Source organism: Saccopteryx bilineata, chromosome 2 (genome assembly GCF_036850765.1).
Source record: "Saccopteryx bilineata isolate mSacBil1 chromosome 2, mSacBil1_pri_phased_curated, whole genome shotgun sequence".
In the NCBI taxonomy this organism is placed as follows: Eukaryota; Metazoa; Chordata; class Mammalia; order Chiroptera; family Emballonuridae; genus Saccopteryx; species Saccopteryx bilineata.
In genome coordinates this window covers 195,884,692-195,956,780 of record NC_089491.1, presented here as the reverse complement: position 1 = coordinate 195,956,780, position 72,089 = coordinate 195,884,692, and positions in this window count along the sequence as shown.

The following is a 72,089-nucleotide window of genomic DNA, read 5'->3' as shown; positions in this document are numbered from 1 at the left end:
GAGAGACAAAGAGGGGCAGACAGGTAGGAAAGGAGAGCGATGAGAAACATTAATTATTCATTGCAGTCCCTTAGTCTCCTTAGTTGTTCATTAATTGCTTTCCCATACGTGCCTTGACCAGGGGGCTACGGTACAGCGAGTGACTCCTTGCTGAAGCCAGTGACCTTGGGCTCAAGCCAGTGACCATGATGTCTATGATCCCATGCTCAAGCCAGTGACCCTGTGCTCAAGCCTGATGAGCCCACAAACAAGTTGGCAACCTTGGGGCTTCGAACCTGGATCCTCCATGTCCCAGTCTGATGCTCCATCCACTGCACCACCTCCTGGTCAGGCACAACTGAGTTATTAAACTTGGATTAAGTTGCTTACTAATTGAATTTTTGAAGTAACCTTTCTGTAGATATTTGTGGAGAGTCAGAAGCACCCTCCAGCATCATGTTAAGATGTTTTCTAGCCCCCATTTTCTTGGACACAGGTTCTTTTTTGCACATGTCACCTATTGGGTGGCCAACTGCTACCTGCTTTCTCTATGCGTAGTAGACAGTGTGTTGGGTCTTACGGAGGGCTTGTGAATGGGAAAGCCTTGCACAAGGTTCAGTGGCACAGAGGTCAACCAGCTTTTCCTTAATTGAAGAAAAAGCACACATGCATGTTTCTTGTATAAACACAGATATTTAACATTTAACTCAACCCTCATTATTCATTAAGAAAAGAAAATTCAATAAAGTAGGGCAGATGTGACTCTAGGAAAACCAAACCTTCAATGAATCAGGCTGTTTACAGGACTTTATAGTAAAAGAAATCAATTTTTGAAATAAAATTTGAAATGTAGATGATAGCCATCATTATAAATATTTTCTTTTTGTCTTTGTCTTTTATACCTTATACAACCTTGTTTTTTCAGTCTCTTGGACTACTTATTAAAGAATAACATTGTGTATGAACTTTAAGCTTGGGTCAGAAAGTGAATAGTGATGGCTAAGATCCTAACTATTTCTGATTTCCAAAACCAAAAACTGACATTTAGGAGGCACATTTTGTGGGTCAGAATTTGTGGGAAATGGAGTAGGCACAATAAATTGGCAGCGGAGAAGAGGCAAGAAATAATAGGAAACAGACATAAGAACCAGCAATGCATAGCTGTCTAGGACCATTGAGTGAAGGGATGGACAGTTCACCTCACCTCCATAGTCCCTTTGGCCTCCCTGGTCAAAGGGCATGATCTATTTTACAAAGCTTTCCATCTAAATAAGTTTTGAAATATGCCACTAAATCGTGTTTTTACCTAAAAGGTGACTTACAGGGAGTAAAGAAGGGTGCATGGGAGGAGAGAGGCCTGTTGGGATTAAAAATCTCAGAGATTTTAAGAGGGAGATAGAAACAAAAATTGATTGACAATAATGTTTGCATTCTGTAATGTCACACAGCTCTGGGCAGGTTGTTTTAAACCAGGGGTAGTCAGCGTTTTTATACCTACTGCCGACTTTTGTATCTCTGTTAGTAGTAAAATTTTCTAACTGCCCACTGGTTCCGCAGTAATGGTGATTTATAAAGTAGGGGAGTAACTTTACTTTATAAAATTTATAAAGCAGAGTTACAGCAAGTTAAAGCATATAATAATAATTACTTACCAAGTAATTTATGTCAGGTTTTTGCTAAGTTTGGCAGAATAAATCTTTATAAAACAACTTACTATAGTTATATCTGTCTTTTTATTTATACTTTGGTTGCTCTTCTACCACCCACCATGAAAGCTGGAACACCCATTAGTGGGCAGTAGGGACCAGGTTGACTACCACTGTTGAAATCAGTTGTGAGCAAATGATAAAGAAAATGAAAAGAAATACAATCACACTAAAAAGTGGTGAAGCTGAAATATAACTGTTTTCGCCTGACTTGGGAACTAATAAATGAGAAAGTAGCAGGTGTCAGACCGGCTTTTCCAAGCCTTCCCCTTGGAATTATGGGCCACGGCCCCAACATTTCCTCTCCCAACCTGGCCTCCATCTCACTGACCCAAATTAATACTGAGGTCATTTTCCTTTTCTCTCAATCTAATGCAGTTAAGGACAAGAGGGTGTGAGCTTGGAGATGAAGGCTGACAGCTCAAGTCTGAAGGAGTCTGTCAAGACAAGGACTATGATGCTAGCCAACCAAAAAGCAGGTCTCAGGGACTTACTACAGAAATAGACACAATGCTCTGCACTGACAGTTAGTAAAGTGACAGCGAATGGAGCCATGCCAATAGTCCCATCTACAATGTGAATCAAGGCCATTTAAAATGATGCTTACTGGTTCCTCCATTATCTGGATGGCTTTGTGCAGTTGTGTCTTTCTAGCTAAATCTGCAAATATTCTGAAGAATACAATTAAGATCATTATAATTCATTGTAGTTAATTATTTCATTGTTTCCACCAGCAGAGGAACATCAGACTTAGCAGAGTTTAAAAGTACGTATAGTACTTTTTGTTTCATCCTGCTCTGAAACTCCAAAACCATGGGGGCAAAACTGAAAAAAAATTGAGGACCATTTAAGGATACAAAAGTACAGGGGGTATAAGGTTTACGGTTAAATGGTCAAATTCTTAATGTACCAAGTACCCAATGTTCTTGTTTTCTCTCTGTTTAATTTCCAGAGGGTACTCTGTCATAAACCAAAGTGTGTCAGGATACTTTGTGATACACTTATTCCAGAATTAAAATATTATAATGTAATTGGGGATTCATTGCTAGGGTGAAAAGTAATAAAATCTTCTCTAGCTTTTTGTCTTCCCTCCTTTCCTTCCTCCCCTCTTCACTCTTTTCTCAAAAATGTTTTTTGCACTTTTGTTAATCAGTATTCAACCTAGAAACAAAAATCTAGATCTCTGACTCAAGACCCTGACATAACACAGTCAGTCCTGAGTTTCATGGATGGTGACTGCATAGAAGATTAAGCTAAAAGATAAATTGAGTTAAGATGGTCAGACCTTAATGCTATGCCAAGGAACATGAGCTCTCTCAACTAACATACAATAGGAAATCATTTAACATTTTATTTACAATGCAAGTTATTATATTAGACAGGTTTTATGACTTTGGAAACTTAATAGCATATAATCGATGTTACTTCAATTAATGCTTTGTTATATTTCCTACAAGAAGTGCTATATGCAATACAATAAATGTTCTTTTTGGCTTCCAGTTTTCTGTGGCATTCCACATCCTACATCCTGAAACTGTCCATGGAATTGTTAACTATGGTAATGTTAGAAAAATCTGCAGCATTTTTAGATTTTGTTATCAATGATTTGCTAAAAAAAAATAGTTAAAAACTGTTTCTAATGTTGAAAAAAATTATTTCTCAAGGCATCATTACTAAATTAGATACAGCTCTTTGGTTACAGAGAAGCAGCAAAGTTTAGTGGGAATGATATGGACTTTGGATTCAGCTGGACCAAGTTCTGAATTTTCTGTGACCCTAGGTCAGTTGCTTATGTTATCTCAGATTCATTTTTTAAAACTGTAAAGTTAGGGTCATTTTGAGGATGACATAAAATTATTTACATAAAACACTTAGCATAATGTTTGGCATGAAGTAGTAGTGACAAAGATGTTGAAAATAATGGTGGTAATGATGATGATCATATTAGTAAGGATTGTGGTGTACCTTCTGAAAGTTGGTATTGGTGGTTAAGAAAATAGATTCTGGAGCTGGACTTTTGGTTTCAATTCCTGACTCCACCACTTACTAGCTTTGTAGTATTGAGTAAATATATTAGTTATCTTTTGCTTCATAACAAATTACCTTAAAACAAAGTGGCTTGAAATAACATGTTATCTCAGAGTTTTTGTGGATTGTGAATCAAGAAATGACATAGTTGTATCCTCTGCTTCAGAGTCTCTCAAAAGACTGCAATCACATTGGCCCAGGGTCTGTGATTTCATCAGAAGCTCAATTGGGAAAGGACCCACTTCCAGGCTCACTCATGGGATTGTCGGCAAAATTACATTCCTTGAGGATTTTGGATTGAGAGCCTAAATTTCTTGCTGACTATTGGCTGGAGACTGCGCTCAGTTCCTTGCCCCAAGGGCATTTCTAACACAGTAGCAATCAAAGCCATGGAAAAGAGTAAGACAGATGTCACAGGCTTTTGGAACCTAGTCATGTAAATGACATCCCATTATTTTAAAAAAAAAAATTTTTTTGCTGTGTTCTACTTGTTTAAAGTAAACTGTACCTATCTGTACCTCAATTCTCCCATCTGTTAAATGGGATTAGCAACCATAACTACTTAACAGGTCTATTGCAAAGATTAAACAAGTTGCTATTTGTCATGTGTTTGTGCTTGTCACACACTAAGCGCTCAATGAATAACATTGTTTTTAAAAGTATCAATTTACAGATGTTTTTTCTGTTTACAAAGCACTGTCCCGATCTCCTTAACAGCCCTTGTCAATCTGTGTTAAAAGGCGGTTGTTGAATTACCAGTGTATACAGAGGAATAGCAACAAAGTTCAGGGCAAGAGGGTGGTGTGGGGACACCAGAGGAGCACTGTAGAATGAGGCTCGAGTTCAAGTTCTGTTTTTCTCATAACAACATGCGTAGTGTGGTCAGGCCACTTTATCTCTCTGGGTCGCTGTGCTTTCATTTGTGAAATGAGTGCTTCAGACCTTACCAGGATTGATATTCATGGGGTCAAGCACTGGCCAGGCAGAGCAGGGGCTGCGGTAAGCATGGTGAGGCCATGCAGGGTGGACTGGCTACATGATGGCCCCAAGGAGCTCTCTTCATGGTCCCTTCTTGTGACAAACATCTATAATCCATGGTCTATTTCCAAATCACTTATAATAATTTTGTGGTTCACTAACCCCTTTAGTTTTGTTTCTCTCATTTTAATAACTTTTTCTCAAACTGTATTATAAGCCAGTATACTAAAACTATTTAAATAAAAGGCCATTTAATAGGATATGATTATCCTGTTCTGTGGGTTTAAATAGTGGAAAGCAAATGTATCTAAATAGAATCAAAGTATTTGGTTCAGGAGCTAATCCTATTAAATATGTTTTTCAAACTCACCAATGTGGTTTTAGACTCACTGCAGAACAAAAATTGTCATCTATGTCCTTTTCTGGGCGATGTTAGATCCTCCTCAAGAAGTTCACATATGCCTTCAAACAAAAATGTCGCCCATGTAACAATGTCCTTGCTCAATGTCTGCTGTTTCCCAGGCTCCTGTGTGACCTGCCACTTTCCTAATGCTTGCTAAGTACCTGATACTTTCCTACACAGGAAGCGTTTGTGAACTAATTAACATTTAATGAGAATAAATCAACTGATTTAAAATGCTTTCCGTTTTTGTGGTACTTTAGCTAATAAATGTATATACTTTTGATTGCATCTAGTTAGCATGTGGCACAGGGTTGGTTTTTTTTTGTTTTTTGGTGTTGTTGTTTTTTTCCACAGCTTTGCCATGCTCTAGGTCTATCTGAAGTAAGCTGGCTGAACATTTTGCCTTAGTTAATTTGAGCAAAGTTTTGGACCAAATTATTGAGATAAATATTTTGATTAAATTTTGCTCAGAGTGGTATGTCAATGAAGCTTCTGAATCTAAATCAAGACCAAATCATTCCAACCATGCTTGATGGAGAACAGCAAGGGTTTGATGAAAAGAAAGATCGGCCCTGCAGAGTCCCAGGCAGCTGAAAATGATTTCGCCTGTGTTTATGAAGACAATTAGGGTTGTGCTAGTGCAGCTTGGGAGGCTCAAAGGGAGGTGTCATCAGATGTAACTTCAGAGTCCCAGGTATTTCCCTTGGAATATCTGGATCTAGTCATTCAATATCTATGAGTGGCTTCTGATTTATGGGAAGGGCTCTTGGATGGATTAAAGTCTTCTGTATCAATGGTCTCCATAGTTTTGGTCAGGTGTTACTATGAGTAAAAGATGATTGAGTGGCACCCCCAGTTTATTCATGAACTGTCTACATGTAATTCATTAATAAGTTAATATCTCAAAGAACAGCACACACTTGGGTTGCAGTGTATCATTATTGACAGTGGATAACTCCACATTTTGAAGACTCCTGATGATTTCCATTATATTTCAGTAAATCTTCATGGTTTTCTTATGATGTGGCTGGGATCAAAATAAAGTAAAAGGTACCAAAAGTAGGATACAAGTCATCTCCGTCATTTTTTGTTTACCTGTGCTTGCCTCATTAGTACTATCTTCACATTCAAACACTTTGGCAGAAATATTTAAAGCCATATAACCTTTTAACTTTTTTGGATGTTGATTTTGTTAAAGACAGGTAACAACTGGTTTAGTTAAAACCAGGGAGATGGTGCCTGGCGTGCGGAAGTCCCAGGTTTGATTCCCGGCCAGGGCACACAAGGAGAAGCGCCCATCTGCTTCTCCACCACTCCCCCTCTCCTTCCTCTCTGTCTTCCTCTTCCCCTCCCGCAGCCAAAGCTCCATTGGAGCAAAGATGGCCTGGGCATTGGGGATGGCTCCATGGCCTCTGCCTCAGGCGCTAGAGTGGCTCTGGTTGCAACAGAGCGACGCCCCATATGGGCAGAGCATCGCCCCCTGGAGGGCATGCTGGGTGGATCCCGGTTGGGTGCATGCAGGAGTCTGACTGCCTCCTCATTTCCAGCTTCAGAAAAAAAACCCAAACAACCAGGGAGATGGTTAATTTTGTGTATCAATTTGACTGGGTTAAGGGATGCCCTTAAGCTGATAAAACATTACTTTTCAGTGTGTCTGTGAGAATGTTTTTCAAAAAGCTAAACATTTGATTTAGTAGGCTAAGTAATGAGATTTATTGTCACCGATGTGAGTGGGCATCACCCAATCCATTGAAGGCCAGAAAAAAAACAAAAAGTAAGAGGAAGATCAAATTCCTTTTCTCTTTCTTCTTGAGCTAGAATGTCCATCTTCCCTGCCCTTGGACATTGGAGTTCCTGGTTCTCAGGCTTACAGATTCTGGAACTTACACCAGTATCCCCCTAGTTCTCAAGGCTTTGACTTCAAATGGAGTTACACCATTGGCTTCCCTGATTCTTGGGCTTTCAGACTTGGACTGAATTACACTACCAACTTTCCTGGATCTTCAACTTATGGATGGTTGATTGTGGGAATTCTCCACTTCTATAACCCCATGAACCAATTCCTATAATATATCTCATATATATCACCTCTATAGAGCCTATTGGTTCTGTTTCTTTGGAGAACCCTGACTAATACATCCAGATAACATAGCATATAAATCCACTCAAGCAGTACCATGTAAACAGAAATGGTTTGCAGAACAACCAAGTGAAAGAATGAGTAAGGGCTCTGTTGTCATGCTGCTGTGCCTTGGAACTCCCACCTTCCCCAAGACATGCCATGTTCTGTGTGACATAAGAAAAAAATGAGAGCACTGGTATTAGCCTGTTTATTTAATGCTAAAAAAACTTAATTTCTTATTCATAGTATTATTTTTAAAATGTAATTACCATGTTAAGAGAAGTTCTCGTGTTTTCTTTCCATTCCTCAGTGGATTGTCATAAATTCTCCCTCAAAGACCATTGATTTAGATTTTTGTCTGAAGACACAGTCTGGCCAGTTCTGTTTTCACTTGGCTAAGCCACTAATGGTCTTATTTATTCCTTTCAGTTTTTGACTCCTTGACCAAGCTTCAGAGAGCTGTGTCACGCATTCTACTTAGTTGGAAGTTTGGGATTCCCTTGCCACATGCACAGTAGATGGTGACTGCAGCCTCCACCAAGCTGTTTAGTTTAATTTTGATCTCCTGAGTTTCCCACAAACATGTGTGAACTAAAAGGTTAACATGGCTAAGTGTATAATGAGACTTCCATGAATAGCTAAACTTTTAGGATCTGTGGGCTCTCAAGAAGTTTCTTCAGTGTATAGAAATCTAAACTTTTCGCTATAGGACATTTGTCTTTTCTTTGTCATCAGAAAGGAACATGACATTGTAGAAAGACTGTGGATTTGGTCATTAACCAAATGTGAGTTCAAGTTTTGGCTTTGGGGCATATTTTAGTGGTGTGACCTTTGGCAAATCTCAACCTTTCTAAGCTTCTGTCTCTTCATCTCTTAATATAGACAGTAATACTGTCTATTGGATTGGTGTGAGAATTACAAATAATATATGCCTGATGGTAGGCATTAAGTACATGCTATTATTTGTAATTGTTAGTGTTGTTATAACTACTCGAATTCTTTTCTTGGAAAGGGAATGTTCTTGTATATGTTAAAATTCTTATCAGAAATAAATTTTATTTATTAAATATTACTTACATCCAAAAGGCTGAAATAGATTACAGATCATATACAAGGATCTATAAGAGACTGATAGAGATGGACTGGCTGTCAGATACCATATTTACCCATGTATAAGACACACCTTAATTTTGGGGCCAGAAATTAAAAAAAAATCTATTACATAAAGTTATTGAACTCAAGTTTTATTCATCATAAATTTCATACAACTCCTCATCACTGTCAAAACTCCCATCCATTAGCTTGTCCTCATCTGTGTCTGATGAGAATCACAGTCTTCATATATTGCCTCATCCTCAGTTCCATCTGTGGTGTTTGAAATACCACACTTCTACTGTTGGAGTCTGCAAGCTGACAGGATCCTTGCAGTTTAGATTTTTGGGGGACAGAGGTGTGGGGGACTGGCAGTAAGCTGACAGGGTTCTTGCTGCCCACCCCTTCACCTCACTTGCAAAGGCTAAGCTCTACCCCCCTACACCACCACACTTGCTTGATTAAGTTGGTAAAGGCAATTTGCAAGCCCTTCCCCACACCTCTGTGTTAGCTGTGATGCTGGATTATTTCTACTCATCCTGTCCCCCATGTCCCTTGAAGAGACTGGAGGCAGTTTTCCTTTTACCCTTTGTTTTGTAAAGTTAAGATGTTATATGTATGATGAGGGTTTTCTGCAATTGGGAGAATTCTTGGTTTGCCTCAGAAATGTAACTTTGTATCTGAGCCCACTTTGATTTGCAAATGACTTTGCTTTACACTATAAAAATAAAGCTTTTAGGCATGCAGGAGCTTTTGGTAGGCCATCAGTCACCATAAGACCTCCGGATCCCATACTTTTTCTTTCTGTGTTTATTTTCTAATTCTCCACTGTTCCCACCTGAGACCTACAAAATTATGAGTTGGGCTAGTTTGCAACACTTCTACAACCACTCTATAAGACGTACCCAGTTTTTAGACCCGAAATTGTTCAGAAAAGTGTGCATCTTATACATGAGGAAATATGGTAGGTCCTGGGGGCTTGGTGGGACTCAGTTACTAAAAGGCATTGAGGCAAGGGTCTGAACACAACTGAGCTGAAATCCAAGGTCTAACTGGGAGATTGAGTCATAGTTAAAACACAGAAGTACAGCTGGACTGAGAAGAAAGCTAAGCTCATCCTCAGAAATGCTCTGAGGATGTGGAGGATAGTGGTTGTTGGTGCTGTAATTCAAAGGAGTTGAATGAAATAGGACTGGAGGCAGGAGAACAGAGCAGCTCACATTACCACGTGCCATTTTATCAGACTATGTTAATTAGAGTAAGTAAAACTAGGTGTTATGACAAAACTACCAATCTCAGTTTAAGACAGATGGTTGATATTATACCACCACCACACTTCAGTGTGGGGGACAAGCAAGCAGCCTTCCACAAACATGTACGTCCAGGGGCCCAGCCTCCTTTTTTTTGGTGGCTCCCCCTTTCTCTGTGACTTCTTGATTAAGTTACAAATGAGGAAAGAGCAAGGATGATGTTTGGAAAGTTTTCATGGGCAAAGTTTGAAGGGAATGCATGGTACACTTCTGTTCATACTCTCTTGGCCAAAACCCAGTCACATGGATGCACCTAACTACCAAAGATGCTTTAAATGATCTAGATGTGTTACTGGAAAGGAGAAAATATGAATATTGGTAATATTTATAATTTGCCATGAATGGCTTTGAAACTTTTTGGACTATGACTGATAAGAAGCACTCACTTTCTTATCCATATACAACACACACCATACACACACACAACTTGTAAAACAATAGTTTTTCTATTACCTATGATACCCTTTGGTATTCTCTATTCTATTGTATTACACTTAAAAATCCTGGTTTTCCATATTAAATTAATTTTACAATCTGGAAGGGTAAAACACATTATTCTGGATTGTAAAACTGAATATAATATCCCACTAATTACCACTATAGATAGAGAATGAGGTTCTGCCTATCATGGTCAGGCTCTGGGATGCCTAAAAGCACTTTCTGAAGAGCCATGTGAAAATAAAATCTGTTTGATGGGTCTAGAGAAAACAGAATTCTGTGACACCACCTGTATAGTGTAGTGTTCAGCCTGGGATGAAACACTGTTCAAACATTTCCTTTTCCACACAACAATCTTGAGATGTAGATAAAAATAAATGCAGGACAAAATTAAACATAGAGCCCTGATTCTTGGTGAATGTTTCTCCTTATCTCTCCCAACATTTACCAGTTGTGGCGCAGGGTGCCTTTCTCATCAGTTGTGCTCCTCCTTTGTATCTCCCACCCATCCAGTGAAGGAACTGGTGTCTCCTACTGCAGATACCACTATTTTAAGAAAGTGACCCATGGACCAGTGGGACTGGAAAATGCTCCTGTAGGATACATCATAGATATACATTATTTATTCTCATATATGTACACTGCACTGTAGATATGCAGTCTTCTATAGTTCATTGTATAGAACTTGCCTGGTATTATAGTGGTACTGTTTCCACATGGAAATTAAGGTTGAGAGCCTTATTAATAAGGGAAGACCAAATACTGAAAGACTTCAAATATACATTTTTGCCCTAGGCAGAGAAACTCCAGGAGGTACTAAGTCTCATTCATACCTCCAAACCATATAATGCAGATAAAATGAGTTGTGCAGCTATTTAATCTAGAAATAACCTTTTTTAAAAACAAAACAAAACAACCACTCTTTGCTCTCCCAACTCGATCAACCAGTCTCAGAATAAAGTTTATTTTTAATATTGTGGCTATCGTTTACTATATTAACTATTAAAGTAGGCTGGCTTGGCCCTGGCCGGTTGACTCAGCAGTAGAGCGTCGGCCTGGCGTGCGGGGGACCCGGGTTTGATTCCCGGCCAGGGCACATAGGAGAAGCACCCATTTGCTTCTCCACCCCCCCTCCTTCCTCTCTGTCTCTCTCTTCCCCTCCCGCAGCCAAGGCTCCATTGGAGCAAGGATGGCCCGGGCGCTGGGGATGGCTCCTCGGCCTCTGCCCCAGGTGCTGGAGTGGCTCTGGTCACAGCGGAGCGTCGCCCCTGGTGGGTGTGCCAGGTGGATCCTGGTCAGGCACATGCGGGAGTCTGTCTGATTGTCTCTCCCCATTTCCAGCTTCAGAAAAATACAAAAAAAAAAGTAGGCTGGCTTTATATATGGATTTCTGATTTTCTAATCTTTAGAAGCCCATACATAACAAACTGATAGGTGAGAGGCAACATAAAACAAAACCAAAATTACATGTACGTTAATGGCAGCAGTATGTGTAATAAGTATAAATTAACTTTTGTTTAACAAAAGTTGACTTTCAGGGCTATGATTAATGAGTAGATAACTTATGTCAATAGAAAGAATAAGAGGGATGAAGTCAGAGTAATGGCGCGGTAGGAAGCGATACCGATAAATCTACCCCAAAACTCAACAAGATCTTCAACTAGAAACAGAAAAACCTATCCTTGGAGCCTCCAGATGTTTTGCAATACACCCGAAGGTATGGTCGAGCAAAAAATTGGCTAAATATATAATCAAACCCCAAAGGAAATAGGGAATAAGAAATGCTCCGCCTTCCTCACTAACCTAAACAGGGATGCTTTCACTGGGAACGGAGAATATAGAAACTAAGGCAGGCAAAGGGGATGAATAGATCTAGGCCACGGCACAAACAGCCGAACCAGGCTGTGGCACGGAGATCCAAGCCAAGGAAAAACTGTGCTTGTGGCAACCCGGGCAATACAAGCTAACACTCGCACCAAACCCAGACAAAGAAAGACAAGTGGGGCAGCCATTTTCCCCAATCTCCGGGTCGGCGTGTGCAAATAGTGGGCGAGAGATTCCTCCGAGTACCTCAATAGTGGGCACTCGTGTTACCCCACAGAGAGGCAGAGTCAGGGACCTTTGTGTGCGGAATCTCCGGGCTGCCCCAGTGCCCTGAAAAAGCCGTGCACGGGAGGGAGTGAGAGCCAATTCCAATGCTGGAACTTTTTTGTGCGGGTGGGGGTTTCACTCAGAGGGTGAGGTGGCTGGTCTGATATCCTGGTCTGCGCGCACAAAGAGTGGGCAAGAGATTCCTCCTAGCACCTCAGGAGTGGAAGCCTGTGTTATCCCACAGAGGGGCAGAGTCAGGGGCCTCTGTGTGGGCCAAAAGCAGAATCGCAGGCCGCCCCAGCACCCTGAAAAAGCAGCGCATGGGGAGTAAGCAAGAGATTCCTCTGAGTGCCTTGGCAGTGCGCGCCTGTGTTATCCCACAGAGGGGCAGAGTCAGGGGCCTTTGTGTGGGCCAAAAGCGGAATCTCTAGACCGCCCCAGCGCCCTAAAAAAGCTGCGCATGGGAAGGGAGTGAGAGCCAATTCCAATTCTGGAACTTTTCTGTGCAGGCGGAGGTTTCACTCAGAGTATGAGACTGCCGGCCTGATATACTGGTCTGCGCACACAGATAGTGAGCAAGAGTTTCCTCCAAGCGCCCCAAGAATGGGTGCCCGCCCGTATTACTGGACGGAGTGGCAGAGCCAGAGGTCTTTGAGTAGGCAGAAGCCCCGCCTGATTATGCTAGCAGCTCTGACTGACTGAGCCTTACCCAGAGCCCTGTGCTTAGTGGGAATAGAGTGTGGAGTTGCCAGCTCTTTGAGCCTCTTACTATCCAGGCAGAGGCAACAGCAACCCCATAGCTGGATTATCAGGCTACTAGTTGAGGAAGGAAAGACTAGGAGAGAGGCTCCAGGAACACGAACTCTCTCACTGTTGAGCCTATAAATGCTAATGAGCCTCGACTGCCAATGAGACTGAAGCACAATACATGACATTGCCATAGAGACTTATCAACTGCAAACCTCTACCTGAGCGTGCCAATGGGTCAGAACCCGGGGTACAGAGTCACTGATCAGGAAGAGGAAAAGAAAAGAAAAATCAAGAAGATAACCTCTCAAAATCAAGAATAATCTACAGACTTTATAAACTATCCCATTTTATTATATTTGTTCGTTTGTTTCTCTTATCTTCATTCTTGATTTTTTTCTTTTTTCCTCCTCCAATTTGGTCATTTAACTCTCTGCCGGTCTTACTCTCTCCTCTTCTTGAACTACACTAACCATAAGTGTTAGATCTCCCATTATCTTTTCTTTCCTCTTCCTTTCTCTCTATGAAGAGTTGCATTCCAAAACCCTTAACTCTCTCTCTCCTCTTTTTTCTTTTTTCTTTTTTTAGTGGTTCCATCTTTTTTTCTCTCTCTCTCTTTCTTTTCTCCCTCTATATTAGTTTCTTCCTTTCTCCTTTATGTCTCCTCTCATTCAAACCTCAATAATGAACAAATTATCTGATCTGGGACTCAAACTTATGTTTGTGGCATTTTGGGGTTTTTTTACTTCACCTTTTTAACTCACTAGCAGTGCTCCCATCCCTGGCTCTCCATTTTATCTAGTTCTTGTTCCACTAAATACAATAGTAACTTTTTAATTTGCCCCCCCATTTTCCTGTTTCCCTCTTATTCCTCTCATCATAACTTAGTCAACCAACACCTAAAAGCAAATCATTTTATTCTTGATCCAAATTTTTTCCTTATTTTCTTTTTGTGGGTACATACTCCCCTTTTGTGTTTGTTTTTTTTTTGGTTTTTGCCCCTTTATTACTTCTCCCTAATTCAGGCCCTCTATTATAGGCATTGTTTGTTCTATTTAGTAGAATATAATTCACAGTTCACCACAAGATTTTCTCAAGAAAGAGGAGAGAGGAGAGGAGAGGAAAAAAGGAGTGGGGGGAAATAATTTCCTTTTTAATTTTTATTTTATTTTTCTTTATTAATTATTAATTTTATTAATAATTAAATAATTAATTAATTATTTATTATTTTTTAAAAAAACAACTCTTTGATTTTTTATTTTTATTTTTTTAAACTTTTTCTTCCTTATTAAACCTCATTAATACTATCAACAAAACCACCCTCAGATGTCCTTAAGGAAGGGAAAATCGAATATCATGGATACAAAAGAAAGAGAGGTAACACAGCTAGATGAGGAAAAATCTTTGGAGAAAAAATTTAATATATTGAAAACGTTAGAGCTAAATGACAGAGAATTCAAGATAAAAATCCTAAAAATCCTCCAAGATATACAAGAAAACACAGAAAGGCAATTTAGGGAGCTCAGAAAACAACTCAATGAACACAAAGAATATATTTCCAAGGAAATTGAAACTATAAAAACAAATCAAACAGAGATGAAAAACTCAATTCATGAGCTGAAAAACGAGGTAACAAGCTTAGCTAATAGAACAGGCCAGATAGAAGGTAGGATTAGTGAAATAGAAGACAAGCAACTTGAGGAACACCAGAGAGAAGAAGAAAGAGACTCAAAAATTAAAAAAAAAAATGAGATAGCCCTACAGGAATTATCTGACTCCATCAAAAAGAATAACATAAGAATAATAGATATATCCGAGGGAGAAGAGAGAGAAAATGGAATGGAGAACATACTCAAACAAATAATAGATGAGAACTTCCCAAGCTTGTGGAAAGAACTAAAGCCTCAAATTCAAGAAGCAAACAGAACTCGAGTTTTCTTAACCCCAACAAACCTACTCCAAGGCACATCATAATAAAAGTGGCACAAACCAACGGCAAGGAAAAAATTCTCAAGGCATCCAGGGAAAAGAAGAATACCACATATAAAAGAAGGCCCATTAGATTATCATCAGATTTCTCAGCAGAAACTCTACAAGCTAGAAGAGAGTAGACCCCAATATTTAAAGTCCTCAAAAAGAGAAACATTCAGCCACGAATACTATACCCATCAAAGCTATCCTTCAAATATGAAGAAGAAATAAAAACACTCACAGATACAGAAAAGATGAGGGAATTTATCATCAGAAAACCCGCACTCCAGGAATTACTAAAGGGGGTTCTCCAATCAGATACATAGAACAAAAACAAAACAAAACACAAAGCCACAAGTAAAAGCTTCAAGAAGAACTCAATAAAAACAAATTTAAACTGTGACAACAACAAAAAGAAAAGGGGGGAGAGGATGGAGATTAACAGTAGTAGCAAAGGATGATGGGGTGCAAAAATACTCACAAAATAGTGCACTACAATGAACAGGGTAGGAACGCTTTTCAATACTTAAAGGTAACCACCATTGTAAAATCCATCACAGAAGCACATGATTTAAAAAAGATAGCAACAGAGGAAAGCTGTATGAAATACAACCAAATAAAAACAAAAGATAGAAAAATGAAAGAGAAGGATCAAACAAGACACAAAACTAACAGAAAGCAATCTATAAAATGGCAATAGGGAACTCACAAGTGCCAATAATTACACTAAACATAAACATATTAAACTCACCAATAAAAAGGCACAGAGTAGCAAAATGGATTAAAAAAGAAAATCCAACTGTATGCTGCCTACAAGAAACTCATCTAAGTAACAAGGATAAAAACAAATTCAAAGTGAAAGGCTGGAAAACAATACTCCAAGCAAATAACATCCAAAAAAAAGCAGGCATAGCAATACTCATATCTGATAATGCTGACTACAAGACAGAAAAAGTACTCAGAGACAAAAATGGCCATTTCATAATGGCTAAGGTGACACTGAATCAAGAAGACATAACAATTCTTAATATATATGCACCAAACCAAGGAGCACCAAAATATATAAGACAGCTACTTATTGATCTTAAAACAAAAACTAACAAAAATACAATCATACTTGGAGACCTCAGTACACCGCTGACAGCTCTAGATCGGTCATCCAAACAGAGAATCAACAAAGACATAGTGGCCTTAAGCAAAACACTAGAGCACCTGGATATGATAGACATCTACAGGACATTTCATCCCAAAGTGACCGAATATACATTTTTCTCTAGTGTACATGGATCATTCTCAAGAAGTGACCATATGTTGGGCCACAAAAACAACATCAGCAAATTCAGAAAAATCGAAATTGTACCAAGCATAATTTCTGATCATAAAGCCTTAAACTAGAATTCAACTGCAAAAAAGAGAAAAAAATTTTCACAAAAATGTGGAAACTAAACAAAAAACTTTTAAAAAAATGAATGGGTCAAAGAAGAAATAAGTGCAGAGATCAAAATATATATACAGACAAATGAAAATGACAATACAACGTATCAGAATCTATGGGATGCAGCAAAAGCAGTGATAAGAGGGAAGTTCATATCACTTCAGGCATATATGAACAAACAAGAGAGAGCCCAAGTGAATCACTTAACTTCACACCTTAAGGAACTAGAAAAAGAACAAAGAAAACCCAAAACCAGTTGAAGAAAGGAGATAATAAAAATCAGAGCAGAAATAAACAAAATAGAGAACAAAAAAACTATAGAAAAAATTAATAGAACAGTGAGCTGGTTCTTGACAAGACTTACCAAGGAAAAAAGAGAAAGAACTCATATAAACAAAATCCAAAATGAAAGAGGAGAAATCACCACGGACACTGTAGATATACAAAGAATTATTGTAGAATACTATGAAAATCTTTATGCCACTAAATTCAACAACCTAGAAGAAATGAATAAATTCCTAGAAAAATACAACCTTCCTAGACTGAGTCAAGAAGAAGCAGAAAGCCTAAACAGACCTATTAGTAGAGAAGAAATAGAAAAAAACCATTAAAAACCTCCCCAAAAATAAAGGTCCAGGCTCAGACGGCTATACCAGCGAATTTTATCAAACATTCAAAGAAGACTTGGCTCCTATTCTACTCAAAGTCTTACAAAAATTTGAAGAAGAAGCAATACTTCCAAACACATTTTATGAGGCCAACATAACCCTCATACCAAAACCAGGCAAGGATGGCACAAAAAAAGAAAACTACAGACCAATATCTCTAATGAATACAGATGCTAAAATACTAAACAAAATACTAGCAAATCGAATACAACAACATATTAAAAAAATAATACATCATGATCAAGTGGGATTCATCCCAGAATCTCAAGAATGGTTCAACATATGTAAAACGGTTAACGTAATACACCATATCAACAAAACAAAGAACAAAAACCACATGATCTTATCAATAGATGCAGAAAAGGCTTTTGATAAAATACAACACAATTTTATGTTTAAGACTCTCAACAAAATGGGTATAGAAGGAAAATATCTCAACATGATAAAGGCCATATATGATAAACCATCAGCTAACATCATATTAAATGGCACTAAACTGAAGGCTTTCCCCCTTAAATCAGGAACAAGACAGGGTTGTCCACTCTCTCCACTCTTATTTAATGTGGTAGTAGAAGTTCTAGCCAGAGCAATCAGACAAGACAAAGAAATAAAAGGCATCCATATCGGAAAAGAAGAAGTAAAGGTATCACTTTTTGCAGATGATATAATCCTATACATCGAAAACCCCAAACGATCCACAAAAAGACTACTAGAAACAATAAGCCAATACAATAAGGTCGCAGGATACAAAATTAACATACAGAAGTCAATAGCCTTTCTATATGCCAACAATGAAACATTTGAGAACAAACTCAAAAGAATAATCCCCTTCACGATTGCAACAACAACAAAAAATACCTAGGAATAAACATAACAAAGAATGGAAAGGACTTATATAATGAAAACTATAAACCATTTTTAAGGGAAATCAAAAAAGATATAATGAGATGGAAGAATATTCCTTGTTCTTGGTTAGGAAGAATAAATATAATCAAGATGGCCATATTACCCAAAGCAATATACAAATTTAATGCAATTCCCATCAAAATTCCAATGACATTTTTTAAAGAAATGGAGCAAAAAATCATCAGATTTATATGGAACTATAAAAAACCCCAAATAGCTAACACAATCCTAAAGTAAAAGAAGGAAGCTGGGGGCATTATAATACCTGGCTTTAAACTATATTATAAGGCCACAACAATCAAAACAGCATGGTATTGGCAGAAAAATAGACACTCAGACCAATGGAACAGAATAGAAAACCCCAGAAATAAAACCACATATATATACTCAAATAATTTTTGATAAAGGGGCCAAGAACACACAATGGAGAAAAGAAAGCCTCTTCAATAAATGGTGCTGGGAAAACTGGAAAGCCACATGCAAAAGAATGAAACTGGACTACAGTTTGTCCCCCTGTACTAAAATTCACTCAAAATGGATCAAAGCTTTAAACATAAGACAAGTACATAGAAGAAGACATAGGTACTAAACTCATGGACCTCGGTTTTAAAGAGCATTTTATGAATTTGAATCCAAAGGCAAGAGTGGTGAAGGCAAAAATTAATGAATGGGACTACATCAGACTAAGAAGTTTTTGCTCAGCAGGAGAAACTGATAACAAAATAATCAGAAAGCCAACTAAATGGGAAATGATATTTTCAAACAACAGCTCAGATAAGGGCCTAATATCCAAAATATGCAAAAAACTCATAAAATTCAACAACAAACAAACAAATAATCCAATAAAAAAATGGGAAGAGGACATGAGCAGACACTTCTCCCAGGAAGAAATACAAATGGCCAACAGATATATGAAAAGATGCTCATCTTCTTTAGTTATTAGAGAAATGCAAATCAAAACTGTAATGAGATACCACCTCACACCTGTTAGATTAGCTATTATTAACAAGACAGGTAATAGCAAATGTTGGAGAGGCTGTGGAGAAAAAGGAACCCTCATACACTGTTGGTGGGAATGTAAAGCAGTACAACCATTATGGAAGAAAGTATGATGGTTCCTCAAAAAACTGAAAATAGAACTACCTTATGACCCAGCAATCCCTCTACTGGGTATATACCCCCAAAACTCAGAAACATTGATACGTAAAGACACGTGCAGCCCCATGTTCATTTCAGCATTGTTCACAGTGGCCAGGACATGGAAACAACCAAAAAGCCCATCAATAGCCTTACCAGGCGGTGGCGCAGTGGATAGAGCGTCGGACTGGGATGCGGAAGTACCCAGGTTCGAGACTCCGAGGTCCCGCGCGGGCTCATCTGGCTTGAGCAAAGAGCTCGCCAGCTTGGACCCAAGGTCGCTGGCTCCAGCAAGGGGTTACTCGGTCTGCTGAAGGCCCACGGTCAAGGCACATGTGAGAAAGCAATCAATGAACAACTAAGAAGTCGCAACGCACAACGAGAAACTGATGATTGATGCTTCTCATCTCTCTCTGTTCCTGTCTGTCCGTCCCTGTCTATCTCTGCCTCTGAAAAAAAAAAAAAAAAAAAAAAAAGCCCATCAATAGATGAATGGATAAAGAAGAAGTGGCACATATACACTATGGAATACTACTCAGCCATAAGAAATGATGACATCGGGTCATTTACAGCAAAATGGTGGGATTTTGATAACATTATACGGAGTGAAATAAGTAAATCAGAAAAAACCAGGAACTGCATTATTCTATATGTATGTGGGACATAAAAGTGAGACTAAGAGACATTAATAAGAGTGTGGTGGTTATGGGGGAAGGGGGGAGAGGGAGAGGGAAAGTAGGAGAGGGGGGGCACAAAGAAAACTAGATAGAAGGTGACAGAGGACAATCTGACTTTGGGTGATGGGTATGCAACATAATTGAACGACAAGATTACCTGGACATGTTATCTTTGAATATATGTATCCTGATTTATTGATGTCGCCCCATTAAAAAAATTATATATATATATATATATATATATATATATATATATATATATATATATATTATGAGTAAAAGTTAAATTTTAAGTGACTAGGATGACCATCCTTATGATCTGATGATCAGAGACCCTGAGTAGGTGCCATATATTACTGTGGGCTATGGGGCCCTATAATGTACCATCATGAAAATGTTTAAATTAGATCATTCTGTTCTTTTTTTAATATTAGATATAATGTTATTAAAAATTAGAATTAAATGTTTTAGCCATGCTAAAATATCTCTTTCTGGGTTGACTTCACTTGGTCCCAGTTAACATGAAATTCCTGGAACTTTGCTTTTATGATTAATATGTTACTGACTAAACAACTAGGCCTCAGTTCTTGTTTTCTTAATGAAAGAAATTCAGCCAAGAGACAACATGCAGCAAGTAAAGGAAGAATTTATTGGCTATGCAGGAGGAAAGTCAGTCAAAAGTGGGCCTTGGAGACAGGTTCAGGAGTCTAGCTCAGGATGAGTTGTTGCAGCCCACTGCTTCCTTGGCTGTAAGTCTTATGTGGTCTCTAAGAAGTTAGGAGGAAGAGGGGCAAGGAAAAATGTACCTGGGTAAAGAAGAGGAGGAGGAGAAAGGCACAGGCATGCTCCCAGAGGGAAAGCACACTGGGTCCTCATCCTAAGGGCTTTGAAAGGTAGAGATCTTAGGGGAAATCTTAGGGGAGGATTTCAATAGAATATTCATCAGATCTTCAGGTGTGTCCTTTTGGAGGGGCTCATTAGTCAATACAGCTGGTCCCAAGGTCAGCTGTGGCATTGCTTGTCTGGTTTTGCTGTTTTTCTGGGCCTGGAGCTGAAACACATCTGAGGCTTAGCTGTATTTGATGTGGGTCAGAATATCATTGTTTTAGGGGCTTAATGCTTAAGGGCCATTCTCTGGTCTTCTTATTCACTCCCCTGCTAAGAGGGTCTAACACACATGACTAACTACATGTCAGGGGAAGAAAGGGGAGAGGAGGGTCTGAACCACATGACCAGTTGTGGGGTAAACAGCTGTGTTAGGCTTGCTTGCTAGTTTACCAGCTGCAAGCACTTTGCCTGATTGGTGTGTGGGCAGGTGGCAGCACCACCTGTGTGTGTGAAGCTGTGGGTGCTTTTCCTCAGTGGCAATTCTCCCAGATCACTTTCCTGCCACCATGAGGTGCAATTTTCCCAGTACCTTGCCTTTCACTGCAAATAGCAGATTTTCCTTTGTTTATTAGCTCTTTTTGTTGTTGTTGTTTATTACTTGCCTGTCTTTGTGAGCCTCCAATAAACAGGTATGGCCCCACACTTTCTGGCTCTGCAGTTCCTCTATCATCTGCCTGAATTCAGTGAGAACCTGCCTGGCCTCAACCTACAGCATTACACCAGTCATATGAAATCAAGGGTCTAAACCACAATACCAGCAATATGCTAATGGAGGAAAGATTACCCTGGGGGCAAGATTTTATTTCCCCAGTTTTGCCCCTTGCTAGATACCTGAGGCTTCCCATACTGGTGACTTTCTGTGCCTGGCCTCTAGTTCTTGCTCTGTTCATGTCTAACTGCCTATCACAACAGCATTATAGTCAGGGTTAAACTGTCTCAACAAAAGCCTTCCTCAGTCCTCTACCCTATTGAAAACAGCACAGGCCACTGTTGTATCTGTCAATGTAATGCTGGTGGCCAAGGCTTGGCAGGTCCACATTGTATTCAGGTAGATGGTAGAAAAACTGCAGAGCTAGAAAGGGTTGGGCCATTCTGTTTAATAAAATCTCACAATGGTGGACAAGCACACAGGCAGGGGAAACTGCCTCTCATGCAAACAAACAGCAAAATGGCCCCTGGCAGTGGAAGGGCAGGCAATCTGCACATCCACAATCTCTCTGGGGTGCAAGCACTCACAGCCTTATATAGGCCACACACATGCAGCCACACACTCATGCACCAATCAGGCTAAGTGCTTGCAGCTGGTAACCCTGTGAGCAAGCCTAACACAGCTGCCCAGCTGCCTGACAGTCAATAACAACATAATTATCATAACAACTGCGGAATCTTCAGTTTATGTTGAGAATCAAATAGACCTCTTTTTCTTGTCTTCCAGAGTCTTCACAGAAAAATAAAAGAACTTGAAGGGGTAGATGCTGATAATTAATTTTTTGAAATTTTGATAGTTAATGGTATTATTTTACAAATAGTAACAATACATTAACATATGCTTTATCAATGAGCCTTTCAATCATCCAATTTAAGAAGTAGAAATGTGCTTGACCTGGATAAAGTGTCTGCCTGGGACACTGAGGACCCATGTTTGAAACCTGAAGGTCGCCAGCTTAAGCATAGGCTCACCAGCTTAAGTGTAAGATCATAGACACAACCCCATTTGTGGGGCAGCTGTGTTAGACTTGCTCACCGGTACCAGCTACATGCACTTTGCCTGACTGATGCATGAACATGAGGCCACGTCATGTGTGTGTGGCCTATATAAGGCTATGGGTGCTTGTGCTCAGAGAGGTGGGGAATTGTGGATGGCAGAGTGCCTGTCCACCACTGTGAGGGCCCATTTTGCTGTTTGTTTGCCTGAGAGGCAGTTTCCCCTGCCTGTGTGCTTGTCTGCCATTGTGAGACTTGATTAAACAAAATGGCTCAACCCTTTCTGGCTCCGCAGTTTCTTTACTGTTTGCCTGAATCCAATGTGGACCTGCCTGGCCTTGGCCACTGGCATCACACCATGGTCGCTGGCTTGAGCCCAAGGTTGCTGGCTTAACAAAGTGTCACTGGCTAGGCTGGAGCCTCCTGATCAAGGTACATACAAGAAGCAATCAACGAACAACTAAGATGCCATAACTATGAGTTGATGCTTCTCATCTCTCTCCCTTCCTATCTGTCTTTGTCTGTCCTCTCTCTCTCCCTCACACTTAAAAAAATTAAAAAAGAAAATGAAAATGTAAGTATATTGTTCAAATTCAATGTTATTATTTTATAATCACTTTGCTCCAAAATATTTATTTATTCATTTATTCACTTATTCACAAATCTTCAATATTTATAAAGCCTACAATGCACGAGGCTCTGTTCTGAGTGCAAAGGTCATATCAGCAAACAAATCAGATAAAAATTCTTGCCTTCCAGGACCTTATACCTCAACAGGCAAAAAATGAGCAAATAAAATGTGAAATGTAAGTGCAGAAACCTGAGAAGAAGAATAACAAGGCAAGAGGTAGAAGAAGTGGTGGTGGAGAGTATACTTTCAGACAGCATGTCCAGGGAAGGATTTACTGATAACATCACATTTAAGTAAAACCTTAAGGAGGTGCGAGAGTGAGCCATGTGATACCCAGGGGGACAGTATTCTCAGCAGAGAGAACATTCAAGTTCCAAGCATGTCAGGTGCATCTGAGGAGTATCAGTAATGCAGAATGACTAGTGTATGTGCAGTGAGGGAAGTGGAATGGATGAGAGAAGTGGTAGAGAGGTGACTGGGGAGCAGATCACCTGGGTTCTGTAGGAAATAAAAGTACCTTGGCTTTTACTCTGAATGTCACAGGCAAAGAAATGGTGGGTGCATTTAGTTTTTACTGGATCACTCTGGCCACTTGTTGCGAATAGACCAGCTAGGAGCCCAGGGCAGCAGTCTAGGAGAGATGATAGAGACTTGGACCTAGGCAGCAGCAGTGTGGATGTGCAGAATGTCTGGATATTGGAGAGAGTGTGAAGGTAAAGATGCCCAGATTTCTGGCTGAGAAAATGAGAAATATCATTCAGCATGAAGGGGGTTTCCTGTGTCAATGGAAGAAACTTCCAAACCTGGAAGAATTTTTTATGAGTTTGAGCCAAACTGTTGCAATTGCTGGGAAGAAAGTCTCAATGAATGAGAAAATGCTCTGGAAAATGGCAGTTTGACCACTTATTTAATACATTAGAATCAAAGGGGAAGACAGAAGGTGATAGATCAGGGAGACAGGAGAAAGCAAAGTAGGAAAATCATTGGGATTGCATAAAAAGTACTGAAACTTCCTTTACATAGAAACAGTGAGGGGTTCATTCATTCCTGCTTTGGTGGACCCTTGCCCTGAGGGGTGGGGGCAGGAAAAGAAGATTACTCTTACATTTCAAAGGCATATAATCAAGGACATTATTGTAGATGCAAAAGGTGACAGGCTCAATGAGTTTACCTTTTTTAGAGAAAAATACCTCCCTAGGACATGACTACTCACCATAAACTGCTTTTGGTTAGAAAGTTTTAATTTTAGAACACACGGTGTGGTTACCTTAGGTTTCTGAATCTAAGGCCACCATGCAGGCCTCTGTGGCCCCTTTTCATCCACATCTGGATGGGAAGGCTGTGGGAGGAGCAGGCTGGGGGAAGAGAGAAGCCAAGCTATGGTGTTGGTAACACTGAGTGAGGATTAAGTAAATGGTTAGCCATGAGTCTTCAATTTAGGGGACATTTAGTTTATCTCGAGGCTTTTTCAATCCTAATGGGTATTGCACAATAGAACTGTTGTAAATTAGGAGTGGGACAATTAGCTGTGTCCTCAAAGAAAGAGGGTCTAACTCCTGGTAAAAAAGTCAGGTTTCCTTTTCATAAAGAATAAATGTTTGCAAGATTTATTTCTTAGGATTAATCTTCGTAGCAGGCCTCCCTCACTCAGTTGTAAAATCAAGCAGTTCCATTTTCCTATAGTCTCTCTCATGATTGGTTTGCTTCTGACCACAGACAAATCAGAATCTACTACTTTAATTGCAGATATAGAGATCTATGACATAAATTAGGCTCAGGGTATAGCCTCCTTGTCCTCAATGTGATAATTATGAGTTAGTTGACATTACTCCTTATCAGAACCTGTGAAGGGCTGTTCTTTGGGTTTCTGCAGGGTTTTAACCAACTGCTAATTGAAATATAATTAGCACCCCACAACTTGTCAGGTGTTTTATTCTAAACCAAGACAACCAGGGCACCATATGTGGGCATCTGAGGTGGCTGAGAATTCACACTCACAAATATTAGAGAACCTAATCTCAGCCCTTATGATAACACAGAGCCCTAAGTGATTGCCTTGTTATCTTGGAGAGTGGAGATTTTTCTTTTGTGTATGATAGGAGGTTGATGGATTGTGTCTACTGCAGAGACACAAGAATAAAAAGGTGACTCAAGTCCCAAAATAGCTCTTTTGAATGCATTAAGAGAAAGTAACTTTGATACAGACAGGAAGAAAGGAAAGAAGAGGCAGGAGTCGGTGACAAAATGTTCATAATGCACTGCTCACCAGCATTGATTCATATTAAGTTATTGTACACTGCTGAGAATGACTCTGTCTTTTGCTTTTATGTTAAATTGTAAAAATCCACTACAACTTTATAATTACCTGAAGATTAAATTGATTGTTTGTTATCTTTATTTTAACAATCTTCTTAGTGTTTCCTATCATTTTTTTATCAGTTCACACCCAATGGGATTTGGAGTGGGTCATATGCATGACTCTATTTGATAATGTGGTGGTTACATATCTGAATTCTCTATAAAAGTAAGAACATCAATACTAAAGTGAGACAAGGCACTCTCATTTGTTTACTTTAAATAGACAAACAATACATAAAAGAAACTTTAATGGAAGAAATTATGCCAATCATAGCAGCAACTAAAACCTTTACATGTCTCAAATTAAACTCAGTAAGAAACATGCAGGAAGCATATAAAAATTCTAAAACTAATAAAAGGCATGAAAGGAGACAGTAAATAAGCAGAAAACCTCAATCATGTAAAGATGAAAGTTATTCCTAAATTAATCTATAAATTTGAAGCAATGCCAATAAAAATCCCACTAAATTTTATTTTCTTGTCTTTGTGTATTGCTTGTTTATTTTGAAACTTGTCAACAACAGTGAGGCCCTGGCTGGGTGGCTCAGTGGAAAAGCATCCATACAGCATGCCAGAGGTTGTGGGTTTGACCCCTGGTCAGAGCACATATAAGAAACAATCAATGTGTACACAACTAAATTGAACAACTTGGTGAAACAATGAGTTGATACTTCTCTTTCTCTCTCAAATCAGTAGAAAATTAAGAATATTGAGAAAGGTTAGGAAAAGACTATTGAGACAGACTTGCTCTACCATACACTGAAATATATTATAACACTATAATAATGAAGACTGTGTAGTATCAGCACAGACTAGAAAGATTAGACCAATGAAACAGAATTGGGAGTCTAGAAATTGAGCTAACTTTACATGGAAATTTCATATATGACAAAACCATGACTTAAATCAATGGAGGAAATAGATTTTTCAATAAATGGTTTTAGGAACACTATCTAAACCTTTGGGAAAAGAATAAAACTGAAATTATTCAATCTTTCTCCTAATAGCAAAATAAATCAAAGATTTAAACATTAGAAAGGAAACTATAGAAGTAATAAAAGGAAACAGGTTTGTTTATACTTTTAAAGTGGTATAAATCTTTTCTAGCAACAGAACAAATCCAGAAGCCATTAAGTTAAAAGTTAATAAATTTCACTACCTAAAAGTGAATTTTCTGCACAGCATCGGTATCATCAAAAAACAAATAACCAGAGAAACAATTAAAACACATATTACTGACAAATGATGGATTTTCTTAATATATAAGGAGTTCTCTCAATTTAATAAGGAACAGGATAACAAATTTACATTTATAAAAGTAAAAATACATGAAAAGACCCCCAATCTCACTAATAAAAAAATTCACTTTAAATATTAGATCAGTAGTCCCCAACCCCCAGGCCGCGGACCGGCGGTCTGTGGGCCATTTGGTACCAGTCCGCAGAGAAAGAATAAATAACTTACATTATTTCCATTTTATTTATATTTAAGTCTGAACGATGTTTTATTTTTTAAAAATGACTAGATTCCTTCTGTTACATCAATCTAAGACTCACTCTTGACTCTTGTCTCGGTCACATGATACATTTATCCAGCCCACCCTAAAGGCTGGTCCGTGAAAATATTTTCTGACATTAAACCGGTCCGTGGCCCAAAAAAGGTTGGGGACCATTGCATTAGATAACATTTTGCAAATTTTTAGACCAAGAAAGATGAAAAATCCATGGAACAAGGATCTCAGCATTTCCTTCACTGTGGAGAAGAGTATGCACTGCTATGGCCTGAATTTCTGTGTTCCCCCCAAATTCATATGTTGAAATCTTAATGCTCAAAGTGATAATATTAAGTCATGAGGGTGGAGCTATCATGAATGAAATTAATGCCCTTATGAAACAAGCCCCAGAGAGATCCCTTGCCACCTTCTTTCCTGTGAGTGTACAGTGAGAACTCTGCAGTATGGAAGACGGCTCTCACCTGACCATGTGGCACCTTGTTATTAGACTTCTCAGCCTCCAGAATTTTGTAAGCAATAAACTTTTGTTATGTATAAGTCACCCAGTCCTAGGTATTTTGTTATAGCTGCCCGAGTAGACTAAGACAGCCTTCCTTAAAGGATAATTTGGTAATATCTACTGAATATAAGATGCACATAACCTCTTTGGTCTAGAAACTGACACTATTGGGAATTTGTCTTATATTATATTTACACAGGTGCAAAAAGTGTGAGGTTGGATGTTCATTACAGCACTGTTGGTCATAGAAAAAGACTGAGAGAATTACTAAAAAACAGGCTATTTGTTCAAATAAATTATGTTAAATACATATAATAGAGTACTATGCAGCTATTTTTTAAAAAGTAAATATTGATGTTTTTAAGGAGTTCTAATATATATTAATTTAAATGTTAAGCAGTAGATGTAATAAAGTCTAATTTATATAAACATAAAATAGAATACACATATATGTATTTTTATACGTATTTTGTATGCATCACCCAAAACTCTCATGCTGGTATACACATAGCGTATCTCTGAAAATGGTTCACCCTAGGGAGAAAAACAGAAACTGGCAGGGGTTGGTGGTGAGAGGGAGACTCATTATTGTATACACTTTTTGATGTTAAGTGTTTTTTATTTTATCATGTGCATATATTATTTTATAAATAAAAACAAGTTTTTTTAAGAAATAAATTCTCAAACATATGGGAATTTATAATATATAAATGTAATATATCAAGTTGATATGAAAAAGATAAGTTATCCAATAAATAATATTGATACAACTGGATGACCATTTAGAATAAAGTCAGATACACCAAAACAAATTCTACCTGAATCAGTTTTAAATGTAACAAAAAATAAAACCATTATTGTTCTTGAACAAGATGCTGATAATTTTTTGTAATATTGGATTGGGAAAGAACTTTCTAATCATGTATGAAAAATTTAAAAATCCACCAATTTGACTACTAAAAGAAAACTTTGGCTCAGTTAAAAATATAAACAAAATTAAAATATAAACAAAACTAAATACCATGAAAAGATGCTTATAATGTATTAAATAGAAAAACATAGGCCACTGTAAGGTATTTTTCCCCGCTGAGAAGGAAGGAACAGCTGGAGCCACGAAGTGTAGAATAGTAAAATGCTTTATTGAGTACAGAGCACACATCCCGCCCGGCAAGGTTCCCTGGCCCTGAGGTAAGATCGAGGCTAGGGAAGTTGCAAGGATTAAACCACGTGGGAGATATTTAAAGGGTCCCTCTAGGGAAATCAAGCTAATATGACGTGGTGAAATCTCACTGGCTGGCAGATGGTCACTTTTTTCCAAATGGTTCCTGTGAAGCCTCTTTTGGAGTGCTTGGTTGTGGGTAGTCCTAGCCAAAGTTCACGGGTCTGAGTTCCCCACGTGACCATCCCCCATTATCCACTGACCTTACATTCTGACCTTTTGTGTTAAATAGAAAAAGGGGCGCTGTTTAACTCGTCTGGCTACTTCCTGCTGAATAGGGGCATCATGGGGAGGGGGAATTGAAGGTGGTGGCTTGGAGGGTTGTCAGGAGGAACATCTGTTTCGCCATGAGTTGAGAAACTTCATGGATGCAGTCCTGTAAGAATTTTTAAAAAAAAGAGTAATAGGGGGATTTGTAGGGTCCAGCCTTTTGGTGAGCTGGAGATGGATGGAGTCCAGTGGTTCCGACTGCCAGAGGTCCTATAAGGAGGCAAGCTTGAGGCAGAACTGCATGTCAGGAGTGGTGTAAAAAGAGGAAAGGAAGGGTTCCCATCCATTCCCATAACCAAGACCTGTGAGGGAACTAAAGGTCCAGAGTGTGATGGCAAAACAGAGAAGGCAGGCCCTGTGTCCACAAAAAATGAGATGGATTTACCCACTTATTGCAGCATACCCTGGGTTCTCCGAGTCCAGGCTGTGTCCTAGGAGTTCGAGCGATGTGCCCACCTGGCTGGATTGGCCTTCCCATTCAGGTGGCTTGTCCTCCACGTAGAGGCGCTGAGGAAAAACCTGTTGCCCAAAGGGGCAATCACTCCACCAGTGACTGGGCTGTTTGCAGTCAGGGCAGGGCTCAGTGGGCAGTTGCTGGTAGGGGCCCTACTGGGACCAGTGGTCCTGCTTGCCACACTTAAAGCAAGCTGCTGGTGGCTTTGCTGGTCTCAGGGTTGCCACAAGAGCCTGGGTTTGGAGTGATACCTTCTGCTGCATGCAGGCCTGGCGAACAGCGTTGGCCTGTTTCTACTAGTTGAGACCGTTAAAAACTTTAAATGCCATGTTCACAGGTTCCAGATAGGACTTTGGGGGGTTGGGAATAAGAGGAGGGGGGCTCGTGGGAAGCCCGGCACCCAGATCTGGCAGGAAATGCTGGAGCCAAAAGCAGGACAGGGCAGGTACTTCCTGCAAGAAAATTGGGGTTGGACGTCCTGAAAACCAGTGTAAGATCCAATGATGGCTGAGAAAGGCCTGACGGAGGAGGGACTTAAGAACACAGTGAAGGGAGGGGCCCCTGGCCAGCAGGGGAGGAGAAAGAGAGATGGTAGATGGCGAATAAGAAACAGATTTTTGTGAAGGGAGGGGAGGGGGCTCTCAGAGGGAAGAGACCCGAGCACAAAAGAGGTCTGCAGAGGGACCAGAGAAAATTCCCAAGAGAGGGGCACCCCCAGAGGTCAGACAGGAGGGAGAGAGGGTTGGGAGTCCACGGAGAAGGAAAGATTAGGAGTCGAGGTTTCAGGGGAGGTTTCTCTGGCCAGAAAAAGGCCTGCGTGGTGGAACAGACAGCACAGAGATTAAGGACGGGTGAGCGAATAATTAGAAGCTATGTATATTAGAGATCTCCAATCAGTTCCCAGTATTTTTGGTGATAGTTAAATTGGTGAGGGTGTTAACAGCAAAAGTCCCTTCAGGAGGCTAATTCAGTGGGTTCTGTGGCCTGGCCAAAGCGGAGAAGAAGAACAGTTTCTTCTTCCTTAGGGAGGGAGATTCCTGTGCCCCCACGGCCACTCTCAGTCCTCGGAGTGGTCAGATTTGAGTATTAGCATCCTAAAAACTCAAGGTCTGGCCACAGACAGAAAAGGTAAAGTGGATATTCTTGGGGAGGTCTCCACAGCACACGCACTGGGATGGACGGAAAAGACTTCCCTTATGTAGCTATGGTTTCGAACTCGGAATCTTGGAGGAAAGAACTGAGAGGAAGGCTGGAGGCAGGGGACTTACTGCACTGTGTGCCAAAGTGGGTGGAAGGTCGGAGATCCTTGTTCTTTCTTCTGGTTCTTTCTCGGAGGGGTTGAGGAAAAGGAGCGGTCCTTGTGGACTTCTACTCCTCCCGGGTTTTTGGCACCAAAATGTAAGGTATTTTTCCCCACTGAGAAGGAAGGAAGAGGGCTCAGAGCCACCAAGTGTGGAATAACAAAAGGCACACTTTATTGAGTACAGCGCATCCCACCCAGCAAGGTTCCCTAGCCCTGAGGTAAGATGGAGGCTAGGGAAGTTGCAAGGATTAAACCACATGGGAGATATTTAAAGGGTCCCTGTAGGGAAATCAAGCTAATATGACATGATGAAATCTCACTAGCTGGCAGACGGTCACTTTTTTCCAAATGGTTCCCGTGAAGCCTCTTTTGGAGTGTTTGGTTGTGGGCGGTCCTAGCCAAAGTTTGCGGGTCTGAGTTCCCCACGTGACCATCCCCCATTATCCACCGACCTTACAGCCTCAAACTAAATGTATAGCATTATCTCATTTTTAGAATAAAATATAAAAAAATATACAACTATACATACACTTGTGACTGGGAAAAATTGGCCCAAATATGTTAACAGTGATAATCTCTGTGTGGTGGAATTTGGATAACTTCTTAGAAGATATTTTCTGTATGTTCTTCAATTAAGTTCTCACTTTTTAATGGGAATTACTATATATTTAAAATTATTTTGGTAAAGATGTCAAAATTTAGGCTTAGTCTAAAAAAAAAAAATCATTCTCTCCTTGGTTACTGCTTAACCCAACATTTAAAAGCCAGGTTATAGAATGGTGAAAAAGGGGTTGAATTTCAGATGGTGAAAACTGTATGTCAGAAAGGCTTTCTATGACTCACAGACCCCCTATCAGAGGTCTAGTCATCATGAAGCTAAACCCTTTCCATTGTATTAAAAAAACAAACCAAGACAAAACAAAACTACCATATGTGGGGAATACGTACAGTTATCACTTAGATAACTCCCTCACCAATATTGACAGCCATATGTGCAGACAAGCTTCTGCCTAGAACTGTGAACAATAAATAAGATGATGTCGCAAAGGCCCGTGGTCACATGAGCCTTTCTCAACTTCATGAGCTAAGAAGAATGAAGGCTTAAATTTCACATCAAAACTGCCAAAAGACCTGGAGTTATTTTTTACACAAGATCCTGAGTCTCTCTCTCTCTGTGTTGTAAACTGGCATTTGAACAGTAGAAGCCCTTTTATAAAGAACCATGGGTTTTCAAGTTCTGATTTTATTTCTGATTTGTTTTTCATTATTTTCTGAAGCTATGATGTTTCAGAGGCAGCAGGAGAGGTGAGAAAGCCTTGAGAGAGTTTCAGGCTTTGAATTTTGGAACTCAACCATTCAGAAGTTCATCTTCACGTTTACAAAAACAATGTCATGGGGTTACTTTGGCCAGTGAAGCATTGTGTACAAGGGCTGGAGCTTGGGTCCTGTGTGCATTTGCCAAAGCAGCCTTTCACCCCTTCCCTATGTCCTCTTTTCTCTCTTTTTTTCCCTTTAGATCAACATGTTGTAGCCTGTGACACCAGCTAAATTAATCACCCACTGCACTCAGGGAAGTCACTGCAGGATACAGAATAACAAAGACAACAAAATTACTGCAAGGCTGGAGAGGAGGGTGCATCTTGTGAATAGAGCCAGCACACCCCCACCAGCTGTGTCCTTGCAGGGGCTGCAGCAGGCAGATTAAATTGGCACTGTTTTTATTCTATTTGTGGGAATTTAAGGATGGCCACAATACAGTGCCAAGCACCCCTGGTGAAGGGAAATCCCTCAGAATGCTCAGCCTACTGTCTGAACAGAGGCTTCCTCTAGCTTCTGGATTACCCAGGGGTACCATTATTCAAACTCATTACTAGCCTTGAATGTGTACTAGGAAGCTATTGGTAGTTTCATAAGTATGCCTTCTCTGCCTTTATCTAAGTTGTTGGGAGACAGTTATATAGGAAATGCCCAGCAGAGCTCTAGGTCAATCTTGGACAGCCCCCTATAAGCTGACAGATGTCCATTTATTCATTAATGGAATACTGGTGAACTCAACACTCTGCTCTGTATCCAACTGAGATTTGTCATTAGGAGATCCTTTTCCCTTCGGTCAAAGAACCTGACATCTCCTATACTGTTTTTTTCTTGGGTTATTGTGTCTTGGCTCACTAAGAATCAGACCACATCTTCTTAGCTGCTGGAGATTTGATTTCTCTGCTGGTTCTGAGTTAAGGAGCATGTATGTTCTGGATTCTGGCTGCTCTGTAATCACACAATAGATATACAACTGATAAGGATGACAGCATTAAGATGCAAAAGCTCATTAAAACCATAAAGAAAAAGTTAAAAATAACAGAAGAAAATATAATGGGGATGATAATATGTATTTTACAATCAAACAGAAAAGTGTAAATATAAGCTCCTGCATATGGGTTCAGAAAATCAACTGAAGGAAGATAGAGTGAGGGAGATTTAACTCACCAGCAAGACACTCCGAAGAAGCTCTAGGATCAGAAAGAGTCAGCTGACTGATTTGGGTATTGAGCTAATTCCAGTGGAAAAATAGAGTTTAAAACAAGGGAAGTAGGAGTTGTATAGTTCTTAGCACTGGCACAACCCCACTGAAAGAATGGCACAGTCCCCCCTGTGGATGACTGGCATGAGCAGGAAAGCTTTCAACACATCTCGGGACAGTAAAGAGCAGAACTAGAGCCAGTGTAAATGGAAAAGAACAACATTAAAGCTTGTCATGGGCTGAACTGTGTCCTCCATGCCCCAGTTCACATGCTGAAGCCCCAAACACTGTACGTAACTCAGACTGTGACTGCATTTAAAGGAAGGGGCTGTAAAAAGATGATTAAATATAAGTGAGGCCATTTGGGTGGGTCCTAATTCAGTCTGACTGGTATCCTTATAAGAAGAGAAAATTTGGACACAGAGAGACACCAAGGTGTATGTGCACAGAGAAAAGATCATGTGAGGACACAGCAAGAAGGTGGCTGTCTATAAGCCAAGGAGAAAGGCTTCAGGAGAAACAAACCTGCCAATATTGTGGTCTTAGGGTTCTAGCTTCCAGAACAATGAGAAAATATTTCTGTTGTTTAAGTCACCCAGTCTGCGGTATTTTATTAGAGCAGTTCTTGCAACTAATAAAGGGGTCAAAAGAAAAAAAAAACTATTTTTTAAACAAAATGGTACAACAGTCTAGGTTGAGGTAACAAATGATAAAGGATTTCTTCCTTGACCAAATTTTAATCAGGTTTCTCTGAGTCCTCTTCTATACCTGACCTCAACCTTGGCCTGCCAAGACCAGTGTTAGCAAAGAATCTTATGAAGCCAGGTTATTAAGAATTCCCCCATCCATGATAGCTAATGAAATAACTCTTAGTAATTGTCCATCTACTGAGTCCTTCATTCTGCCCCATTTGCTATAAAAATCTAGTTGTCTTTGCTGCATTTGGAGTTGGGCTCAGTTTTATATTGAAGTCTCTCTCCATCACTGCAGTAGCTTGCACAAAATGTGTCTTGACATTTTTAATAGTGTCTGGCACCAAATTTCTCTTTAACACAAATAATCTCCAAATCTCAGCCTCTTAACAGTAAATATTTAATACATTTTCATGCTATGTGTGCTACGTGAGTCAGCAGTAGACTCATTCATTATCATCATTCAGGACCTATGCTGATATCATCCCATCCTGGGGCAAGCTTCTACAGTCCTCATGTTGAGGAGCAGGGCTATGCTGTAACACACTGGCTCTGAAAGGCTTCTGCCTAGACATGAACTTCACTATTGCTCACATTTTATTAGCCAAAGTAGTCATGTGGCCATACCTAACTTCATCAGGGTGGGGAGGTGAAATTCTACCAGGAGTTTGAAAAGGAGGAAGTTTGAAATATTTGTTTTTAACCCTGAAATCTATTGTTATTTTTTGTTGTTGTTTAAAAAAAAATAAATTATTTCATGTTTATACTCTAACAGGTTGAGATTCTTCTAGAAAATGATTTAATTAAGGAGAACAAGATATTGTGATGATACTCACATTCTTATGGAGGAAACAGACATGTCCACTACTAACTTGAAGTCACTGTGGTGTCTGATGTTTCACTGACCCATCATCCTGTGTCACCTAGAGAATCTACCTTCCCCTTGGCCTCCTGAAAGGGCTGCACTGGGCCAGGGTTGCCACCTCATCCAATGTGACTGGATGGATGAAGCCAAATAAAATACAGTACTTATTCTTGGAAATTTGCCTAAAGGTCAGAAAGACTAGCTTCTTAGTTGTAGCCTGTTTTCTCCTTCCTGACAGAGTGCTTTTGGGGACCACAGTCCCTAGAACTGGCCTCTGAGGCTTTGGTTCAGAACTCCTTTCTGTGCTTGACTTCAACAGCCTGGACACAGCTGGTGAAGACCTAGTCCAATCTGCTTGGCTTCAGAATAACAACATTGAATGATGTTGGGCAGAGCTAGTACAAAAAAGGTTCTTTTGTTGAGAAGACAATTGAAGAAGACATTCTCAGAATTCCTTTCCAACTCTGAAAATCAGTGGTACCATTATTCAAACTCATTACTAGCCTTGAATGTGTACTAGGATTAAATGTCCACAGTTGTAAGACGGGACATTCCTATAAACAGTATTCACTTCACTTTCTGATATTCCTATAACCTGGGTCTCTATGTCATATCAGTGGCATGCAGACTTTAACCCTGTGCAACAGGAACTTAAAGAAAGGCTTTGATATTTCCTCGGAACTTTCAGAGAGCATCAGAAATATTACTGCTCATTGTTCTGGGATACAGACCATTGATTAGTCTGCACAGTATAAAGTGTGTGTGTGTATGTGTGTGTCTTTGTGTGCTTGGTTCTTTGTTCCTGCCATTAAAGTCACTTCTCTCTCACACACACACCTGGCTTGTTGGAGTCCTTTTATGTTAACACCTTCTGTAAGAAGCCTTTGGTTTGGTAGCACTGCTCACTCCTAACAAATACAATGAAAACAATGCACACCCCTGTCCACTGGTAATCAGAGCACATCTCCAGGGTTGACTAATTAAAAGGCTTCCATACTGTTGTCAAATGAATGGACTGTGTTTTGTACTGCATTTTGGAGAAGCTGAAATCTAATGTTGAGTTCTACATGGAAGTATTTTCAAAATTGCTCATAGGATTTTTTTCACCTCTGCCCTTCCAGGAAAGGTTCAATTGTTGGCCATTGACTGAAAGTGCAGGGAAGACAGTAGGTATGCATCTTGCACCTGTTATTTTATTTTAGGTTTTTCATTTTTTTAAAATTTTTATTAATTTTAATTTATTGTGTTTACATGGATTCAAGTGGCCCACTGAATATAACTCCCCCACCCCCACCCCTGTGTCCCTTTTTATACCCCTTTTGCCCCCTTCCCCTAACTCCCTTCTCCTTCCCTCTAGGATTTGCTGTCCTGTTCTCTGTATCTATGTGTTATGTTTATGTAGTTTCCTAATCCCTTCATCCTCTCTGATACCAACCTCTCATCCCCATTCCCTCTGACTGCTGTCCCTCTGCTCCCTGTGACCCCACCTCTGCTTCAATTCTGTTCCTCAGTTCACTTAGTTCATTAGATTCCACATATAAATGAGATCATATGATATTTGTCTTTCTCTGCCTGGCTTATTTCACTTAGCATAATAATCACCAGATCCATCCATACTGTCGCAGAAGGTAAGATTTCCTTCTTTTTCATGGAAGCGTAGTATTCCACTGTGTATATGTACCACAGCTTTTTAATCCACTCACCCACTGATGGACACTTGGGCTGTTTCCAGATCTTGGAATTGTTTATAATAATAAACAATGCTGCAATAAACATGGGGGTGCATATCTTCTTTTGAATCAGTGTTTTGGTATTCTTAACATATATTCCTAAAAGTGGTATAGCTGGATCAAAAGGCAGTTCTATTTTTAATTTTTTGAGGAAACTCCATACAGTTCTCCACAGTGGCTGCACCAGTCTACATTCCCACCAGCAGTGGAGGAGGGTTCCCTTTTCTCCACACCCTCTCCAGCACATATTATGTGTTGTTTTGTTAATGAGTGCCATTCTGAGTGTAAATTAATGAGTGTTAATTTTCTGTCTGGACAATTTTCCATTGATGTTAGTGGGGTATTAAAATCCCCTACTATTAGAGTATTGCTGTTGATCTCACCCTTTATGTCCATCTACTTTATATATTTAGATGCTCCTATATTAGGCACATAGATATTTACAATGATTATATCCTCCTGTTTGATTTCTCCCTTTATTATTATGTAGTGACCTTCTTTATCCCTTATTATAGACTTTGTTTCAAAGTCTGTTTTGTCAGATATAAGTGTAGGGTGGTCAGCAATGAGGGAAGGTCACATGAGGAACCCAGACCCAGGAACTTTGGCTGGAGCCACCCACACTCATACGTGCCAAAATAAACTTCCCAGGAGTACCTTGGAAAAAGAGCAACCATCTGCCAGCCAGTGAGGTTTCACCATGTCATATTAGCTCAACCACCCTAGAGATCCTTTAAATATCTCCCACTTGGGTCACCTCATGTGACTTCCCTGTCCTCTGTCCCTGGGACCAGGGAACCTCATCAGGCAGGATGCACTCTGTACTCAATAAAGCTTTTATTATTTCATACTTCGTGGCTACGCCCTTTCCTTCTTCCTCGGTGGGAAAAAATGCCTTACATTTGGTGCCAAAACCCTAGAGGAGTCGGAAGTCTGCAAGGACTGCTCCTCTTCCCTTCCCCTCCGAGAAAGAACCAGGACCTCCGACCTCCCACCCACATCGGCACATGGTGTGGTAAGTCCCCTGCCTCCAGCCTCCCCTCAGTTCTTTCTGCCGAGACTCCCTGTCTGTAATCACAGCTGCGTCAGAGACCTCTTATCCATTTCGAGTGCGTGTGTGCCCGTGGAGACATCCCAGTCACTTCCACTCTACCTAAATGTCTGGTGGCCAAAGCTTGAGTTGCAGGATGCCAATTCTCAACTCTGACCACTCCGAGAACTGAGGGTGGCCATAGAGGCACAGGAATCTAAACCTGATCCAAAAACACTCCTGGAGTGTCTTATTCGAAATATCTCCCTCCCTAAAGAAGAGGAAACTGTTCTTCTTCTTCGCTGTGGCCAGGCCACAGAATCCACTGGAAAATCGGACCAGGTGGCCTCCTGAAGGGATTTTCAGTTTTAACACCCTCACCAATTTAACTATCTCCAAAAGAACTGGGAAATGGTTGGAGATCCCTTACATTCAGGTCTTCTAGTTATTCACGCTCCCATCTTAATCTCTGTGCTGCCTGTTCTACATGCAGGCCCTTTCTGGCCAGAGAAACCTCACCTAAACCCTCTGTTCCAAATCTTTCCTCATTCACCCAACCTCCAACTCTCTCCCCCTCCTGCCTGATGCCTGGGGGTGCCTCTCTCTCAGGACCCCTCTCTGGCCCCTCTGTGGACCTCTTTTACTCCAGTCTCTCCCCTCCAAGAGCCCCCTCCCCTCCCTTCACAGGATCCTGTTTCTCATTCACCTGCAAATTCCAGTCTCTCTTTCTCCTCCCCTGCTGGCCAGGGGCCCCTCCCTTCTGTTCTGTGTTCTTAAGCTTCTCCTCCGTCAGGCCATCTTATGCCAGGTATTGGCCCTTACACTGGTTTGCAGGATGCCCAACCTTAATCTTCTTACAGGAAGGCCTGGCCCTGTCTGGCTCCAGTGTTTCTGGCAGAATCTGGGTGCCAGGCTCCCTAGGAGCCCCCCCCTTTTTTTGTACTTTTCTGAAGCTGGGAATGGGGAGGCAGTCAGACAAACTCCCGCATGTGCCTGACCGGGATCCACCCGGCACGCCCACCAGGGGGTGATTCTCTGCCCATCGGGGCATCGCTCTGTCACGACCAGAGCCACTCTAGTGCCTGGGGCAGAGGCCAAGGAGCCATCCCCAGCGCCCGGGCCATCTTTTGCTCCAATGGAGCTTCGGCTGCGGGAGGGGAAGAGAGAGACAGAGAGGAAGGAGAGGGGGAGGGGTGGAGAAGCAGATGGGCACCCCCCCCCGTGTGCCCTGGCTGGGAATTGAACCTGGGACTTCTGCATGCCAGGGCAATGCTCTACCACTGAACCAACCGGCCAGGGCCAGACCCCCCCCCTTTTTATTCTCAACCTCCAAACCCCTGTCCAGGACCTGCGGACATGGCATTTAAAGTTTTTAATGGCAGGCCCGCATGCAGTAGAAGGTAACTCTCCAAACCCAGGCTCTTGTGGCAGCCCTGAGGCAGGCAGAGCAACAGGGGCAAGACACAGGAAGTGCCTGATCCAAGTCCAAGCCACAAAGAGGAATCCCACCAGCATCTTGCTTTAAGTGTGGCAAGCAGGGTCACTGATCCTGGCAGGGCCCCTGCCCACGGCTGCCCACTTAGCCCTGCCTAACTGCAAGCAGCCCAGTCACTGAAGGAGTGATTGCCCTCTTTGGGCAGCAGGCTCATTCTCAACATCTCTATGTGGAGGATGAGCCACCCAGATGGGAGGCCAGTCCAGCCAGGTGGGCCCATCGCTCAAACTTCTAGACCTCATGGACGACTGACACAGCCTGGACTCAGAGACCCTACATTATCCTCACCAAACCCAGGGTAATGCTACAGAAATGGGTAAGTCCATCTCATTTCTTGTGAACATGGGAGCTACTGTCTCTGTTTTGCCATCACACTCAGGATCTCTAGTTCCCTCACAGGTCTCGGTTATGGGAGTGGATGGGATGCCTTCCTTTCCCTTTCGTACTCCACTCCTGGCATACAGTTTTTCCCCTTTGTACTCTACTCCTGGCACACAGTTTTTCCCCTTTGTACTTCACTCCTGGCATACAGTTTTTCCCCTTCGTACTCCACTCCTAGCATGCAGTTTTTCCCCTTCGTACTCCACTCCTGGCATGCAGTTTTTCCCCTTCATACACCACTCCTGGCATACAGTTTTGCCTCAAGTTTGCTGGGCCCTACCCTTCTCCAGCTCACCAAAAAGTTGGGCCCTGTAGACCCTCCTGTTGCTCCTGTCCCTCCCACCAGAAACCTGCCACCAGAGTGAGCTGAAGCAGGGAGCAATGCTGTTCAATAAGACTGGCCTGATGAAAGAAGCTTCAATCTCCTCAACCATCTGTGAGAAAAATTAAACAAGAATCTCTCCTCCTACAACCTGCTTAACTCTTGATGGCAACTACCCATTATTACCCGGGCTGCCCCTATCCTAAATCTTCTTCTAATTTTCAGCATATAACTCATATTTGCTCCTCTTTTTAAAATTTTTACAGAACCGCATATGCAAAGTTTCTTAACTCATGGCCAAACAGATGTTACTCCTGAAACCCCTTAAAGTCACCATGGTCTGATCTCCCCTCCCCACAATGCCCCTAATCAGCAGGAAGTAGCCAGATGAATAAGCAGTGCCCCTAATTAACACAAAAGATCGAAATGTAGGGTGGTCAGCAATAGGGAAAGGTCACGTGAGGAACCCAGACCCAGGAACTTTGGCTGGAGTCGCCCACATTCACGCGTGCCAAAAACTTCTCAGGAGTCCCTTGGAAAAGAGCAACCGTCTGACAGCCAGTGAGGTTTCACCACGTCATATTAGCTCAACCACCCTGGAAAGCCTTTAAAAATCTCCTATGCGGGTCACCCCATGTGACTTCCCTGGCCTCTGTCCTTGGGACCAGGGAACATCATCGGGCAGGGATGCGCTTTGTACTCAATAAAGCTTTTGTTATTCCACACTTCGTGGCTATGCCCTTTTTTTCTTCCTCGGCGGGGAAAAATGCCTTGCAATAAATATTGCTACCTCAGTTTTTTTTTTTTTTTTCATTTCTGTTTGCGTGAAATACTTTTTTTCGTCCCTTCACTTTCAATCTATGTAGCTCTTTTGTTCTGAGGTGTGTCTCTTGTAAACAGCATATGTACAGGTCCTGTTTTCTTATTCACACAGCTACCTTATGTCATTTGATTGGAGCATTTAATCCATTTACATTTAAGGTTATTATTGATATGTAGTAGTTTATTGCCATTTTATTCTTAAAATCTACAATCTTCTTTTTCTCAATATTTTTTTGCTTTGCTCTTTTTATAGCAGGCCCCTTTAACATTTTTTAAATGATTTTAATTTATTGTGTTTACATAGATTCAAGTGTCCCACCAAATATATCTCCCTACACTCCTATGTTCCCCTTGCCCCCCCTTTGGCCCTCCCCCCAATGCCTTCCTCCCTTCCTTCCAGGATTTGCTGTCCTGTTCTCCATAATGCTGTGTTATGTATATATAATTTCATTAATCTCTTTCTCTTCTCTGATCCCATCTTCTCTTCCACTTTCCCTCTGACCGCTTTCCCTCTGATTCCTTTGATCCTGCCTCTGCCTCTGTTCCATTCCTCAGTTCACATTGTTCATTGGATCCCTCAAATGAGTGAGGTCATATGATATTTTTCTTTCTCTACCTGGATTATTTCACTTAGCATGATAGTTTCCAGGTCTATCCCTGTTGTCGCAAAAGGTAAGATTTCTGGCCCTGGCCGGTTGGCTCAGTGATAGAGCGTCAGCCTGGCGTGCAAGAGTCCTGGGTTGATTCCTGGCCAGGGCACACAGGAGAAATGCCCATCTGCTTCTCCACCCCTTCCCCTCTCCTTCCTCTCTGTCTCCCTCTCCCCCTCCCGCAGCCAAGGCTCCATTGAAGCAAAGTTGGCCCAGGCACTGAGGATGGCTCCATGGCCTCTGCCCCAGGTGCTAGAATGGCTCTGGTTGCATTAGAGCAATGCCCCAGATGGGCAGAGCATTGCCCCCTGGTGGGCATGCTGGGTCGATCCCGGTTGGGCACATGTGGGAGTCTGTCTGACTGCCTCCCCACTTCCAACTTCAGAAAAATACAAACACACACAAAAAAGTAAGATTTTCTTCTTCCTCATGGCCACATAGTATTCCACTGTATATATGTACCACAGCTGTTTAATCCACTCTTCCACTGATGAACACTTGGGCTGTTTCCAGATCTTGGCTATTGTGAACAATGCTGCCATAAACATGGGGGTGCATTTCTTCTTTTGAATCAGTGATTTGGTATTCATAGAATATATTCCTAAAAGTGGGATGGCTGAGTCAAAAGGCAAATTTATTTTTAATTTTTTGAGGAATCTCCATACTGTTTTCCACAGTGGCTGCACCAGTCTGCATTCTCATCAGCAGTGCAGGAGGGTTCCCTTTTCTCCACACCCTTGCCAGCACTTATTCTGTGTTGTTTTGTTAATAAGCACCATTCTGACAGGTGTGAGGTGGTATCTAATGTGGTTTTAATTTGCCAACATTTCTTGTAGTACTGGTTTTGTTGTAATGAATTCCTTGAGGTTTTTTTTTTTTGTGTGTGTGTGTGTGTGTTTGTGTGTCTGGGAAGCTTTTTTCTTCAATTTTAAATGATACCCTTGCTGTATAAGGTAGTCTTGGTTGTAGGTTCTTGTTTAGCATCATGTTGAATATTTCTTGCCATTCCCTTCTGTCCTCAAGTGTATCTGTTGTAAAGTCAGATGTCATCCTTATGGGGGCTTCTGTATAATTAATTAACTGCTTTTCTTTTGCAGCTTTTAGTATTCTTTCTTTGTCTCTTAACTTTGGCATTTTAATTATGATGTGTCTTGGTGTAGGTCTCCTTGGGTTCCTCTTTATTGGAACTCTCTGTGCTTCCTGAACTTGTGTGACTTTTTTTTTTCATCAATTTAGGAAAAATTTTAGCTATGATTTCTTCAAACACTTTCTCTATTCCTTTTTCATTTTATTCTCCTTCAGGAACCCCTATGATGCCAATGTTGTTTCTCTTTATGTTGTCACAGAGCTCTCTTAAGAGTTTCCTCAGACTTTTTGAGCCTCTTTTCTTTTTGCTGCTCTGCTTTCGTGTTTTTGTTTGTCTTGTCTTCTAAGTCACTGATTCAATCGTCTGCTTCATCCAGCCTGCTATTGATTCCTTTTATTGCAGTCTTCATTTCAGATATTGTATTTGTGATTTCTGACTGGTTCTTTTTTATGATTTCAACGTCCTTTTTGATGCTTGCTATCTCCTTATTTAGGTGCTCATTATGTCCATCCATTGTTGCTCCTTGAGCATAATGAAAATTATTGTTTTAAACTCTGCATCTGGTATTTTGGTTATATTTATCTCATTCAGTTTTTTTTTCTTGAGATTTCTCTTGTTAATTCATTTGGGTTGCATTTCTCTGTCTGCCCATTTTGTCTGTGTATTAGGTAGTGATGTCTGACTTACAAATTTTTGTGTAGTCTTTATGAAGAAGATGGGCTCAGGCCACTTCTTTTCCTTGTTCTAAGAATGCTTCTTGGCCCTGGCTGGTTGGCTCAGCGGTAGAGCATCGGCCTGGTGTGCGGGGAACCCGGGTTCAATTCCCAGCCAGGGCACATAAGAGAAGCACCCATTTGCTTCTCCACCCCCCTCCTTCCTCTCTGTCTCTCTCTTCCCCTCCCGCAGCCAAGGCTCCATTGGAGCAAAGATGGCCCGGGCGCTGGGGATGGCTCCTTGGCTTCTGCCCCAGGTGCTAGAGTGGCTCTGGTCTCGGCAGAGTGACGTCCCGGAGGGGCAGAGCATTGCCCCTTGGTGGCAGAGCATCGCCCCTGGTGGGTGTGCCGGGTGGATCCCGGTCGGACACATGCAGGAGTCTGTCTGACTGTCTCTCCCCATTTCCAGCTTCAGAAAAATACCAAAAAAAAAATGCTTCTTGAAGGTATTATTTTCCCTCTTGTTGTATGTGAATGTTGAATGCAGTTGGTCATTTTGTGTGTATAGTTATCCCTCAGGCTGGCTGGCTCTAAGGGTCAACCTTGATCATGTGTATTACACACTGTGCAATGTCAGTCCTGTTGAACATATTTATTCTCCACAGTGTCTGGTGACTGCTAGACTCCACCTTTGGGTGTGCTGCTTGTGTAGGTAGTTGAGTCTAGGTTCGGTGCTGTCAGTAGTGTTGGCTCTAGTTCTCCTTGGGTTGGTGTCAGCTGTTGTTTGTAACCCACTGTGGGCTACTTATCTGCAGCTACTGCACTTTTCACTGTTTGTGTCTGCATTTTCTGTGCCTGGGTAGTGTGTGAGGGGCCAACCTGTGTATAAGGATCAGCTTCCTTCTGCTTAGAGAAGCTCTGTAAAAGCCTCACACTCTGTTAAGATTTGTCTCCACTTTTCAGCTGCTCCTCCTCCTTTTGCAGCTGCCTGATCTTCCCACAGTCTTCTGTAGAAAGACTGTAATATGGGCTCAAATTGGCCTCACCCTATCTACCCCATCTACAGGTTGCACACTTGGTGGGTTAGGGCACCTGAGGTTGTGAATACAATGTTTGTGGGACCCCCTACTTCAGGGGCATCTTGATCAAAAGCTTAGTATGGGGAATGTGGCTACTACTCCAGACCTTAATCCCTCAGCCACTGCTGGATACTCAAATTTATTTCTCCCCAATAAGGTGAGCAGCAGTTTCAGACCAAATGTGGCTGGCAGTTCTGTTGGCAAAAGTTTTTTCAGCTGGTGAGACCCTGGTCTCAGAGAGGAAAACTAAGAAAGTCTTCTCCTGGGACTGTTTCTACCCCAAAGGGAGAAGAGATCCAACCATAGACTCACAGGGACCCACACATTAAATGTCCATGCTCCAAGCCTCTCTCCCTTCCTCTTGTGGAATCTAGCCTAGCATGACAGAATATCCAGTGCTCAGATGGGTTGACTATGAAGCTCCACTGTATCCAGTGCACATGAGCTGCTGTGCTGGTGCTGATCACAGAGAGTGGAACTCGCCTCAGCTGAGCCAGGTGTGAGGAGCTTTTCCTTAGGATATCACTCTAACAAGGGTTGTTAAATCCTGAACTGATGCTTTCTGCAGCTGTCCTCTGGATGTGCCAGCCCTGGGCTTCCCTAGCAGGCATCCAGGGCAGATGTGGGAGACACTGACTGTGACTGGCCCTCAGCAACCTTCTTGGAGCTACAAGCAATTCAGAGTTTGTGGCTGCCTCTGCTTGGTCCAGGTGTGCATGGAAATACCAGCTGCACACCTAGGCTGGCTTTTACCCACTCTGGGCCTGGGGGAAAGTCTGCTCATATGGCCAAGTTTCCCTGCATCCTATCTCCTTCAGCCTCCCTCTGCTGGCTGCTTGTTAGGCTCAACTGCTGAAAAAACCTCTGCTTGAGTCTAAAGCCTGTGGCAATTCAGGGATTAGGAAGGGTGGTGTGTGTGGCTCCACCTCTTGGCCCCAAGAGTCAGTCTGTCCAGACTTTTTTCATCAGCCTCAGTAGGGTGTGGCCACAGGAGTTTGGTGGTTGTGGCCACTGAGATCCGGAGGTGTGGTCTGCTCACTCTGGACAGTTTCTACTGAATATTTCATGAGGGGGAAGCACCAGTCTTAGACTCGGGAGAGTGTTGGGGTGAAGGGTGAGGGAGCTCTGGTCTCAACACCAGAAAACTGAGTCACTGATGTGCCCCCTGCTTCCTGGCCTCTTAGAACAATCCGTAGCCCTAACTGGGGTAGGAGAGACTGCCAAGGGTGGAGCAGCTTCTTTTCCCCAGGCTGATGCCACTCAGAGGGGATTGCTCTGCCCAAGAAAGATGGCAACTGCAGTATTGGAGAATGACTCAGCACAGGGGTTCTGGTGGCCATCCCCCACGGTGTCTCTTCCTGGGCCTCCAACTTTACACTTTCCTCACACAACTCCAGTCCTCTCAGCTCTCCCTCCAACAGAGACCTGGGTGAGTGACTGTGAAAAAGGTTTTCTGCGCAGGCCCTTTAAGATGGAGTCTGTATCTGAGACCTCTGTCCTTTATTTGCAGACAGAATCCCTGTTCTTTTCACAGCTAAATGATCTCTGGGTGCCTTCTCTAGGCTCTGGGGCTCTAGGCTGGGGCTCTGGGACTGGAACTGAGCACCCACACCTCTCAGGGTGACCCTCCCTGCTGTGACAGTCCCTTTGGACCCTTAGCCTCTGCTCACTCCTGGGAGCGGGGCAGCCCTTTCCGTGTCTCTGCCATTCCTATCAGTCTTGGTGTGGTTTCTTCTGTGATCCTGGGTTATAGACTCCTCTTTGTTTAGTTCAAAGCTGGTTTTTCAAGTTGATTGTTTTTAAATTAAGTTGTAATTCAACTTGTTCCTGGGAGGTGGCCATTGGAATGTCTGCCTACTCCTTTGCCATCTTTGAAATTCCTGCACCTGTTATTTTAAAGACAGGAGGTCTAGAGCCATAGAGTGGTGGTTCTTAGACTTTAAACACCCATCAGAATCCTCCAGCAGTCTGTCAAAACACAGTTGTCCCCACACCAGAATTTCTGGTTCAGCAGGTCTGGGATGGAACCCTAGAATCTGTACCTCTAACAAACTCCAGGGCAATGCTGATGATTCTGGTGTGGGACCAAACTTTGAGAACACTGCTATGGAGAATCTCTTTTCTTCTCCTGTTCCCACTACTCTTTAAGGCAGCAGGAGCATAACTCTTCTTGTGAAGCTACAAGGAGAGAGAATCATCCTTAGAAACTTACTTTGCAAGATGAAAAAGATGCTAATGGACATCTGACTAGAGTGGAAGGGATGTAAATTCTGGGTTCAAACCCCAGGTCTGACACTTGGTAGCTACATGACCTTGGGCTGGTTCTTTGGTTCTGATTCCCAGTGTCTCTGTCCATAAAATGGAGGTATGTGCTTCATGCTGTGACTGCTGCGAGGCTGCATAAAGTTCCTAGTGTACAATGTGACATGCCCTCAGTGCCAAGAGAAGGCTAGCCTTGCTCTGGGGTCTTCCTCCCTCCTCTCCTTGCATTTCCCTGGGTAGTTTGAAGTGACTTATTTATTCCTCAAACCTCACATAAAGTTCATGTGATAAGTGGCATGTGTAGTTTACTTTATGCTATGATACATTCATGAAAAAGATTTGTTTAAGGTGAATCAAGTTTTAAGAGAGAAAAGACAAACTATCACTTTTTCAGGGACTTTGCATGCAGGGTACTTTTTTAATAAACAGAAGATAGAAAGCTCTGAAATTTCTTTTCTTCCTTGGAAACATGTTAGCACAGGGAGGAAAAATTATGTTGATGTAACACTACTTTCTGAACTTGTGTGATGAAGGCTTGAACACAGCCAATTTATGCTGAAAGACTATAGTAAAAATATTTTAATGCAACATCCCAGTGACAAAAGAACATTCTGGACAGAAAAGTGTAAAAGGATATGAGGTCAGCCAATTTGCTCTGCTTATAATCCTCTGCCTTCTCAAATCCAGTTAAGATTATTAATCCTGTTCTTGGTGCAGATAAAATAAAATTGAGCTAAAGAAAACATCTCCCAAACTTATTTGCAAGTGTATTTAGAAACCCAGATTATTTTAGTTCATTCTGACTTTGATGTCTTTATCAATAGATATATGTATTTAATTGAGCCTTTATTATTATGTGAGACTTGGGGCTATGTACTTTACATACATTATCTGAGATAATTCTCACAATAAGATAGTAAAGAGGTACTAACACTTCCCCCAATTTGTAGATGAGGAAACTGAAGTCAGGAGAAGGAAATGCCTTGCCCTATTTTTAAGAACTGGGTTAGGGCTTGAAACCCAGATCTTTGAACATCTATAAGGCCTTTCTAAACTGTTTATCTCTTTCCCTCTCCAAATGCTGAAACGATAGTTGTGTAAACACTGAAGCAATTTAGATCCACTTATTAACTCTTCCCTCAGTACAAGCAAACGATTTTTCAGGAGTCTGGGAATTCTGTCCCCGTAAAAGATGAGTAGACCCAAAGGTTAGCATTGTACTTAGGGTGTGTTGAAAGAGGCATTAGACCACAGGTCCCTCTTTCATACTTAAATATCTTTAATCTATGCCAGGGCAGGGCCTGACATTTTCTAAAGAGAATACCAAACAACTAAAATTTAACAGAGTCTTTCTAGTCTGTAACTTCTACTAGGGAAATCTAATCCTAGTCGAGGTTTTGAAACTGAAGTGGAAAAAATGAAGGTTGATATTTAGAGCTACTTAGTATTCAATGGCATAACTTCTCAAATTCACATAAATTTAATACTTTTGATTGATCCCATAATTACAAAATTTGTTTAAAGCCATTATATTATCTTTTTATTTGACACAATATGGCACAGTTTTGTTGTAGGATTGAAAACCAAATAAGACAACTACAGTTGGTAGCATTTCAAAGGCATAATCCCTTTAAGATGAAATCAATCCTGTTTCAAGTTTATTCCCCTGCTTGATGATTGAGGCTCTAGGGGTGTATTTTGCTGAAAAATATCTTTTGATTTTTTAGAAATTCTTTAGATTAATATGCAGTTGTCATTGCAAGACAAATCTAGATCTGCTTTTATGTCTCCTCTTTCCCCAGGCTGTAACTAGTCTGTCTCTCCAAGAGACACAGTCCACTCGCTTCTGATTGGGGTTGGATGTTCCAGGTCAGACAACAGAGAATTCATCAACTCATCACAATTTAGAGCATGTCACACTTTGTCTATTTGCATTGACTGAATACATTTCTTTGCTAAATATATCCAATATCTTGTTCTTAACATTTTGCTGCTAATTTTAATGCTTGTACACACACACACACACACACACACACACACACACATCCTCACACCCACTGTGCATCATAACATATTATCACAATCCTCAGCATAGCAAGAAAACAAGCCAGTGCTTTGATGTATTTCTGATTATAATTTGAGCAATTATTTAATTTTATTCATTCTCTTCTTCATGTCTTTCCTTCTGTTTCATTTTAAAGGGCAATAGACTTTGCTCTTGTGCTCTAACTACTGGCATTTTTTCACTTCTCCCCTTCTTTCATCTGCTGAGGTGGACATGTTTATCTATGCCTCTCAGACATAGCTCCGAAGGTGGGTTTGTGTCTGTCCCCATTGTAAGAAAGCACAAGGAGATGAAGAATAAAATGAAACTTTCTGAAACTTCTTTGTAAAATATGTTGGAGACAGAACCATTTTTAAAACACCTAAACAATAAAATCTACTTGCCTGTCAATTCCAGAGCACTTGAAGAGCACACATTTGTGTTTACTTAACCTAAAAAGGGAACATCTTCATTATATATCTTTAGTGCAAATGCAAACTCTGACTAATTGGATTGAACAAGATGTGTCAATGACAGAAAGATTAAGAGCTTTGTTTGTAAGAAATGGGAGTGTCTTTCTATGATATTAGTTACAATCTAACCAGGGCCAAGTGTTTGTCTTTTGCTTCTTTTAACACTTGAAAAGAAATCTGAAAAAAAAAATGAGTTTCATTTAGTAAGTTATTTAAGCCCAGAGACCAAATCTTGCCACTGTCCAATTTTTATAAAAACAGTCATGCCCAGAGGTTTACATATTGTCAGAACAATTGAGTAGTTGAGACAGAGACTATATGGCCTACAAAGGCTGAAACATTTGCTATCTGGTCTTTCAAAAAATGTTTGTTAACCCCCAATGTAAGTGTGCAGTGGTGATCTCTTAGAGTCTTCCTTCTTAAAAAGCAGGTCAATCCAGTCAATCTTGTATTGGGGTCTCAAGAATAGAGGATTGTAAGAAATGTTTAAAAAGCTCCATGACAGAATAGATTATTCACAAAAGAATGACCCCTGGTTAGACTTATAAAGACGTCACATCTTTTTCAACCAGTACCAATCAAATGCCTCTAAATTATGGTAAGATTATGATTTATCATCCATACCAAAGTGTTCTAGAAAGTAAAAGGGACACTGTTAATAATTATGCTGAGCCCTGGCAGGTTGGTTCAGCGGTAGAGCGTCGGCCTGGCGTGTGGGGGACCTGGGTTTGATTCCCGGCCAGGGCACATAGGAGAAGAGCCCATTTGCTTCTCCACTCCCACCCCCTCCTTCCTCTCTGTCTCTCTCTTCCCCTCCCGCAGTCAAGGCTCCATTGGAGCAAAGATGGCCCGGGCGCTGGGGATGGCTCCTTGGCCTCTGCCCAGGCACTAGAGTGGCTCTGGTCTCGGCAGAGCGACGCCCCGGAGGGGCAGAGCATCGCCCCTGGTGGCAGAGCGTCGCCCCTGGTGGGCGTGCCGGGTGGATCCCGGTCGGGCGCATGCGGGAGTCTGTCTGACTGTCTCTCCCCGTTTCCAGCTTCAGAAAGAAAAAATAATAATAATGATAATTATGCTGAAAGAGTGGACCTAAACTAAAACTGTCCCAGGCAAACTGAGATGTGTGATCACTCTAAACAGATACATGAGTGCACCAGATTCAGTAATATCATAATATGCAAGATAAACACATAGGATTCCAAACTCATTTCTTCCACTGAAGCATATTCATCATTAGAACTGTCTTTTTAATTGTAATCTCTGTCTAACTGGTAGGGATCAAGTAGGTGTTCCAAGTTCATTTGGGAAGTTAATGTAAGATACTTAGACTGCAGAAATACTATGTGTTAATTAATACAGCTTTTGAAAAGAAAATTGAGCTTGAATAATTCTTGCGATGATTGCCCACCTTGACAACGAGGAATTAACAGATATAAGTTATCTCAATTTCTACTGACACTTTTAGTTGTATCGCAAATGATTGGCAAACTATACGAGAATGACTCTGACCTTCCCATCATGCTGTTCAAGGGCGATGTGCTCAGATTCCACTGACCACTCCAGCAGAGGATGGAAGAAAAAGACAGACAGAGTATAAAGAGCACAAATATTCTCAGACTCATTGTTTAGAATTCAAGATCTTAAATATTTGTTCCTTCTTCACCTAAGGAAAAAAACGATAGTTCTTGATCATTATTGAAAATTTATTCTACCTTCTAACTGAAAATTTATTCTATTCTCAAAAGAGCAATAAAAGATATTAGAAACTACCAGATGTTGTCATCTTTAAAATATTCTTTCTCATAATGCTATCTAACATCTATACATATAAAGAAATTTAGAATGGGCACCAGCCATGTGGCTCGGTGGGTAAAGCAGGTTTGGCCCTCCCCAGTCAGGCCACATAGGAGTAGCAGTCACGGAGTACAGAATTCAATGGAACAACTAAGTGAAACAATGAACTGATGCTTCTCTCTCTCTCTCAAACCAATGAAAAAATTTAAAAAGAGAAACTTAGACTATGCTTCTTATATATGAAAGTCTAGTAGTATTCAGAACATCCAACATTTGCATAGTGCTTTGTCTCTTACAAAGTACTTTCACATATACTCTCCTATGTAATTCTCACTGCATGCCAATAAATCAGTAAGGCAAGATTGTTATTATCTTTGTCTGTTGTGGATAAAACAGAGGCTCAGAGAGGTTAAATGACTTGTTTAAGGGTACACAACTAATATGTATTAATACGAGGTTAATCTGGGCCTTCAAACTACAAGTTCACGTCATTCAACACTGCCACATTGTTTGCTAAATTGTTAAAAATTGGTAATATTATTAATTCTTAAAAATTAATTCAGATAAAAATGTCCTTGACCTGCTGGAGAAGGGGACAAAATGAACAGAAAACTTAATATGAACTAGTTACAAATATTAAAGAAAATAGATGGGCTATTTTTTATAAATAAATTTTTATTAATGTTAATGGGGTGGCATCAATAAATCAGGGTACATATATTCAAAGAAACATGTCCAGGTTATCGTGTCATTCAATTATGTTGCATACCCATCACCCAAAGTCAGATTGTCCTCCATCACCCTCTATATAGTTTTCTTTATGCCCCTCCCCCTCCCACTTCTCCTCTCCCTCCTTCCCTCTCACAACCCCTACTCCCTCTCACTCCAGTAACCAACACACTCTTGTCCATGTCTCTTAGTCTCGTTTTTATGTCCCACCAATGTATGGAATCATGTAGTTCTTGGTTTTTTTCTGATTTACTTATTTCACTCCATATAATGTTATCAAGGTTCCACCATTTTGTTGTAAATGATCCGATATCATCATTTCTTATGGCTCACTAGTATTCCATAATGTATATGTGCCACATCTTCTTTATCCAGTCTTCTATTGAAGGGATTTTTGGTTGTTTCCATGTCTTGGCCACTGTGAACAATGCTGCAATGAACATGGGGCTGCATGTGTCTTTACATATTAATGTTTCTGAGTTTTTGGGGTATATACCCAGTAGAGGGATTGCTGGGTCATAAGGTAGTTCTATTTTCAGTTTTTTGAGGAACCACCATACTTTCTTCCATAATGGTTGTACTACTTTACATTCCCACCAACAGTGTATGAGGGTTCCTTTTTCTCCACGGCCTCTCCAACATTTGCTATTACCTGTCTTGTTGATAAAGGCTAATCTAACAGGTGTGAGTGGTGGTATCTCATTGTATTTTTGATTTGCATTTCTCTAATAACTAATGAAGATGAGCATCTTTTCATATATCTGTTGGCCATTTGTATTTCTTCCTGGGAGAAGTGTCTGTTCATGTCCTCTTCCCATTTTTTATTGGATTGTTTGTTTGTTGTTGAGTTTTATGAGTTCTTTTTATATTTTGGATATTAGGCCCTTATCTGAGTTGTTGTTTGAAAATATCATTTCCATTTAGTTGGCTGTCTGTTTATTTTATTGTCAGTTTCTCTTGCTGTGCAAAAGCTTCTTAGTCTGATGTGGTCCCATTCATTTATCTTTGCCTTCACTTCTCTTGCCTTTGGAGTCAAATTTATAAAATGCTCTTTAAAACCAAGGTTCATGAATTTAATACCTATGTCTTCTTCTATGTATTTTATTGTTTCAGATCTTATATTTAGGTCTTTGATCCATTTTGAATTAATTTTAGTACAAGGGGACAAGCTGTAGTCGAGTTTCATTCTTTTGCATGTGGCTTTCCAGTTTTCCCTGCACCATTTGTTGAAGAGGCTTTCTTTTCTCCATTGTGTGTTGTTGGGCCCTTTATTGAAAACTATTTGACCAAATATATGTGGTTTTCTTTGTGGACTTTCCATTCTGTTCCATTGGTCTGAGTGTCTATTTTTCTGCCAATACCATGCATTTTGATTATTGTAGCCCTATAATATAATTTGAAGTCAGGTATTGTATTGCCCCCAGATTCATTCTTTTTCCTTAAGATTGCTTTGACTATTCGGGATTTTTTATAGTTCCATATAAATCTGATGATTTTTTTGTTCCATTTCTTTAAAAATTGTCATAGGAATTTTGATGGGAATTGCATTAAATTTATAAATTGCTTTGGGTAATATGGCCATTTTGATTATATTTATTCTTCCTATCCAAGAACAAGAAATTTTTTCCATCTCATTGTATCTTTTTCGATTTTCTTTAACAATGCTTTGTGGTTTTCATTATATAGGTCCTTTACATTCTTTGTTATGTTTATTCCTAGGTATTTTATTTTTTTTGTTGCAATCGTGAAGGGGGTTATTTTTTTTGAGTTCGTTTTCTATTATTTCATTGTTGGCATATAGAAAGGCTATGGACTTTTGTATATTAATTTTGTATCCTGAAACCTTACTGTATTCATTTATTGTTTCTAGTAATCTTTTTGTGGAGTCTGGGGTTTTCGATGTATAGGATCATATCATCTGCAAAATGATACCTTTACTTCTTCTTTTCTGATATGGATGTCTTTTATTTCTTTGTCTTGTCTGATTGCTCTGGCTAGAACTTCCAGCACCATGTTATATAAGAGTGGAAAGAGAGGACAACCCTGTCTTGGTGGATTTAAGGTGGAAAATCCTCAGTTTTATGCCATTTAATATGATGTTAGCTGATGGTTTATCATATATGGCCTTTATCATGTTGAGATATTTTCCTTCTATATCTATTTTATTGAGTGTTTTAAACATAAAGTTGTGTTGTATTTTATCAAATGCCTTTTCTGCATCTATTGATAAGATCATGTGGTTTTTGTTCTTTGTTTTGTTGATATGGTGTATTACGTTAACTGTTTTACATATGTTGAACCATCCTTGAGATTCTGAGATGAATCCCACTTGATCATGATGTATTATTTTTTAATATGTTATTGTATTTGATTTGCCAGTATTATGTTTAGTATTTTAGCATCTGTATTCATTAGAGATATTGGTCTGTAATTTTCTTTTTTGTGCCGTCCTTGGCAGGTTTCAGTATGAGGGTTATGTTGGCCTCATAAAATGTGTTTGGAAGTATTGCTTCTTCTTCAATTTTTTGGTAGACATTGAGTAGAATAGGAACCAAGTCTTCTTTCAATGTTTGAGAGAATTCACTAGTATAACTGTCTGGGCCTGGACTTTTATTTTTGGGGAGGTTTTTAATGGTTTTTTCTATTTCCTCCCTGCTAATTGGTCTGTTTAGGCTTTCTGCTTCTTCATGACTCAGTCTAGGAAGGTTGTATTGTTCTAGGAATTTATCCATTTCTTCTAGATTGTTGAATTTGGTGGCATATACTTTTTCGTAGTATTCTACAATAATTCTTTGTATATCCATGTTGTCTGTGGTGATTTCTCCTCTTTCATTTTGGATTTTGTTTATATGAGTCCTGTGCCTTTTTTCCTTGGTGAGTCTTGCCAAGGGTTTGTCAATTTTGTTGATCTTTTCAAAGAACCAGCTCCTTGTTTCATTAATTTTTTCTATAGTTTTTCTGTTCTCTATTTCACTTATTTCTGCTCTGATTTTTATTATTTCTTTTCTTTGACTGGTTTTGGATTATCTTTGTTCTTCTTTTTCTAGTTCCTTAAGGTGTGAAGTTAAGTGGTTCACTTGGGCTTTCTCTTGTTTGTTCATATAATCCTGAAGTTATATGAACTTCCCTCTTATTATTGCTTTTGCTGCATCCCAGAGATTCTGATATGTCATATTGTCATTTTCATTTGTCTGTATATATCTTTTGATCTCTATGCTTATTTCTTCTTTGACTCATTCATTTTTTAAAAGTATATTGTTTAATTTCCACATATTTTGGGGGTTTTCCCTCTTTCTTGCTGTTGAATTCTAGTTTCAAGGCTTTATGATCAGAAAATATGCTTGGTACAATTTCAATTTTTCTGAATTTGCTGATGTTATTTTTGTGGCCCAACACATGGTCACTTCTTGAGAATGTTCCATGTACACTAGAGAAAAATGTATACTCTGTCGCTTTGGGATGAAGTGTCCTGTAGATGTCTAGCATATCCAGGTGATCTAGTGTTTCGTTTAAGGCCAATATATCTTTATTGATTTTCTGTTTTGGATGAATGATCTAGAGCCATCAGTAGTGTATTGAGGTCTCCAAATATGATTGCATTTTTGTCAGTTTTTGTTTTTAGGTCAATAAGTAGCTGTCTTATATATTTTGGTGCTCCTTGGTTTGGTGCATATATATTAAGGATTGTTATGTCTTCTTTATTCAGTATCTCCTTAATCATTATGAAATGACCATTTTTGTCTCTGAGTACTTTTTCTGTCTTGTAGTCAGCATTATTAGATATGAGTATTGCTACACCTGCTTTTTTTGGATGTTATTTGCTTGGAGTATTGTTTTCCAGCCTTTCACTTTGAATGTTTTTATCCTTGTTACTTAGATGTGTTTCTTGTAGGCAGCATACAGTTGGATTTTCTTTTTTAATCCATTTTGCTGCTCAGTGTCTTTTTATTGGTGAATTTAATCCATTTACATTTAGTGTAATTATTGACACTTTTTGGGTTCCCTCTTGCCATTTTATAGATTGCTTTCTGTTAGTTTTTATCTTGTTTGATTCTTCTCTTTTGTTTTTCTTTGATTTTTTTTGTTCATTTGTATTCCATACTTCTTTCCTCTGTTGCTACCTTTTTTAAGTCATGTGCTTCTTTGGTGGTTTTTTCAAGGGCAGTTACCATTAAGTAATGAACAGGGTACCTACCATATTCATTGTAGTACCCATTCTTATGAGTGTTTCTGCACTTCATCGTCCTTTGCTACTGTTAATGTCTGTCCTCTCCTTTTTTTTTTTTTTTTTTTTTTTGCTTTTGTTGGCACAGTTTAAATTTGGTTTTATTGTGTTCTTGATGGAACTTTTACTTGTGGTTTTGTTTTGTTTTGTTCTTTGAATCTGGTTGGGAAACCCCTTTTAGTAATTTCCTGGAGTGGAGTTTTTCTGATGATAAATTTTCTCATCTTTTCTGTATTTGTGAATGTTTTTTTTCTCTTTCATATTTGAAGGATAGCTTTGGTGGGTGTAGTATTCTTGGCGGAAAGTTTCTCTCTTTCAGGGCTTTATATATTGGGTTCCAATCTCTTCTAGCTTTTAGAGTTTCTGCTGAGAAATCTGATGAAAATCTAATTGGCTTTCTTTATATGTTGTGTTCTTCTTTTCCCTGGATGCCTTGAGAATTTTTTCTTTGTCATTGGTTTGTGCCATTTTTATTATGATGTGCCTTGGAGTAGGTTTGTTGTGATTAAGAAAACTCGGTGTTTTGTTTGCTTCTTGAATTTGAGGCTTTAGTTCTTTCCACAGGCTTTGGAATTTCTCATTTATTATTTGTTTGAATATATTGTGCATTCCATTTTTTCTCTCTTTTCCCTCTGATATACCTATTATTCTAATGTTATTCTTTTAGATGGAGTCAGACAATTCCTTTAGGGCTTTCTCATTTTTTAAAAAAAATTTGTGTCTCTCTCTTTTTCTCCTTTTTCTGCCTGATGCTAGTTGTCTTCTATGTCACTAATCCCACCTTCTATCTGGCCTGTTCTATTAGTTAAGCTTGTTACCTCGTTTTTCAGTTCATGAATTAAGTTTTTCATTTCTGTTTGAGTTGTTTTTATAGTTTCATTTTCCTTGGTAATATATTCTTTGTGTTCATTGAGTTGTTTTCTGAGCCCTCTAAATTGCCTTTCTGTGTTTTCTTGTATATCTCTGAGTATTTTTAGGGTTTCTATTTTAAATTCTATGTCATTTAACTCCAAGGTTTCCAATATATTAAATTTTTTCTTTATATTTTCCCACATCTATCTGTATTACTTCTTTATCTTTTGTATCCATGATATTTGATTTCCTTTTTCTTAATGGCATCTGAGGGTGGTCTTGTTAATAGCACTAATGAGAATTAATAAAGAATAAAAAGTAAAAAAAATGAAAAAAAATGGAAAATAAAATTTGCAACAAAAACAGAAAAAAAACAATAATAATTTATTATTTTTCTCCCCTTTTCTTTCTTCTCTTCCCCTCCTTCCTCTCCTCCTTAGGAAAATATCATGATGAACTGTGAATTACATTATGCTAAATGGACAAAAACTGCCTATAACAGAGGGCCTGCATTGGGGGGAAGTGTTCAAGGTGCATAAAAGGAAGTAGGGACCCACAAAATGCAAAAAAGGAATAAATTTGGGTCAAATATAGAATGATTTGCTTGTAAGTGATGGTTGACTAAGAGATATAATGAGAGGGATAAGAGGGAAACAGGAAAAAGGAAAAAACTATTGTATTAAATGGAGCAAACACTAAATAGAATGGAGATACTGGGTTGGGAGGAATGCTAATGAGTTAAAAAGCAAAGTAGAAAGCACCCAAAATGCCACAAAGAAAAAACTTGAGTCTCAAATTAAATAATTTGTTCGTGATTGAGGATTAAATGAGAGGAAACGTAAAAGGAGAAAAGAAGAAACTAATAGAGAGGGAGAAATAAGAAAAATGGGAAAAGGAAAAGAAGAAAAAAACAAAAAGAGAGAGAGAGTTAAGGGTTTTGGAGTATAACCCTCATGGAGAGTAAAGAAGACAAAAAATAAAATGTAACACTTATGGATAGTGTAGTTCAAGAAGAGGACAGAATAAGATGGGCAGAGAATAAAAGGTCCAAGGTGGAGGAAATAAAAATAATAATATTAAAGGCAAGAAGATGAAAGGGACAAAAATATAGTAGAATGAGTTATAAAGTCTGTGGATTTTTCTTGATTTTGAGAGGTTAACTTCTTCCTTTTTCTTTCCTCTTTCTCTTCCTGGTCGGTGACTCTGTACCTCAGGTTCTTCCCTTGTGGCATGCTTAGGTAGAGATTTGCAGTTGATGAGAGTCTATGGTAATGTCATAAATTAGGCTTCAGTCTCATTGGTAGTCAAGGCTTGTTAGCGTTTGCAGGCTCCAACAATGGAGGGTCTGTTTTTCTGGAGCCTGTCTCCTAGTCTCTCCTTCCTAAATTAGCAGCCTGAAGACCCAGCTGTGAGGCTGCTGCCGCCTCTACCTGGGGAGTAAGAAGCTCAAAGAGCTGTCAAATCCCCACTTTATCCCCACTCAATGCAGGGCTCTGGGTAAGGTTCTGGTAGTCAGAGCTGCTGGCGTAATGAGGTGGGGCTGGGAGCCAATTGCTCTCAAGGTGACTTTCTATGAGCCTCCACGCCTGTTCAGCACACCTAGCACTTTGTGGGACCACTCTCCCCAGGCTTTCTGCACTTTGTAACCTGTTTTGGCTGGGAAGAAGATGCCCTAGTCACTGCCTGCAGTACAAGAGATCTTAACATCTGCCAAGTCCCTCTTTTTAGAGTATATCCCTGAGTATGAAAGCTCATACTTCTGCCAATCAGAAGTTTCCCCCACCCCTTTAGCAAAAGGCACTAAAAAATATCACGCCTCTTGTCTTAGATCTCTGTACTGAGAGAGATATTGTCAATTAGAGCTGTTGTATAGGTTAGTTGGGAGGTGAGCAGACTGTGGGTTAAGCTAATTTCAGCGATTGGATCCACCGATCTGCTCCAGAAAGGACTGCAAGCTGCCCGTGTGCCCCTCCCCCGATGCTTGATTGTTAGCTTTAATGGCTGGTTGAGGTGCCCCACCTGCCCAGAGAAGTTTGGACGTAGGGAAGTTCTGTTTGGCACACTCCCCGTGCACCACTGGCAGCTGCTGCTCCCGGCACGCGCGTTTGCTTGTGTGGGCTGATTCACCACAGGCACACTCTTTCCTTGGCTTAAACAAGTGTCTGTGCCACAGCCTAGCTTCCTCCACATTCTTAGCCCCCCCCGACTCTCAGTTCCAAGTGAAAGCAGCCTTTGCTCAGGTTAGTGAGGAAGGCAGAGTGTTCCTTTGTCCGACTTATTTTCTTCAGGGTTGATTATATATTTAGTCAATTTTTCACTCGATCCTACCTTCACCTTCAGTGTGTGGAACTCCCGGACACTCTAAGGATAGATTTTTCTGTCTCTGGTTGATGAACTTGTTGAAATTTTGGGGAGCTTTGTTGGTCGCGTCTCATGGTGCCATTTCTCTGACATCACTGACAGATGTGCTACAAAATGAAGTATGACCTGGTAATAGTTTTACTATAGGCAAAGACAATATGATCACAGGAATGAAAGGAAGCACAGTGAATAAGTGGCTGAGGAATATATACCAGTTGCTTATTAGTTGGAATTAGAGTTTAATACCTATTTTTTCCACTTGCGGTCATCTTTCAGGCCTGGCTGTATAGAATAGAAAGTGCCCAAATAACAATCCTTAAATGAAGGGAGTCGGGACACAGGTAGGTCAGGCTTGCATGGAATCTCAGAACCATCCGAGCCTTCTCTAGCTTTCTATCTGGCCATCCTACTTTATGACCTGTGCACCCTTGGAGTTCAAGACAGAAGCTGAAATTCCAGCCATACATCAACTATATTTCCCCACATATAAGACACACACTTTTTAGAAAAATTTGTGGTCTAAAAACTGGGTGTGCCTTATACAGTAGGTGTAGTTTTTTTTTACTTGTATTTCCCACTTTTTCACGCAGTGATGAGGAGTTGTATGAATTTTATGATGAATAAAACTGGAGTTTAATAATTTTATGTAACACATTTTTTTCAAATTTTGTGCCCCAAAAGTAAGGTACATCTTATACATGGGAGCATCTTATACATGGAGAAATATGGTATGTTCCAAATAACAACAAGAAGAAAGAGAGATACTCATCCTCCTTTTGAGGAAAGCTTCTGGAAAAACATAACCTTTTGGCTTACATTTATTGACAGAACCTTTTCATATGGCTATATATACCTGCAAGAGAGTCTCAGAAAGGTCTTTAGCTGGGCCAACTCAACATTGAGGTCTTGTGACTAGAAGAAAGTGGAGGAAGGATGGAGGTTGGGGTGGGCAAACAGTGGTCTGAGCCATGATCTCCTTTAAAAAGGATGGAGTAACTCGAAAGTTTTTTGGAATAAAATTGTGTTGTGTATTTTTTTCAACTTTCTTCATTAGTCCATATTAGTAAGAGAAAACTAAGCCACAAAGAGGTATAGCAACTTGTTCCAGTTTAAATAATTTGTAGATGTGGTGTGGAAGCCCAGTTTTCTTTCCACGATGCATCTTTATCTCCCTAGTTTTTATGATGAAAAGTTTGTCAAGTGAAAAAAAGTAAGGAAAATTTAATTGTTTGGTCAAACACAGAATATAGGGCCTGGTTGTGTGGCTGGTTGTGTGGCACAGGGGATAAAACGTTGTCCTGGAGCACCAATTTAGTAGGTTTGTTCCCAGGTCAGGGCACATATGAGAATCAATCAATGACTACACAACTAAATGAAACAACTAAGTGGAACAACAAATTGATGCTTCTCTCTCTCTCTCTCTTTCTCCCTCCCCCCACCCTCCCTCTCCTCTTCTCTCTCTTTCAATCAATGGAAAATTAAGAAAAAAAGAAAAACAGGGTAAAAAGAGCATGCATACATTCATTTACATATTCATTCAATAAACATGGATGGCTCTTTCTACATGTCAGGACTTCTGTCTTCAAGTGGAGGAATGTTTGCTTTTTAAGAGAAGCCAAAGTATCAATAAATGGGAAGCAACATCTTTGAGGCAGAGGAGTGTATAAATCATCTCATCAATCTTCCTCACTTTATAGAAAAGGAGACAAGTTCTGGTATGATAGTCATTGTTTTTTATTTCTCGGAGACACAAAGGACAGGAAATGGATCTCTCTTTAAGCTAGAACAGATACAGTGGGTCCCAGGATCACATGACACTGGAATACATCACTGAGGGAGGTTATGGAATCTCAAATCCTGCAGGTCTTTAAGAAGGGACTAGAAAAACATCTGTTCTATAAGCTCACCATTTTCTTGGACCAAATGACTTCTTCAGCCCACTTGCAGTCTTGTGATAACATGAGTGGAGGCATCTGCTATGGGATGGACCCCCACTGGTTTTAAATTAGGAATTTAAACCGGGAAGGACTTGGTGTACTCACACATATGGTTAGAAAGATATTTTCAAATAGAAAAAGAACAAAGTGGGAATGACTTTCTTGGCTTGTTTATAACAAATAGATTGCTGGAAGTAAGAAAACTATGTTATGTGATTAGAATTTTATTCTTTAGGGAGATTTCCTTTCTCCTTCCTTTTCTCTTGGCTCTGTTTTTAAACATTTAATTATATAGGCTTTATTTTACTGTAGTTATCACAGTTGTTCAGTTTAGACAGAAGTTGGTGATCCTGTGTGTAATTCCATGGCCCTGGGCATCCTATTACTGTAGAAATTATCCCTGGAGTTGGCAATTTACCAAACCAACTTTCCACAGAGAAAGGCAGAGCAGGGGTGGTAGTAGCAAATTGTAGTAGGAGCAGCAGCTGCTGCTAAAAGCAGTAACGTGGTCTGCCAAAGAGTGTAATTTAATCTGTGTATTTATACTAATGGGACATAAGCAGGTCGTGCCAAACATAGAGTCACCCTTTCTTTTTTCAACATTCTGAATAGACCATAATACACAAGATACCATGATTGGTATCCAATTAATACATTTTTAAGGAGTCCAATTTTATCTCAGTGTTCCTATTTATATAGTTCTGTTGTTTTTCACTGTTGTGGCAATTACTGCTTTACTGAATAAAAACAAAGGGAAGGAAAGGAGAGAAGGAGGGAGAGAGGGAGAGATAGGGAAGAAGGAAGGATGAATGGAAGTAAGTAAGGGAGGAAGAACGGAAAGAAGAAAGAAATAAAGAGAAAGAAAAAAGACAGAAGAACTACCAAAACTTAGAGGTTTTTGATAAAATGCATTTTTATTGAACTGGATGCTTCTGTTTGTTTCTCTTTTCCTTTAAAGTGCTGTTAACCCAATAGTCTTCCTCCCTCGTTAGAGCCACACGGGAAAGAAAAGTGAATGTGCATGGACTTGGAGGACTGCTGCTTTGAATTGTGTGTATAAAACTAGTCCCCTTGGCCTGACCTATGGTGGTGCAGTGGATCAAGTATTGACCTGGAATGCTGAAGTCACTGGTTCAAAACCCTGGGCTTGCCCAGTCAAGACACATATGGGAGTTAATGCTTCCTGCTCCTCCTCCTTCTCTCTCTCTCTCTCTCTTCTCTAAAATGAATAAATAAAAATAAAACTAGTCTCCTCAATCTTTTCTCACTTTTCATCTATATTCTCAGTTTGATTTTTCTGTTTCCCATCTTCCCGCCTCCAGGGCAAGTACAGAGAGATGGCCAGGCCATGGTGATGTCCAGTATCAAGAGTCTGAGTTCCACAAGGTTTGAGACTGAATTTATAACAGATGACATCAGTTTATGAAATCAGTGTTTGTTATTTTCAAATCACACTTATTAAGAAATATATTGGAGTCACAAGACATTGAAAACAAAGTGTATTTGATTCATTTTAAACAGGAAAATAAATAAATAAATAAACAAATAAATACATACATAAATAAATAAATAAATCCCAGGCATTTTTATAAACACTCTTTCAAAATCCGGTAAAATAACTTTGAATGCATGTTTCAAGAGATGAAAAACTGGAAACCACTTACTTTTTCATCTTTGATGAGTAATAATATATGGCAGTTAAGTTAACTGCTGATACTGATTTTAATTTTGATCTCATATTGTTAGAGAAGGGACAAAGATGGTAAACATGGACAGAATGATTATATTTATTCCTCCTCCTACCCCCAGTTTTTTCCAAGTTAAGTGTGATGTCTCTGCAGACCCTATCACCCATCTTAACTTCCTATGGAAAGATGTGATCACTCTCTCAGTAGATTACCACTCTTAGCTCTACAAAATTTTTGCTTAACATGTTTGTTTATGTATTTTTGAGAAAGAAAATACCTGTAGAAAATGAAATACTGGATCACTTCCAAACTACCTTACTTTTCTGTGTTTTTTTTTCTTGCATTTTATTCCTTTGAATTAAGGAGGCAAAAACAATAGGGAGATGGTGTTACCCAAATGAAATAAAAGCGAATGGTGACTATGTTCTCACATTACCAGAGGTTAGCAGAGAGCTACTTTAATATGACAGCTAATATAACTCACTGATGCGAATACTCAAAAAGAAGAATGCCATTGGCATCCAGTTACATCCCAGTGGTTACAATTAGATAGTCCAGATGATGGATGGGGTCCAGTGAGACAGACTCACTAACCTGCAGACAGGTCACTGGGGACATGACTGGGGCAAGAGGGACTTCATGAATCAGGCAAAAGGGAAGGTGCCTTAATTAATTATAGGTTTTTTTAATCCCAAGTTTCTTCAATAAAACCTGGATAAAAAGCACTAGATTTGGAGTCTGTTTGCCAACTCAAGGTAAATATTTTGAATAAGCAGTTTCTTATAATGGATGATGCTTATTGAAGTCATCTTAGGTTGACTTTAAAAATAGTAAAATTAAAGGTCAAGTCTTCCTTTAGAAAAGCAGGTTATTGTGCTTTGAGGAAGTCTGTGGTTGTAGAGTCAGCCTGCTGCCATCAGTAAACATAATGTGGTCAGAGAATAATAGGGTTTAAAGAGATCTTAAGGTTCAACTTGCCTCTACCCTTTATTATACATATTAGACATCCCCACCAGACAGGGCCTCACAGGACACTGAAGGCTCATTGGAAAGGTTTCATTGGAGGGAGCCTTTCAAAGGGACTATCTCAGAGGCCTCAGCCAAGTCAGGGCTGCTGAAACTCTCTGGGACTAGCAACAATGGGAGCTCTCGCAACTCCTCAGCTGAAGGGGCAAAACAGGGAACTGTTACTAGAACCTGGGTAAGAGTAGAATCTATGGATAGGGGTCACATGATAGCAACTGAGGCCATAGAGGAAAAAAGCCATGGACCAACCACCAACCTGAGAGAGACAGAGACACACAGAGATAGAGAAGTTAATATCTAACCTTTCTCTTTGCAGGTGACTCCCTTTTGCCAAAACCAATGAGAATCCAGAGGGTAACAAAAGACCACATGGCTCCATTCCCGGGGACCATATCAGGGCAGAGGACAGAACTAGCAGCAGTTTAATGGAGAATTTCCAGGTGAAAAGCTACAGCCAGAGAGGAGAAACAACTCCTCAAAGGCTCATTGGTGAAGGGTTAAGATGAGAAGCTGGTCTTTTGCTCTTCACACATGGAGGCTGTCCACATGAGCCACCACACACTTTCAGATGTGGAGATCAGGTCTCCAAGACTAAAACAACTTGCAGAGAATATCAGAGACTCTCCTTTGACTTCTTTTCCTAAATGTAGCTAACCTAGGAAGAGCCTGACTTCTGTGACAGCAGATGTTTGAACCTCTCATCAGAGAGGCTGGAGGAGCATGTGCCTTGGACACCCCGAGCCTCAGGGACAGCCTTCTCTGCAAAGCCAAGCACAAGACAGCCATTAGTGGTGTGGTGGGCCTAAGTGTCAAGCTATGAATGAATAGAACTGCTTTTACAAATCACCCACAAGGACTGGGATTTCTAAATGAGCATTGTCCCCTTGTGCGTGGTTCTGTGGGAGACCAGAATTGTTCCACTGATTCTCATGTAGCTTTTGAACTTTTCTTTGGGAATGATCTTTGGAGCCCATCTATGTGTCACAGAAGAAACTCAGTGTCTCAAAGTATTCCCAGCTGTGTTTTTTACTTTTTTTCTAAAAAAACTCCAATAGTAAACTTAATTTGACAAAATGTGGCAGAGTCCAAAAATCAAACCTACTCTCCAAATACAAAGGTTTATCACACTTGAGTTAGACCAAAACGTAGAACAACAACCTCAAAAGTCCTTTACAGAGTGAAAGCTCAAAAGTTGAGCAATGGCAGCCTTGAGGATAATTAAATAATTGCTTTTCAAGGTGTTAGGGTTGGAGTGGACAAGGTTAATTGATTATGGACAGCCCAGTATTGTGTGTAAAATATATAACTTGTTAGGCAATGCATAAATTGGCAAAAAAAAATTTTCTGGAGAAGAATTACAGCTACACAAAATATTCCATATAGACAGAGATGGAAGAAAAAGGAAAAATGAAAGCATAATTTGTTCAGAAGTAGAGTTATACATGCTGTGCCTTCTCATTTGAAAATGCCTGCTATTGTTACAATATTGCTTGTGTAATACATACAATTATAAAACCATAGAAAATTGTCTCAGGGAGATATTTCATAATGCCATGAAAAAAAGACAAAACACAGAAAAGCAATGTGACCACATAGACACAGAACATGAGTGTATCCGCTGCATGCATAATGCTTGTATTTTGCTCCAATATATATATAGCCTTATGTTAGATTCAAGGAGGCGTGCTGTGGCTGCCAGAGTGTAACATTTTGGAGCAGGAACAGGGAGGTGCTGATAGGGCCCTGCTGTGGCTGCCAGAGTGTAACTATTGAAGGAGCAGGAACAGGGAGTGCTGATAGGGCCCCTGTGAGGCTGAGAACAAAGAAGTTTATGTTTGAAATTCGCCACTAAGCTAAACCCGGCTCCTGTTGCTATGCTCCGGCCCCTGTTGCTATGCTGCGTGTGACTTCCCTAGTGAATAACTAACTGCCACATCTGCTTCTGTATAATGCTTGCTCACGTAGGATATATAAGGACCTAGCTGTAAGCGGCAGGCGCGACTCGTTTGCAGTTCCTTGTGAGTATGGTGTCTCCGGACATCTTGGGAGTTCACCCCTATGCAGGTTAAACTGGCCAATAAAGTAACATCTAAATTCCTGAAAGTCTCCGACATTTGTTCTCGTACCTGGTGGATGCAACATTTTGGGGGCTCACCCGGGATTCTTCCTTGGCAGAGTTTTGGGTCAGAGACCGGAGGGATAGCTTGAGCTGAGTAAGTATTCACTGAGGATCCTCATTTGGTTTGGCTTTTGGGCTCCGGAGCACACAATCCTGAGGTAGTAGGTGGGACGCTGCCAGTAACCTACCCAGGGGTTTCAGAAGCAGGACGCCACTCTCTGAAATTTGGATATTTGGATTTGTTAACATTAGGAGTGACCGGTCACATTAGGAATCCTTTTTGCACTGCTCTGTGCTGCATTTTGTCTGAGCTCAAATGACTGAGTTGAGTGTAAGAGAGACAAGTGTGTTCCTTGTGTTAATAGTGTGTGTTGCCTGTATCCTACCCTTTTTCATTATTCCTGAGTCATCTAGGATGGGGCAACAGGAGTCTGTGCCGGGATCCCTGCTCGAGTGCCTGTTGAAGAATTTTTCTGGTTTCCAGAAGAGGGCTCAGGGGTACGGAGGTCCGCCACCGAGTCCAGGTTTCCTCCAGACCTTGAGCCAGCTGGAATGGCCTACATTTAACGTGGGATGGCCCACAGAGGGCACTTTTGCCTCCTTCTCTGGGAGGTGCAGCCATTTTGCCTCCTTCCCCGGGAGGCACAGCCATTTTGCCTCCTTCTCCGGGAGGCATCAGGGTAATCTGTTTCTTGAATAATTTCTGCTGCCATATACCTAAAATTTTAGAATTTTAGAAAATTGGTGAAAGGATGTAAGAAACACATAAAGGAGGAAAGAAAAAGATTTAAATGTTACTTAAAATGTTTCTGGATATCTTAAACATGATTGTATTTATTTGTTTGGAGAGGAAGAGGGTGAGATACCATGTTGCAATTTTATCATCTATCTTCAGGAAGTTTTTCATTTCATTAAATTGCTTAGAGTTGTTCTAGCAATCCCTGCAACACATAACTCAGAAACATAAATATTGGTTTTATTGTTTTCTCATTTCTAAAGCCCAATAAAAAAAGAATTCAGAAAGTTTTATTTTTTTCTATAAGCAGATGTTGTTGTTTCTTTGAATCTCATTGTTACTTTTGAAAACACATGTAGCTTGACCTCTTAACTCAAAGGTTTAGACTGTCTACCGAAGAGATGCATCCCATTTCCCCATACCATCCAGACTTAGGCAGATGACTCCTTATTTGCAATGTAAATTTACAAATACAAGTAAAGCCAGTAATTCAATGTGACCCTGTGCCTCGATATCCTGTGATCTGTTTCTTGTCACTCCTTCAGTTCTCCTCCTTCATATGGAGATGTTGGAGCTTGAACCTTGGGACAGTTAAACGGGGGTGAGAAGAGGTTTGCTTATAATAAAGTTAAGTGTAGCTCATGCCTACATGAGGTCAACTAGGAAAAGATGAAAGTATTTAATAATTAATTTTTGGTGATAAATCCTTAATAGGTATTGACATTGACTTGTGTAAGGCAAATGTAAATGTTCATCAATGGTTGAGTAGACCATGGCAATGACAGTAATGAAGGGAAAGGCATGTATGCCTATGGGGGTCATGCCGGGGTCCAGCCCAGACACCACTGCTCACAAACTAGGTGCTCTTGAACACGAAATCCCTCTGAGTCTGATTTTCTTCATCCATAAATCTGGGAATAAAAATAATAATACCTCCCAGGGTTGTTGCGAGGCTCAAATAAGACAATTTGTGTTAATTGCCTGATATGTGCAGGTGCCAATAACCATCTTTTTGAATAAATAATAAATAATATTTCTGTTTTTCTCAGATTAGGGAATTAACTAGATTGTTCTACAAGCAGAAAGTTATCCCAAGTAGTTTTCCAACTAAGTTTCCCCGAGACTACTGAGAAAACTTTTGTATTTTTTCTCTGCTATAACTCTTCAAAACTACTCTACTTTTCTCTGTATTTCAGAGTCAAGCTGAGTAAAAGGGAGCTCAAATATTTCTCAGAATGATGTTAAATAAATGATACTGTCAGCTCCCCCAAAAATGGGTTGAGGTGTAGTGATCCAGGGTGGGATCCAGTTCTAGGGTGAAGCCATCAAATACATTTTCCCTTACACGTTCCAGGCACTACTGGAGAGGGTTCCAGTGACTGGGAGAGTGGCAGTCAGAGGGCCAGACCATAGAGAAAGGAGCAGAACAGGCTTGGAGTTGGGCATTCTGGTGTCACCTGGGTTGGGAGGAAGCTACAAGGCACGCACCCCCTCTTCAGAGGGTGAGGACCCTTCGAACTGAGCACAGCCATGGACCCACCTCTGTGACGTTCACACAAAAGTGGTTCAATTCATTCTCATCTGCTTTGAGTTTTCGATCATAGCACACATTTCCAGTCATTAAAACCTGTGTATTCCAGTGTGGAAAAGGTATTACAAAGAAGTGAATCAAAGCTCTCATCCCTTTTTCACAATAACTCATTCTTGTATGAAAAGAGATTTGATGAGATATCTCATAAAGCTGCAGGAATGATGGAAGAAAGCCCAGGGTCTGTGTCCCATTGCTGCCCCTACTACCTGGGGGCATTCAGGCAGAGGTGACGTCTCTGAGCTTCGGCTCTTTTATCTGTGATGTGGGATAAAAAGAAAACCTACAACATAAGGTTGTGAGGATGAAATAAAATGAACATATTCCATAGTGCTCTGAGCTTCATAGATGCCCAATAAATGTAGAACAGGTGTGATGAGCCACTTCTCACGCCCTGCTAATTGATTCCAGCTGACAGCAGGCCCCAATGGCAGTGGTGATGTCCTGTGTTGGACTGTCCCTATTAAACTCTGGTGCTTTGTGTAAGATGTTACAATAAACCAAACAGTCAACCAACCAAACTAACTAGCGAATCACATAACTAACTAATTATCTAAAACCCGGCTTTTCCTTTTTATTTTTTTAGGAAGGAGAGTTAAGTTCTGCCCTTTCTGTCTTCTGCCAGAGTCCATATATGTGCTCCCACATCCAACACTGGTGGCTTCTCTTTCAGCATGATTCTAGACCCAAATCTCCTTAAGTGGCTGGGTTATTTATTTCATTATATCTTTCCCCAGGAGTTCAGCTCCAGTTTGAATGTGTATCCATGAACCCTTCTGACTTGTCAATCCATAAATGCATATTAAAGTTCATCTCTGCTCCAGATGAAGACCATGAGGTAAGAAAGACAGGGCCACAGTCAGGGAGCTGATGGATGCTAAATAGATTTCATCAAATAGACCCAGTGAGTAAAGAGTTAAGATAACTGCAGATGATGTTAGACAAGAGAAAGAGCCTTTCTGTATGGCAGAGTGGGCAAAGGGCTTCCACTGGTCAGCTTATGTCAGCTTCTCCTCTGGGACAACCTTAAAGAAAAGCAAAGTTCCAGCACCTAGGGCTGCTTTAAAAATAAGCAGGCCCTGCATCCTTGGGTACCTAGCTTTTGGGTGGACCTAAGGATGGAGCTGGGCATGGAGTATAGCCTTTCATGGTCCACAAATAAGTGACAATAGCTTATTAAGACAATAGCTTTTTTTTTTAATTTTTTAATTTTTATTTTTTATTTTTTATTCATTTTAGAAAGGAGAGAGAGAGAGAAGGGGGGAGGAGCAGGAAGCATCAACTCCCATATGTGCCTTGACCAGGCAAGCCCAGGGTTTCAAACCGACGACCTCAGCACTTCCAGGTCAATGCTTTACCCACTGCGCCACCACAGGTCAGGCCATAGCTTTCTTAATATCTTTTAAGAAGAAATACTCATGCTTTCTCACATGTTTTCCATACAGCAAGTTTCAAGCAATCACTTTGTTTCTAATTCTTATTCCCAAACTGGATTTCACTGCGTCACTTTGATATTAAGTCACTGAGGTTAGTCTGCTGCATTAGAGCTGAGAAGAAAATAGATTGCAATGTAGAGGACAGACTTGCAATTTTTAGCAGGAGCTGTCTGAGTGAATGCATTGTTTCTTACCATCTCTCTGGAAAGATTACATATTATAATCACGATTTACAGTACACTGTGTAAAATGATCTTCGTTTGTTTTCTACAATGGATACTGTGTCATTTAATTAATTTAGACTGAAGAAAAGCCATCAACATTCAGTAGCAACATCCCCATAGGGGATATAACTGAAATTTTTTTCCCCATACCCTACACAGCAGTTCAAGCAAAGGAAGTGCTGATATTTATTTATGAACATCAGTGTTAATAGTTGCAAGCAACAGAACTCTAGCTGATTTCAGCAGGGAAACATGAGTGAAAAGGATATTGAGTATGTTACAAATCACCATGAGGACTGTAGAAATGCACTTTAGTAGCCAAAGATAATAGATGCAGTCATGTCACATAGTAAGTCTGATGAGAAAAAATCATTGCTGCACCCATGAAGTCCAAGGTGATGTCACTTAAGGCACAGCCACTTCAGTACCTGGAATGTGGTGGCCCTGCTACCCCTGCCACTAGAGAAAGGATCCCTGCAGTACTCCCCTGCATCTTTGAGGTCTGATTCCATGTGGCACTGTTGATTTTGACTCTTGGAGGCTGGTTTATGAACTCATACCCTCTTTTCTAGCAAAACAAGGATATGGCAGTTTCCACTTCTAGAGTTGGGGTGAGCAATACATGTCCTTGAAACTCAAAAAGAGGCGAAGCTCCTAAGTATATTAAGCACTTGGCAGTAAAAAAGACAAAGGAACCCCCAAATCATCATTGCCAGGAATAGACTTCCAATGCCTTCAGTCACAGCTACAGAAACATGCCAGGCCCTCCCCTCGAGCTGGCAGAGCCCAGCAGCCTGGCCCTCTGAGGGGAGAGGGCTAAATCTCCTCAGCAGGGATGAATGTATGAGGAGATCCCCCTCACACACACACAAACAATGTACTTGATCAAACTTAGCTGAATAGAATCTATTGTTCTCATGTTAGAATTCTTCATTTTGAACTGATCTTTATCAGACTTTAAATTGGGTGGAATTCCCTATTTATGTTTTTGTTTTTATTTACTAAGAACAGCATGTTCATTTGATGGGTTCAAGAGACTAAAGACTTGGGTGTGTAGCCATTGTTTAAAAGAAATTGAGAAAATATGATTATTTTTTAGATTATTTATTTGACCACTAGAGCCTGAACAACAATTGGTTTGGAACAGCAGTGGAAATAAAAATAAATAAAGGGCAAGAGAAATTCTGGCAGTGAGTAACAGGACTCGATAGCCTGCCAGCATTTACAGAGCTCAAGTCCAAGATTCTAAGATAGAAGCTAATCAAATAAACAGCTGCCTCATCTGTAATTGCATTTAAAATTTTAAAAATCTCATTCTATCCACACAATTTTCCCCCAACTGTCTGATGTGTGCTCAGTTGATATGTTTTTTTTTATTAAGATAGATTGATTGCTCAAAGTTTTAATTTTAATCCCTCGGTTTATTTAAAAGAAAGCAATTTAGCAACTTATGCTTTCAGGGATGTTTATGGAAGATGAGGCAAAGGAGCAGAAATAGCCAGGAGAAAACAAAACAAAACAAAACTCTGCAGTTTAGCATTCTTGTCCCTGTAGGATCCTTATATTATGGAAATTTCTGCAGACCTTATGCCATGAGTATTGAACAGATCTCACCTTCCACAGCTTCTCATTGACCTACAGCACAATATAGGGTTTTTGAACATAAAAGAATAATTGACAACCTCTGCATTACTCTAAGAAATTGTTTACCCATGTGATAAAGAAACCTCTCAAACTTTCTTAATTAAAAATGTTATATTGATGACCCACCTTCCTGGTGAAGAAGCTGAAATCTTCCAAGCTCGTTTCCCCTACCAGTTAACTTGCTCTGTCATTTGTTTTTCGCTCTGTCATTTGTTTTACTCTCTGTCCTGCTGGCTCTGTGATTTCACAGGGGGCTAACCCTGCACTGCATGTTCACTGGCTGTAGGACAGGTGTATGGGGCCTCAGGAGGCATTCTAAATGACCTGTCACAGACAATGCAGAGAAATAGAGGGTGGGGAGGCACCCAAAAGAAAGAATTAGCTTTAACCATCTGTATTGAAAAGATGAACCAATGCCATATAGAAGCCAGTGAGGTACACATCCTGAACCTTCTCTGACAAGCAACCAGAAACAGAGACCACCAGACTGAAAGGGCAGAGCACCAGAGAAGCTGTCCACAGCTCCCTCTCCCACTACAGGCTCCCACTTGTGAAAGGTCCAGCTGCATGAGGAGAGAAGACATTACCTGAAATAAAGCTCAGAGGTTTATGAGCTAGGGATGGGCACATGTATCACTGGTCTGAGACTTTAAAATAATTATTTTAGGCCCTGGCAGGTTGGCTCAGCGGTAGAGCGTCGGCCTGGCATGTGGAGAACCCGGGTTCGATTCCCGGCCAGGGCACATAGGAGAAACACCCATTTGCTTCTCCACCCCCCCCCTCCTTCCTCTCTGTCTCTCTCTTCCCCTCCCGCAGCCAAGGCTCCATTGGAGCAAAGATGGCCCGGGCACTGGGGATGGCTCCTTGGCCTCTGACCCAGGCACTAGAGTGGCTCTGGTCACGGCAGAGCGACGCCCCGGAGGGGCAGACCATCGTCCCCTGGTGGGCAGAGCGTCGCCCCTGGTGGGCGTGCCGGGTGGATCCCGGTCGGGCGTATGCGGGAGTCTGTCTGACTGTCTCTCCCCGTTTCCAGCTTCAGAAAAATACAAAAAAAAAAATAATAATTATTATTTTATTGATTGATTTTAGAGAGAGAGAGAGAAACA